The 72089-nt window shown below is 31.6% G+C and overlaps 4 protein-coding genes across 11 annotated transcripts in view; 1 reads left to right on the top strand and 3 right to left on the bottom strand.

Moving 5' to 3' along the window:
• Positions 1 to 11063, bottom strand: part of LOC138936491 (ubiquitin carboxyl-terminal hydrolase Usp2) — a 12367-nt gene extending 1304 nt beyond the window's left edge. The window contains exons 1-8 of one of the 5 annotated variants that reach the window (XM_070301920.1): positions 10788 to 11063; positions 7934 to 8053; positions 5346 to 5672; positions 5145 to 5228; positions 2772 to 4083; positions 765 to 860; positions 326 to 678; positions 1 to 238 (exon numbers count right to left, since the gene is read on the bottom strand). The exon at positions 1 to 238 is cut by the window's left edge and continues 88 nt beyond it. In XM_070301920.1, coding sequence (XP_070158021.1) covers positions 1 to 238; positions 326 to 678; positions 765 to 860; positions 2772 to 4083; positions 5145 to 5228; positions 5346 to 5672; positions 7934 to 7962 — 2439 coding nt within the window. In that variant the 5' untranslated portion in view covers positions 7963 to 8053; positions 10788 to 11063. Of the gene's footprint in view, positions 239 to 325; positions 679 to 764; positions 861 to 2771; positions 4084 to 5144; positions 5229 to 5345; positions 5712 to 7933; positions 8054 to 10787 lie in introns of those variants that run through there. The other 4 variants (XM_070301922.1, XM_070301921.1, XM_070301919.1 and 1 more) reach the window with 4 other exon arrangements.
• A 347-nt stretch (positions 11064 to 11410) lies between these two features.
• On the top strand, positions 11411 to 14461 carry LOC138936493 (uncharacterized). The gene is made up of 5 exons (XM_070301926.1): positions 11411 to 11919; positions 12566 to 12674; positions 13479 to 13685; positions 13776 to 13982; positions 14071 to 14461. The coding sequence occupies exons 1-5, from the start codon at positions 11768 to 11770 to the stop codon at positions 14125 to 14127; spliced, it is 732 nt and encodes a 243-aa protein (XP_070158027.1). The 5' UTR covers positions 11411 to 11767; the 3' UTR covers positions 14128 to 14461.
• A 532-nt stretch (positions 14462 to 14993) lies between these two features.
• On the bottom strand, positions 14994 to 22181 carry LOC138936492 (hydroxypyruvate reductase). The gene is made up of 6 exons (XM_070301925.1): positions 22043 to 22181; positions 21280 to 21420; positions 17891 to 18042; positions 16782 to 17353; positions 16148 to 16579; positions 14994 to 15755 (listed from the first exon to the last, which is right to left on the bottom strand). Exons 2-6 carry the CDS (start codon positions 21412 to 21414, stop codon positions 15511 to 15513), a joined length of 1536 nt encoding a protein of 511 aa, XP_070158026.1. The 5' UTR covers positions 21415 to 21420; positions 22043 to 22181; the 3' UTR covers positions 14994 to 15510.
• An 8417-nt stretch (positions 22182 to 30598) lies between these two features.
• Positions 30599 to 70446, bottom strand: LOC138936047 (trissin receptor-like). Of its 4 annotated transcripts, XM_070301092.1 has the most exons (6): positions 59957 to 60009; positions 59641 to 59709; positions 56668 to 56837; positions 51218 to 51265; positions 33128 to 33779; positions 30599 to 32340 (listed from the first exon to the last, which is right to left on the bottom strand). In XM_070301092.1, exons 2-6 carry the CDS (start codon positions 59661 to 59663, stop codon positions 31926 to 31928), a joined length of 1308 nt encoding a protein of 435 aa, XP_070157193.1. In that variant the 5' UTR covers positions 59664 to 59709; positions 59957 to 60009; the 3' UTR covers positions 30599 to 31925. The 4 variants fall into 4 exon arrangements, with proteins under 4 accessions (XP_070157193.1, XP_070157191.1, XP_070157194.1 ...); XM_070301090.1 differs by lacking the exons at positions 59641 to 59709; positions 59957 to 60009 and adding an exon at positions 69412 to 70446; XM_070301093.1 differs by lacking the exons at positions 56668 to 56837; positions 59641 to 59709; positions 59957 to 60009 and adding exons at positions 39146 to 39343; positions 55595 to 55614.
• Between the last annotated feature and the right edge of the window lie 1643 nt (positions 70447 to 72089).

Genomic DNA, 72089 nt, shown 5'->3' with positions numbered 1-72089 from the left:
ATCGCCGTCCAACACCTCCTCTCGAGTAAAATGCTCCAAGCATTGACTCAATTTTACTGTCCCGCTTCTGCCTGGTATCGGCAAACTTAAATCCCAGAACGGGTCGAGTGTGACCGATACATGATCGCAAGAGGTGCAATGTAAAGACGAACGTAATTGCCCGACGAAAACATCGACAATCATACTGTCTTCGCTGCGTAGATAACGTTTCCAACTCTCTACCGCTTTTTGCATATCCCTATATGAAATAACAGCAATGTTGAATTTTGTTGTAATTCGAACAAACACGTTTTATATGAACGCGCTTTTAAATGTCTACACTTACGTATAACTATCGGGTATATCTCCATGTATGGGTGGTAGCTTTGTAGTGACTCTGTTGACATCTTCGTGCAAACCCTCTAGCAAGTATCTAAGAAACTCTTGAGCATCTTGTTGACTGTAGCCCATAAAACGTGGCGCGAATCTCTGTATCTGAGACTTGAGCGCGGTTGTGTTTACCACGTGATCACCGCCCACCTCCCACAACTCGTGGATCACTTGGCTGAACGCTTTGATCAGAGCGCCTTTCATGCTGGACGTAGTAGTATTTATGTCGGCCAGATATTGTTCGTTTAACAAATACTCCAACAGAGGTCTCGTGTTGCTTAAACACTGGATCACGCTGTTCATGAAACACTAAAATAATTATATATATATATATTAAGAATATATGTAGCGGCCAAGGTGAGAGAAACCATATATTTCGTTAAAAATATACTCACTGTATTTCCAATATTTCGTAAGCCGTTTAAACCACATCGTTCATCGCGTGAAGCTTGCAGGCGGTTACGTACTGATCTATTTGTCGGATTTCCTTCCTGGAAATTATTAAATCATTATTATTTACGCGAGTAAGTTGCTCCACGACTATTGTTAATTAAACGGGGGCGCATAGTTTATATATCGTTGTAAATATCGTCTCGTCTTGGGGGGGAATTGTCTTTTTTCTTTTTTTATAAGTATGTAAACCTTCACTGGTTCTTGGATCGATGAAACATTATTCGATAAAAGAAGGCTTAAGCGGGACAGCAAACTTATATTATACAAACACAAAGTAAAAACGCGCGAATTAGATTTGTAACAGCTTGTTAGGCACACGTATATATGTATGGACATTGTTATGTTTATTAAAATATAGATTTACAAACGGGATAGGAAAATGTCTTAATGTATTTTTAGTTTATACAAAAGACGATAAAGATAAAGGCAATCGATTCAATCGGCAATATGCAGAAAAATATTTTTGCAATTCCTCGAGTACTCACCTGTGAATGTGAAACAAACGAAGAAGATTGAACAGTATGTGAGATGGAGCGGAGCGGAATTATCGCCGAATTATCGACGCGTATCGCATTAATTCTAGTCGAAATACGTTTGTAGGATATCAAAGGTGTCGCGATGCCAAGGAAAAAGGCATAAATGGACAAGAGGCTTATCGTTGTCCACAGACACCACAAAGCCCATCCTATCACTTGGATATGAGCCAGTTTATATGATTGGCCACACGATTTCCAAATAATAGTATTTTGAAGAATCTCACAATTATACGATCAAAATGTTTGTCTTTTTTTTTTTCGTTGCACGCAATACGTAGCGCGTGCGTCTAAATAATGAGGAAAGATGATTCATACTTGTCAATGTATGTTAATTATAAACGCTACTTTAACGATTATTGTAACGTATAATATCATTATTGCGGAATGAAAGTTATTATATCTTTTTTACAAACGTTTTCGTTTTGTTATTCAGACACAATGGAACCTTGGAATGTTGATTTTGTTAATGCAATGGATAACTCGCGCAAACTCAATTTATATTATATAATAAGGACAGTTATAAACAGTTTATGAGTTAGAAACGCAATTACGATCGCTTCACTTTGTTCGTTTTACGCGATCGCGATTATTATATTAATACATTCTCGATTACATGGTAGAATCTACGTAAAGAAGTGTGCAAATTCTGGAAAGAGAAATCTATCGTAAATTATCACGAAATACTGTAGTACGAGTACGTGCCTCTATCTCTCGAAGAGGTCGGGAAGAAGAGAGAAAGAGCTCTAAGCTATTAATAAAATGGAGCGACGCCCGCGACTAACTTTGAAGAGACTCTAGTTGGAAAGACGGCGAGAGGGCAAAGAGATTTCGTAATAGAGATGGGTGAGAAGTAAATAAATCGCGTATAGCGGTGTAATTCTCCTCTCTTAACATGTGTCGAAATACGATTAAATCTATTTATCGACAAATGTCGATAATCGAAGAAGAAGAAAATTCTTTTAATACAAGATCTTTCTCTACGGATCATCAATAAAAATACAAACAATCGATATAACTTTCAATATATACACTTTTTGTGAGAATTATTAACGCGATTCCAACATGTATATGATTTATGTATTCCGCGCAAATATCTACATCGAAATCTATTGTATCTTGACCTTCATAAGGATATGCATTATACTCACGTTTTTGATACTAAGATTGTTGTAAGATCTATGGTTGTATGATTATTAATTCAACATTTTAAAAGAAAACATTAAGGCACGGTACAGCATCGACGGAATCGCGGAAATCAATATACAAAATTTCCGAAAAAAAGTATATGCATAGAAAAATTTCTATTATTAAAAGTCAATTATAAAAATCAGATATATGTGTGTGTAGTGTGTATAAAGTATATTGCTGCTATGCTGCACCAGGCCGAAACATATCGTTTACAAACACACTCACGTATTGCTCGTTGACACTGCGGTAAATACTCTGATGCCCCGTGGATGGATTTGTCGATGAAGATGTCTGGTGGTCGGTATTCGAGAAAAGACCAGACTGATCGGTTCTCCTTGATGTCGAAGGAACAGATGGATCGTCGCCGTGTGTAACGGATGGTCTACCGGCTACACTGTCTATCGGCGGCGCTCCGCCAAAAACATCCGAGCTGTCGTTTCTTTCCTCCTCACCATCTTCAGAAATGTCTCGGTCGTTGATGCAATTATTTTGTAGATGCGTGACGATCGACGGAACATTGTCGGCATCGCGCGTTACCTTGTTGGTCGTCGCAATCTCGTCTTCTTCTTCCTTTCCTCCTATCACCTTGTTCTGAACGTTGTTATTGATCAGCAGTTCGTTACGAGTATTAGTCGCGTGGTTAGTTAACAGGTCAAGGCTACTAACATCACTAATCAAACCACTACCACTACCACCAGCGGGGGTGGTGGGAGAGAGAAGATTATGCTTAGCGGGCAAGACCTCGTCTGATCGGTGACGGCGCTGTTGGTGGAAGTGGTGATTGTTGAGATTATCGTCATCGTTGTTATCGTCGTCGTTGTCCTCGTCCTCGTCGTTGTCGTCGTTGTTGTTAATGCCGTATCCGCACGCGATACCTTCGTCGTTGCTGTCCTGCCCGTTGGAGCTGATGTTGCCGTTGTTGTTATGCTGATCGTCGTTAATGTCTTTGGTATCGTCGTCGTCGTCGTTGTCGTCGTCGTCGCCATCGTCGTCATCGTCGTCGTTTAATTTACGCGTATTGTGATCGTCGTCGATAATGGTTGTTACCTCGGCAAGAGACGCGGCGCTGTCCGCGCGTGCATGCCCGGCGGCTATGGTGGGCACCGTGCTGTTTGTAGATATTGGTCTTCTCTTGTTAGATTTCGACCATGAACCAACCGCGCCGACGACGGCGGCGGACGAGGAGGAGGATAACAAGGAAAGCGAAGACTCTGGACGTAGATCTCTGCGCTCTACTTCGCGCTCGTCACCGCCAAACAACTCGCTCAGAGACGACGATGTCGAACGGTGCCTCCAGTGGTGCGCGTTGCCGCTATTCGCTTGTTGCTGACGTTGGATATTCGGCACGTAACTGGCTGGCGAATACCTGCTGATAATATCGGCGGCCGCATCAACGTTGCTACGCTCTCTCGAAGACGATGAACTCGAGGCGCTCGACGTTGAGGAGATGTATCTGCCGCTACTGGTGCCGTTAACGCTGCTGGTGCTTGTCGCAGCGCCGCCACCCGTTTCGCCGTACGACGACGACGAGACTGACCTGTGAAAATTCATCCAAGATGTATGTAAAAATATTGTGCGGTCATGTTTCTCGCCAGATTGGGCCTGCGGCCAGGTGCTGCCTACTCTGCTACACTCTTCGCAAAATTGCGTTATGCAATGCGCGCAAGTATAGACGCATTCTTCGGCGAAGAGACCGGCATGCGCACTTTTGAGATATAAACATTTCCGCCGCCAAGCGGAATTATTTTACAATATTTCGTCAGTATCGAGAAATTGCTAAATCAAGTCATCACTCGCGATATCGTTTACAAAAACGCGATAGTCTTAGCAAGGTGGTGCGTATGCTCTCTTTTGCGTATTAGATATTTATGAATATGTTTTTCGGGAAACCGCGCCGTCCGACAAATCATCGTCGTCGATAATCCAATCATGGCTGCCCGAAGGAAAAAGTATAAAAGTGTAAAAGTATTTTTTAAAACGCAAACGCACTGCATACACAATCTTGCAAGGTTAAGGTCCACGATCCTACATTCCGAAGTGCTTATTTAAAATCGATAGATCGATGGTTACGCGCTCCCTCGATAATAGCTGCTGAATTTTGCTTTACAACGGTTACTACCTTTCAGTTCCTAAAGGAATAAAGTTATATGGTTTGGAATAATAGGTAGCAAACTTTGCGTGCGACCCATTTGCAATTGACATAGACCTTTACCGTCGGTTACCTATATCACTTATACGAATGAAAATATATCGCATCGTTCTCGTAATTGAATTATAGTAACGCGTGAACAAAAGCAAGTGACTAGACTTGTACGAGACTTTAGAAAGCCATCTATCACCACAATGTAACCCCCATTAAAAATATAATTACGTATTATTAAGAGTAAAACGATATTAAATTTATCATATTTTTAAAAAGTTATTTCTCTCTCTCTCTCTCTTTCTTAAATCAAAAAAATGTAAGCAATTTGCTATTTGCTAATATTATATAGTTGTTATATAGACATGTCAACTATCGATTCCATCTGCATCATAAGAAAAATGTTTCATGTTTCGCAATCGTCAACCTCTCTAAAGCCTACGTCGGAGATTGCTCACCTTGCGGGTGAGCAGTTGGATCGACTGTACTCGGATGAATAGTTCCTGCGGATGCTCGTGCCGGTAGAAGCCGACGAATAGAAGCTGCAGAGCCGATCAATTATATAAATACATTTTGTCACATTGTAACTTAAAAAGATAATCGCCAGTTTCCCGTACGCATGTTCTTAGTACAGGTGTATTCGAGATGTATATACTAACCTTCCCGGAACGCAATAGGATCGTCTGTACTCGGAGGAGATGTAGTTAGAGGGCAGACCAGCCGTGGAATAGAAACTGGTCGTGGGTCGATCGAGGAGCGAGGAGGTGCCACCGGGACGGTAGGTATTGAACTTGGACGTCGTGCTCCCGATACCGGATGTGGCGGTACTCCCGCTACCGGTGCCGCTCGAGTATCTCCGGTTAGGCGAATGCGGCATTGGACTTGTGCTGTACGATACCGCTACGGCGCCCGTCTGCCCACCGCGATGATACGACATTGCGTGTCGCGATTCGCCAATCTCCTCGTCGAGTTTCTTCGTCGAGTGCCTGAAATTCATTTTACTGCACACTATTCTCATGCGAACTCTAAAAAATAAAGCGTAATATTCTATTAACGAAATATCACGGGTTTATTGTGACTTTGAAAAAAAACGCGCGCGCGCACACACACACACATACACACACAACGTTTGCAGGATTAAATATTCCAAAAGAACTGATGACGGCTTTGATCCAAAATGAATTTGATTAAAGCGTACGTGTATCAGAAATTTTATTATCGATCGTTATATACCCGCGCGCGCGTATAAATAATCGGGCTTCGGATAATACATTTAATATATATGTGTATTATATATAATTATAAGCATCTAATATATAAAACGAGAGAGAGAAAGAATATCGTCATCTTGGCGAACAATACAGACAAATTTAATTCGAGCTTTACTCGATTCGATCTCGTCTTGTTTGAGTAATCTCTTTACCTCTTTATAAAATGTCCAAAGATTCCTATAGTAACTAATGGTCCATCCCAAGTTGACCATCCCACGTTACCGCTGAATAATATATAGATTTGCGATCCGAGAGCACAAGTTATAATTTTGAATGAGAAAAAAAATAAGAAAAAAAAAAAATGCAACGAGATTGGTATTCACGTTTATAACAATAGAGTAACAGCACTCGTCCCATTTAATAACCCTCCCGTTATTTTTGTCGTTATAAATAATCGCGTCGTAATAGCGAGGAAATGGAAGAAAATGGAAAAGTGGCCGGCGTCAATAGATCGCGGATTTTTTCCCGACTGATTTGGCAGCCGTCCCACTTTTCACCAGAGTCCGATGCGTAGTAGAAGGCCGGAATCCAATATAAACCGTGTCGTTTCAAGATTTTGTTACAAAGCTATGCGGCAGGCGCGCGTATACTCTTACTTTGCTCAAGTGGCACGATTTTGCATCTAGTCTCGTTAAAAATGAAAATGTTCTCGAGTCGCGCGTAAATGATTTGCGATATGTAAAATAATGTAATGATCGTAGGGGTAGAGAATAATACAAGAGAGTATTCATTCGCCGATATCTCTATAGATATCTCGTTGACTTTTTGATATCACACAAAAGTGGTACACAGCGATAGACACTCAAGTTTAATGTACACACAAATGAGACCACATAAAAATTCTTACAGTTTCAACAGCGATATAGACGCGACTTTTTATTAAACTTCTAATAACAAAAATAATGCCGTTTTTCGATATATCAAATATGACGAATAAAATTCATCGAGAACGCGACAATGTATTATATATCACGTAAAAAACATTCGAATATAAAAACGAATCGAAGAACCGCACTGAAATCTAAACGACTCGTTGACGAAGAAATGACAGATTGTTGTTTATGTAAATCTAGAACAGATTGTACATATATATGCATAATGCATACGGTACTCGTTGCGTAACCGTAACTTTTGCGGCAAATTATACGCTTTACCGAGTGTTTCCAACAACGGTATAGAATCAATAATATCATTACATAATCGTATAGAGAAAATAATCGAATCAAAATGATGTAATCAATTTCACGATATAAACTCGTTAGAATACGTGTCTTCGGTCAATACCGTTACACGCATGTATACGTATACGTATATGATACGATATTATATAGATTCTAGTTTTGTGATTTCGAAGGTCGAAACTTTTTAAATCTTTTTACGATAACGATTCGCTTCGACCTACACAGATTTATTTTTCGCCAATGCCTATTATATCTATTTAATGATATATATGGCGTTTTAACGGAAAAGTAAACGAGTTTTATTTATATTTCGATCGCGATAAATACTCTGGAAGATCTTTTTGAACTAGTTACGATAATAATTATAGAATCGAGATAATGTCCCCGAGACATTAGCGACGTGAGACGATTTACGGTCGTATATAACGTGTATCTCGTTATTAATATTAGATAGACTCTATTCTCAGATAAATACGTTACTTTTCTTCTTTTCTGTAAATTATATTCATATCATTTAACATAATATATAATACCAGAGCATTAACGTAGTAATTAACATGTAAGGGAATGATGTCCGCGCGAGTAAAGCTTCTGCAGAGACAGATTACGATTTGATTAAATTATACGAGACGTAACACCATGAATTATGATATAACGCGTAGATTTCTTTGCTCGGGATGTCGTTGATTAATTTCACAGCGATTTATGTCCGACTGCGTTCGTTTATTTAACCGCCATTTAACCGCGTAAGGTTAAAAAAGTAGCACGAGTACCACTCGTAATTAGTGTACATACGTATTTAGTCTCGCTTCTTCAAGGATCATCTCAAGTGTATACAAATGTTAAATAAAGGTACGAATTAAAAATGATGGTATCGGCATGGAATATCATTCAGGATTCAACGTTTCCGTTTTTCTGTAAAAAGAAAAGGAAATTAATTATTCGAGAACGATCATTCACACGCACTAAAGACGATATACGATTTGCGTATACAGGATAGATATCGGTATATATATATACAGGATGTTCCATTTTAAAGGACCCACTCAAATATCTCAGAAACACTGCGTTAAATCGAAAAATGTTTCAAACAAAAGTTGTATGGCTTCAAGGGGGCCATAAGATGGTGACGATGATTTGACCTTGGAAAATCATTTGAAGCTCATGTGAAGGTCAACTTTAAAATCTTAAATAGAAACCCACATTTTTTATTTAGTATTCTTGTAGCTGACATCGAGAGCTTTCCAAAACGCTATAATAAAATATTCTTTTATTAAGTACTTTTTGAGTTATTTTATATTTTAATCTGACATATTTTGATATACAAAATTAAATATCTCGTAAAATATTTAGTTTTTGATCATTTTACCGTAATACTTCTATGTACAGAATAATGAGACAAATCAATTAGTATAAAAAAAAAAAAAAATTGTTTTTAAGAAAATTATTTACAATGTATTTTTTTAAACAATTATTTGTTTTTTTTTGGCACTAATTAATTTGTCTTATTATTCTGTACATAGAAGTATTACGGTAAAATTATCGAAAACTGAATATTTTACGAAATATTTTATTTTTTATATCAAAATATGTCAGATTAAAATATAAAATAACTCAAAAAGTACTTAATGAAAAAATACTTTATAGTGTTTTGGAAAGCTCTCGATGTCAGCTACAAGAATACTAAATAAAAAATGGGGGTTTTCATTTAAGATTTTAAAGTTGACCTTCTCATGACCTTCAAATGATTTTCCAAGGTCAAATCATCGTCACCATCTTATGGCCCCCTTGAAGCCACACAATTTTTGTCTGAAACATTTTTTTCTTCCGGGCTTGGTTTTTGAGATATTCGACTGGATGGATTAAAATGGGCCACCCAGTATATATACCGATGATGACCTTAAGGCTTCATCGAATATGCTACGGAGAAGCGACTGATCGATATCCCATCTTCCGTCAAAGCCAAAGACACGAATGCAATGGAAAATAATAGCAAAATATTGTCGCCCGCACATATACGTTTTTGCGCGTAAACATGAGAACGTTTATACTTATTTTTTTTTTTCCACGGAATATTGCAACGAGTATATAATGCGCATTGTCGATGCATCGACGTCTCAAAATCACAAGATTGATTAAAATGATAAAAAAATGTAGCTCTATCGCAAAATCTTGTAAACTACAATTGGAAAAATCGCGCCTCGTCATGTCATCTTGGAGCAAATCGGATTGTATGATTATCGTGAAAAGAGTAAATATCACGATGAGAGGCTCAAGTATTCGTGCGGATATTTTGCTCCAACACGAATATTAAGTTAAATTGATTTTCACTCAAAGCGTTGTTACATTGGTGTTATAGTTGCGATTCAAAGTTTTTCGATATTATTTAAATTTTCCAACTTTTCTTCCGCACCCGACGTATCTCGATGATTAATAGGAGTTCTTTAATAGAGGTTCTTTAATTTGTTTTTTAATTCGACGAATTAATACGCAAACGATAAATTGCAACTAAACGAAAGCCGATTCGTTTCAAGAGCGAACATTTGCTATATATATATATATATATATATATACACATGCACACACACAAATATATACACACATACATTGAGTCCTCTCGTTTTAGATTTTAGACGGCACTCGGGCAAGGGGAGAAGTTGCGCGTCCACGAATATTTTTATAAAACGCATCGAGACGGCTGGATAACCTAACCATCGTTACACGCGAGCCAAGTTTACGATGGCAAAACGTGTCGCTCTCATTCTTCGGTATCTTATCAACATAACATAAATGTGCTAATTACACATTACAGATACATGGTCAAAGAATCATCTCGCTGTATAGATGTGTCATGCCAAAACGCGAGACGTTAGACGCCTATGCGGCAAAAGTCAAACCAGTGAGAGAGAGAGAGAGAGAGAGAGAGAGAGAGAGAGAGAGAGAGAGAGAGAGAGAGAGAGGGTGGATGGGCGAGAAAGGGGGAGAGGAAGAAAGAAAAGGTCGATGGAAATACTCACGGCGACGAGAAACAACGATAAAGTACAGGAATGGGCGCGCAGCCGAAAAGAGCCGAAAATACGGAAAAAGATTCGCGGAAGGACTGGCTGACTGGCCTGTTCGTCGATTATCGAAAACTCACCACCCGTGACCGTGACACTTGGCAATCGTTTCCCTCATTTCGCTCGTGTTGCGATTTCTTTCTTGGGGGAAGGGGGGGGGGGATATCGGGCAGACTGCGGAGTCGCGGGTTTGCGCGATTCGAGGACGCGAATTGAGCAGCGAAACTAGCTCATCGGGCCATCCCGACGATGACGTCACCGGGAACGTATGGTCCGAATCCGAATTCCAACGGGCGCAACGGTATACGATATGTATATCCGATCGGGTCGGTAAAGTGAGAAGTTAGCCGTATTCAGCGTAACACGCGGCCAACTATATTGAGAGAGAGAGAGAGAGAGAGAGAGAGAGAGAGAGAGAGAGAGAAACGCTATCGATTCGCGTTTTAATCGCTTTTAACGCGTATTCATCGCCTACTTGACATATATACGCTCGCGTGTGTGTGCGCGCACGTAATAACCCAACGCGTCTCTCTCTAAATGCGAGTTGAATATCGTCAGTTTCAGTCGCTCGGCGATTCATCGGTATTTACCTTTCGTCAACGCGTTCTCCCTCGGTCCACTCGACACTCGCCGTATCGCGATATTATCGGCACTGATACGCCAACGCCAACAACGTGCGCGCGAACAATATGGCGATACAAGGTTGCCGATTTCCGCGTTGACGGTCATCGCATCCTTTGCGGCGCGACGGCAGCGGCAGCGGCAGCGACAGCAGCGGCGGCGGCGGCGGCGGCGGTGGTGACGGAGACAGACGGAGGGAGACCGGAGACGGCGACGACGACGCCGACGGCAGCAGCAACGACGATGACGACGACCGCGTACTGCGCTAGCGCGCGAGAAAATACGTCCAAGTCCAACGCGCAGACGCGCACCCGCGCACCGCGTCGCGTCGGAAATCGGAAGCTGCGAACTGTCGCAAGTTTTGTTTCATGTGGTACTCGCGATTCTCCCGCCAAAATTTTCATCGTTCAAAGTTCAAAGTATAAATATCTCATCATTTGTAAACCAAAGGATAATGTTAAGACCATTGCACATTGCGCGTGAAAAAATTTTAGTTGTAACCGTATTAAGACCGTAAGCGAATCAACCAATCACGGTTAAACATTCTTATTACGTTGTAGAATGTTTGATTGATCGATTTGTCGATTTGCTTATAGTTATCAGATTAAAATTTGACCAATCGGGACAAGGAAATTTTAGTTCCTTTTATCCTAATTGGTCAAATTTGAATCTTTAATATCCAGTCTGATATGGGCTTATCTCTTTTCGTATATGGCGAGTTTGTCAGACGTACCGATTGGCTGTTACCGCAGCAAACTTTGGAAACTATAGAAATTCTCTATACGATAGCCAATCGGAAGAGTCTACTTTCCTAGGATAGAAATTTCGTTCAAATTGAAAATTCAAATTTTTTTATTACCTACCGAACGGAAAGTATGGAAGAGGGAACGATGGAAGAGGAAGAGCGGTATGGAGCGGACGTGACGAAAACAAAAAGGTTATAGTAAAGATGTGTAGTGATAATGCGACGTTTATTGTGTTTGCGTTATTTCTAACATTATTTTGCGACACTACGTCGTCGGAATGCATTCAAAAGGCTCCCTGCATCTGTGCGCTACCGGACGGCCACTATTACAATTTGACCGGCCTCGCTAATGAATTGTTTGTATATTTTCAGTTTTTAACCTCTATATAATTTATCTCTTTACTTCTGCGATATAAGTATAATAGATCCGAGGACATACAAAAATACACAAAACTTCTTTTTTTTTTCAAATAAAACTGACGAAAGAAGGAGCTAATTAAATAAGTATGGATAAATTGACACATTTTAAATATTGCATTAAAATGATGTAGATTTTTCATCTTTACTTTTCTTATTTTTTTTTTAAATCTGAATTATTTTATATAAAATATTTTATATACGCGGCATGTGTGTATATAAATTAACCAATATAAAATTTATATACACGCAGCTATATAATATAAACATTTGATATTTTCATGATTAAACTATATACGCAATGATTTTTTTTTTTTTTTTTTTTTGGTACATTTTTTTAAGGGAGAAAAATGAGGTATATAGAGTGACATACTTTTATTGAATTTGGATTAGTCCACAAAATGTTATTTAACAAACTTTATTTATGAACTTGTATTAAAAATATTTCAACGTTAATAATTTTATTTTATGTTTTGCTTTTCAAATACATACGATATTATTTCAGAAATCTATTTGCCAAAACATGTCTGGTATTTGTTAAGTAATAATTATATGGAATGTTAATTAATTGACATATATTTTCAGATTATTGAACGATACTCAAGGTAATTATACGGTATATTTTCATCCATGCACAAATGTTCAAATAACGACAGAAACCGGTCAAAAATGTGCCAATGGAAATAATGTATCGGTAAGATTTAAAATGCAATCTTGTAATGATTTAAATCTTACAGTATATATGTCGTTGGTTGTGTCTACTTGCCGTAATTATTATGCTTGCGTATTATAAAATACTCTTGCAATTTTCAGTTAAAAACTATGTGGTAATATATATACTTTTATTTCTGATATTGTGACATTGGATTTTAATATATTTATTGATCGCATTAGAGTGCTTTTATTGATATGCAATAATTAATTTCTTTATACACAATTAAAGCTCTTAACCCCTCATTGAATTATAGCAGTAGCCCTTATTGAATTGTGACATTATAAAAGAAAAATTATGTGAATTCTTTTCTCTTGCATTGTACATTAAAACAAATTTATTATTTTGATGTATAAATAACCTTATTCGTACGCCAGCGTTATCCACGTTTAATACTATAAATTGGTAAAATATACCAAAACCTTTCTTTTCATTAATAGATTAGTAGCCATACATCTTGATTAATTATCGTAGGACACATACATTTTTGCAAAAAATGGGAATATGTGCATATTAAATTCTATTAAGTTTAAGTATTAATACAAAATAATAAGGAAGAGTTTTTGATGTATATTTTGCACCAATACACACACACACACACACACACTATAAAATACAAAAAAAATAATTTATTTCAATATATAATATATAAAAAACCATCAAATTTTTCACTGTTCCGTTCCATGACCGCAGAAAACAATAAAAACCTTAATGATGATAATCCAAATCTTAGCTTATACAAATTTTATTCAAGTTTTGAAAGTATGAAATATTACATTCTTGTAGATATGCATGTTTGATAAGCAGAGTCACTTGACATATAATCTTGGAACAATAAAGGAAACAAAAATGAAAATGTCGAGTGGAAATAAATTTCCGATTTTTGAAATACATCATGATAAGAATATATCCGTGATAAATATCGTATGCTTTACCGATAGCAAAACAAATTTCAAAATAGATTCTGGGATTCCTCCCTCTGGCTCTAATTACGTAAGCATAGAAATAGCGATAAAATATTGTGATCCGTTTAATGATTATAAAATATGTATGCACAAATTACACGTGTGATAATGTTTATAGCATTTTATGCTAGTATCACCGTACGGATGTAAAATAGAACCGCACAAAGGATTATCTGTTGGTTCCATATTAGTTATCCTCTTCTTTACCATTGTTGGAACATATTTTATTGGCGGTATTATAACATTGAGAATATTGAGAGGAGCGACAGGCTGGGAAATGTTGCCAAATCATGACTTTTGGTCTAAACTTCCTCTACTAGTCAGAGTAAGTGGAATCCACGTGTCATATTCCTGATAAGATAGCGATCACTGCTATTTAATCAAAAAGATTATTTTTTTGTAATTTTCTGCAGGATGGCATTGTCTTCACCTTTAATTGTTGTCGAGCGGATAGTTACGAAAGAATATAATTATTTACTTATTTTTATGAAATAATCTCCATTTAATATTTATGAATTGTGCGACTTTGCAATTCAATATATTATAGCTAGCGTATTTGTATTTGAAATATTTTTAATTATTTGGTATTATTATGTTTTTATTATTTAACACTTGTTACTTGACTGTTCATGTATAATGCATATTAAGCGCATATTTGTATTAATTTGAAGAATTGCCCGCAATCAATTATTATTAATATCTTTTAATTTTGTTCTACATATACTTTTGTTAGCACCAAAATATGTTGAAACACAAAGTATATATACACTCAAAATTGTGATATTATAAGCTATTGCAATATCACGTGCCAATCTTATTTTTTTAAATCCTTAGATATTTTTAATTTGATGCAAAAACAATTTATATATAATTATTATTGCAAGCTGCACAACGAACTAAAAATCTGATACGACACGTCAAAGAATATTTTCATCTTTTTTAATTGGATGTGTTTCTTTCGAAGTATATCTATATTGATGAATGAAAAACAGTGGCAAAAGGAATCGTATACTATGTAAACGATTAGCGTATTAGTTTATAATATTATATATTTAGACATTGGAAGGGTTCTGACACTACAATCAGCCATTTACACATATACTGATTTAAAAAAAAAAAAAGCTTTTTCTCTCTCTTTTTTAATCTACAAATATATTTTTTATAAACTTTGAACTAAATAGTAGCGAATACAAACCAAGATTATCTCTTTCTACAATTAGAAAATAAATTATTATCTCTTTTATACCATAGACTATTCATTTATACATATTGCAGACCCTTCTAGTGCTAATAATACATATAACGGAAGTGGTTGAAGATTTAATACAATGTGATGTTTTATTAATAAAAATTCCTATTAAAAAATTATAAATATTTATACAGACAGGTATTTTATACTTTCTTTTTTTATATTTCTACATGCATGCGTATATAAAAGTGCGACTTACTTAATACGTTGCGCCATGCGTAATGAAAATATTTCATCTATTATTGTGTAATAAAAACATTTTGTTTACTTTATAATTTTTTTTTCTAATGCTAAGATAATCCTTATCGTAATATTGTATATATATATATATTATCAATATTGTTTCTTATCTCTCTTTCTCGTTATCTTACTTTTCCTAATCATCTGTTCCGATCAGATAATAAATAATGATTCTCCACGATATTTCTAAATTCGATAATTAACAGATTGCGTATTTTTCTAGAATTCCATAAAAATTTTTCACGCTTTTATAGCAATCGGACAATACTAGATTATTCTTCAAAATTCGAACTTTAATCACATTCCTCTCTTCTCTCAAGGAGACCGCTTATCATTGATACACTTTTCTTGAAAGCCCCTTGGTTCAAAAACTTTCAATCTCGTCTACTTGTATCGAGATCTCGCGATCGGTTTGAATGATTACCCAACTGCCGTTGGCATTCAAATTGTGGATGTTGATGCTCTTTGACGAGAAAACATTTACGATATTGGCGAGATCTTGCACTCTATTAGCACGATATAAGCAAATATAATCGCTGAATGCGATACCGTTCGCGAAAACAGCATCGTCTAGAGCAAGCAGCAGCAATTGATTGTCACGCACGGTCCCTGTAATATGACAATTAATAATATCGGTAATGTAACGTTTAGCTGTGTGGATATAATGTTATATATATATATATATATAGACACATACTTTATGTATACTTTAATTTTATAGATAATAGCATAATACATAATATACGCAATTAGTGAAATTTGTAATCTATAAGAATTTGGAAAATTTCTATTGGAGAAAATGTTAAGTCGCAAGTTTTTTTTATATATTTTCAAATATTCATATTTTTTAAATTTAATTGTCTAACAATAAAATATATCAAGAACTCTAAAATTCTTCGGGGAAGAGGATGAAAATCGAAATCTTTCGATTATCGATTCAATCGATAATTCGATTCGCTTCAAAATTGTGAAAAATGTATCGTTTCTATATTTGATATTACCTTTGATGATATGTTCCCCAACTTTCACGATAACCGCTTTGTTGTCGTCCTCGACGTGGTTCTCTTGCAACCTTACGCCGACATCTTGCGCAAGAGTAGGCGCGTTAATCAGATTTAGACCATTCTTCGTTTGACCGGCTAATATACCGACCAGAACGGCCTTGTGTATAAATTGTTTGTCTTGCATACCACTCCCTACAGTTTGGCTGTGAACGATCGTGTTTAGTTTGCCTTTGAGGAAGCGACCGGCCAATTGACCCAATTTCTTGGACAATTCGATCCAAGGTTCATTCTCGTTCATCATGGCGGCAGATAAGACCGGAGCGTTTACGATACCGGTGACGGCATATTTCGCCGATTTTCCGGACAAACCCAGGAATTGTTGAGCAATCTCCACCGCCACTCGTTGCTGAGCCTCGGCTGTACTGGCACCTATAACGTGTATAAAAAATAATTAATTACTTTTATGATTTCTACACAATCGAAGCGTAAGAAGAATATAGAATGCGCACAGCGCATGTTAATTTATCTTATCAAATCTCATTAAAACAACAGGATATATAAAGAAAAATTGAAGACATCGAAAATGACAAAATATGGAAACATTCGCATGACTCTAAGTGAAATAAAATACCAAGATGAGGTGTCGGCACGACTTTTGGATGTTTAATGAGTTCTAAGGTGATCGGATTCTTCGGTGGCTCCTCCACGAAGACGTCTAAAGCTGCTCCGCCACAATGGCCGAGCTTTAATGAATTCAAGAGAGCCTCTTCATCAACGATGCCGCCACGTGCGACATTAACGATGTACACTCCTTTCTTGCATTTCGCCAAGGTTGTCGCATTGATCAAATTTCTTGTTTGAGGTATTAGAGGCGTGTGAACGGTGATATAGTCAGCGACGGGCCATATCTCCTCCAAGTCGAGCAATCTTATACCAAGCTCCGCGGCAACCTCGGGCTTCACAATCGGATCGAACGCGACAATGTTCATGCCGAAACTCTGCATTCTGTAGGCTACCTCGCGGCCTATGCGGCCCATTCCCAGGATCGCGAGAGTCTTTCCGAATAATTCGTATCCCGAATAGAGTTTCCGATCCCATCGGCCCTCCTTCAGCGATTGCGCAGCTTGCGCGACATTACGTGCGAGCGAAGAGATCAGAGCGCACGTTAGCTCGCAAGCGCTGATACTGTTGCCGCCCGGGGTGCTGCAATCGTCAAAATAAATAATGCAGTTATATAATAATTGACACAGCTGTGCCATTTGTAGGCTCGATCAAATTACTTGTTATATTTGCATTTTCTTTAATTACTCGCTCTAAATATTTTTCGTGTTGCTTGAGACTTACCGGAGTATAACTCAAGTCTGCTTAATTAAATATGATAATTAGTTTAAATATTAATAAAGTAACTGATATAATAAAAGAAATTTTTCTTTAATACTGTTTGATGAATTTTAACGATCCCCCGTTATATTTCATAAATTATTTTTAAAAAAAATTTTACAAGAAAAGATAGAAAATAATTTTCTCCAAGAGAACAATGTATTGATTGCAGCATTTTACATTCTTCATTTATATTGCAATCTATATGTTTAAAATATAAAAGCGTCTCGCTTTTGAAATTGACATAAATAGAAACGTTTTTGAAAAATTGTTTCGTAATTAATATAGAATTATTTCGCTCATATTTATTTTTTCTGTTATATCGTGGACAAAATAGAGAAGAGTATGTTAATTACGTACTTTAACACAATTACTCCTTTACGTGTGGCAGCTTGAAGATCTATGTTGTCGACGCCGGTACCGGCACGTCCGACTACGCGGAGATTTGGACAAGCGGCGAAAACATCCGCCGTAACTTTGGTCTCAGATCGAACGATAAGGGCATCGTGATTCTGTTCGACAGAGAGAAAGATCATACATGTATATAGATTTTCATATCTCTCAAACAGAGAGTAAGAATGTAATTTGAAAGTATAAAGAAAGAGAGATATATATTGTATATATATATATATATATTTTTTTTTTTTTTTTTCGTGCAATTATAGTTGTAGGGTATAAAACGCATAAATATGTTTGAAAAGAAGAGTTTGCGGAAAGAAATTAAATTAATGATTTTTATAATATATTAATATGTTTTTATATATAATTTATTTATGATTATATATACATATAATTAAATAATACGATTCGATCCATTCTATTCTTATTGCTTAGAAAGATCACCGTTGCGAATTTGTGCAAACTGGTTATTGAATTTGCGCAAAGTCGAGAGAAATGTATTCTACGTCTAATCAATTTAGGCTTCATTATAATTATATATCTGCAAGAGATAACGTATACGAGATAACATAGGCGGCTGTATCGCATTTTTTTTTTTTTTTTTTAATTGCGATGCGTATTAAATTCGTGAATTACATGAAATGAAATAATATATAAAAACAAAATGCCGAAAGGACATTATACGTAGCATACGTGTACATGTATGTTTAAGAAATATTTGATATATCAACTATATATATTTATACATAACACAAATAGATATTTGTAAATATATTAATTTATTATAAACGTGTTATTAATAGATGAAAAATTCATACAGCTTCTCACGAATAAAATTCTTATGGATTCTCTTTCTAAATGATCTGTTTTATTAGAAAATTTTCTTCTTCTCTCTTGAATTATATAACATAAGTGAAATTAAAACCAGGAGAAGAAGAATTTTCTCTTACGTTGTATCCGATAAGTCGCGATTGCAGATATGATCGATTTATTCAACTTGCACTCGCGCATTCATTTAAGAAATTTTTTTGCGATAAGAGTGGAAGAAGCGAAATTAAATCATCTATCGACAGATCTATTGAGAAATGTGAATGGAGACGGGATAGAAGAAATCTCCTTGTACGGGCGCCTATGTGTGCGGACATGCGGCGCAAACCGGTGGTACAACGACCCGTCACAGAGCTAACCGGTATCCGTGCCGGCCCATGCCGGCCGACTCAGCTGGATTTAACCGGATCGCTGACTCGAATGCAAGCAATTAAGACGAGAAGGAATAAATGGAGACGGAGAGAAACCGGAGGAACGATAGAGACGGAAAAGAGAGAGCGAGACACGTCCGATATGCGGTCCCTGCATACATAATCACTCTATACTCTATGCTATAACGTTGCGTTAAATCGAGAATGTCTCGCTTTAAGATACATTGGAACATTTGATGCCTAGAGATTTGTCCGATTTAAGAATCATACAAACATTTCACGCGTGATTATTTTTAGTTCGAATAGATTATCTACGATATAATTTACGAAATTTAGATTTCAGGAAAAATATGTTTAATACATTTTAAATAGCACAAACGAGTTTACAACTAAAGTTATAACTATTTTGTACTATAAAATGTGGATTTTTTTTTATATTTCATTATATTATTATATCACTTTGCGCGAAATTATAATTGCGCTTTAATGCTCAGAATTTTTTTTTTATCGTCTTACTTTATCGTATAGTTTGGACAGTTTGTTTCGCAGATTGCAATAATGGAAATGTGCAAAACCAAAAGAGATAATTTTGAACTTGTTCTGCTTTCTCTGTAAGATACAAAATATCTTATATTACATATTTCACTTCGCGCAATTATTTAAAAAAAGCAGCAAAATATTTTGCCAACTTAATTTTATATTTATTTATAGTATAAGATAACTATTTGTTTGAAGTAAATAAAATTCTATCCCTCTGTGTAAGCTTAATTGGCTTATCAAAGTCTTTACGTAACGAATATAGAAAAAAAAAAAATAATAGCTTGATTGATAAAATCGGTTTAGCGCTTTTCAAACGAAAAAAAAGCCTATCTGTATCTGTATATGATAAAATATATTTTTAACTTCAGTTACGCACCTTTTCTATCCACGTTTTTCGTTTTTAAAACACATGTTTAGATATTCGTAGTCGAATAATACGAGAAAGAAAGGGCTTATTTGTGTCTTATAAAACTCACGTTTAAAGAAATACATATTTTTATACTTGCAGAGATTTTTTTTTCTTTTTTTTTTTAATAATCTGATATGTAACTATATTTTTTCTGCATAATTTCTCGATAGCGATTCATATATTGTATATTATCATAATTGAATTTATCTGTTACACGTGAATTCTAACGTAATTTAATTTTGTTGAAAATTTGATCTTCTCATCTGACAGATTCGTATTTTTCGATTGATAGATTGTGCATCGATAACAATTTGCAATCATTAATAGTCCTATTCTTAAAGAGATAAAACTTCAAGGTAAATTACACGATCTCTGTAATTAAAATTTCGTTATCTTTATAACGTAATATTAGAATTATCAATATATATTGTCTGATTACTTCAACTTTATAATAAAAAGCTTTACGGTAGTCAAAGTTTTTGAAAGATTTGTCTTTTCATAGTGTTTAGTTAATGCAACGAAAAATAATGAATTACGTTTATAGCTGTTATTTCATTCCATTTTATTTTTAGTGAATTTCATGCATAAAATTGAAATCCATAAATATGGAAAACATTATACAACGCAAATATTGCTCGATGATGGGTGTATAAATATAACGATATATTTTTTCTGAAACGCACGAAATATTCCTCCAATTGTCATAATCCTCCATTTGTTCAATAGTTGTGAATCGAAAATAATAATTGTATCAGAATTTAAAAGATCAATATAGCTTGCAATTCTATAAATACCGTTGAAATAAATCTTTAAAATCAATTTACAATAGCGTCGGTATACAAAAGGGATATAAGAATCAATGCTTCGAGAATAATTGATCGTTTTGCAATTTAAATATAAAAAGAATTATCTTTAAAAATTTAGGATTAAAATGTTATAAAAAATTTAAAGATTTATAACAATAAAAGGATCAAAATAGCTTTTCAAGTAAATACCTTTTAATTCAGAAAGAGAGAGAGAAAAGAAGAAGAGAAAAAATTGTTTTATTTTTACAATCGATCTATCATATCGGATATCGCGGGAAAAAAAATGCACGACCTTGTGTTTTTTCATATATATCTATATAACTCCTATCGAATTTGGTTCAAAGCGTAGAATAGAAATTATTCGTCATTTTCCTAATTTTTGTCACATCCCCCTACCTGTAGCTCATTGATTAGTTCATCTTGCGATAGCTTATGTTTCGTGGTAACCGGAATGCCGTGTTCCGTTAATAGCGCGCCACAAGATTTGTCCACGGGATCACTTATCAAGACGCTTCTGAAGTTGACCGACATGTTATCCTTGAAGAAAAAAACGCTCAAACAACATCCATATTCATCGATTTATAGCTAGAGATATTAGATACAATAATAAAACATCATGACTTGTAAAAAAGAAACACTGATAGAAATAAACGTATAATTGCTAATGTAGCAACTATCGAAGTTAATGTATATTTGTCGCAGCAAAAAGAGGACATTGCTAGTCAATAAAAGTTATATAAGCGAGATGTGTATATATATATATATATATATTTTTTTTTTTTTTTCAATTTCATCCGGACGTGACTACAGAAAATTTTTTTTCCAACTAATGTATTCTATTCAAATAGGCAAATTCAAAAGGTAGTTTTAGAAAGGTCAAGACCCGGAAATTTTTGCGAGATTTAAATTTTATACTACATGTTGTATTGCAAATATATCGCGATGCCATATATGAGATAAGATCTTTCGCATCGTTGGAAAATTTGACGTTGCACGATGCGCTGTGCAACGTGCGCTTTCGCGATAATAGAAAGTAACCGGGGGGATAGAGCAACAAGTGTCAGATTTTGAAAGTTTTCCAAGCCGAAGCGGTTCCTATCTTGATGCGGACGGCGCATACGAGATGCGATAGATATTTGAATTTAAATGCAGGACCTACCTCTCGTAGCGTACTTCTTTTTGGATGGAAAATTCGTAACGTCGTATAAGGATATTTTTCGAAGAGCAAGACACGAAAGAATGAAGTCGTGACCGGTATTCCGCGTACAGGGTACTCTAACCGTCAACTGAGTCGTTCCACTGTGATTTATCTTCTTATAGCAGAATCCCCCCTTCCCCCCCTTTCCCCTCCTAACCCCCCCCCCCCCCTACTCTGACGATAAATGCGCGAGTAAATTGTTGACAGACAACCTTGGTCGTCTCTCTTCTCCCGGCTCTAGTCTCGTTCGCCAACGAAAACTGCTCAATGTACATATTCGATGTCGCGAATGTCTTGCTTAAATAGGCATTTTTCGGAACGAATGTGTGTAGATAATTATTATGAGAGAGAATGTTCGTAATTTCCTCTATTAACCTCGCACTTATCCGCGAACTTTATTCCTTTCCATATTTAATAATTATCAGTAACTTTGATAAACTGTAGATAAAACAGTAGAAAAATGACATTTTGATGACAAGAAATTATTTAAATTATATGACTCACTCTTCTCTGTTTCTCACATTCTTTATGTATATACTATATATATATATATATATATGCGATATAAAAATGTATATCTCGTTTATATAATTTTTACTGTCCTCTCTTCTTACTGTAAAAATGAATGATATGCTAGCGCCAATAATCGTAGCATTAACAACGTTAATTTTATTTCTGCTAATGTTGCTTTATTAAGCTCGATATTATATTACGAAATTATTACGATCATTTAATAGCAATTAATTACGCATTACACACTTAATAGCGCCACTCTCACTACAATTAATATAAAAATATAACATGAGTATATATATATATATATAACATGTGTATATTTTATTCGCTTATTCCTTCAATTTTATTGTAGAAATGAGATTGATTTTGCAAATAAATGAGCGAATATGAGGACTTTATTCACCGATATCCGATATATATTTTTCTTGTTTAATATAGAAATTTAATATTCAATGTAAAATAATTTATCGTTGTAGAAATTTTCTTTCCACAAGCGATATTGACGCTGCGAATATATATATTTTTTTCATTCTTATTGTGCAAAAGAATCATGTGTTGAGAATCATCGGAGCGTGCAATGCGAAAATGATGCAATTGCTGTTGGGGGTCCGATTCAGCAATAAATAATCTTATTACAGCGAGATATCTCGTGATTCTGCGTTGGTGCGATCATCACGTGCTTCTTCTGTCTCTTTCTCTCTCCCTCGTTTCTTCTTGTGCAAACAACTCGCTCATTCTCGCTCTTTCTCTTTAAGATTGATAACACGATTGCCACACGATGATGATGCGGATCCCCCGCTTTTGACTTTTAAACTACAAAATTTTAAAATATTGATCGTATTTTAGCAAGTGATGTTAGGATTTAAATGAACAACATTCTACATGCAAAAGTTGAGCATCTGGATAATAATTAACAAACTTTTTAAATGGCCTGCAAAATAAATTTTTCAGATTCTCCAGCTATACGCCTCATATAAATCAATAAAGCGGAGAGATCAATTTTTGTAAGCTTTCGTACGTATTGTTTTCATGCGTGTCGCATGTCAATCAAAATACAGTATAAAAAAGACGAAAACACTATATCATTACGAACAGTCATATAGACGAGCGTCACCAAGTGATGAGAGATTATCTCTGTAGACTCTCTCTCCTCTGGTACCCCCAGCGGACCGAATTATCTTATCAGCATGGAAAATAACTTTGTCAGAGTATGATTTGTCTTCACGATGATGTGACAATGAGTCCGTGCGGTTCGATTCGAAAACATTATTTACGCACTTTTCCACCCAGTTTCTCCGATATAATAGCAATTCTTGATTCCTCTAAAAATATAGGTCGTTATCCGACTTCGTGTATACTGGAAAGGCGATCGGCTCGTTTTAACTGGATCGAGCAGCGATCAATCTAGTTTTGTATAATTATGTCTTCGATAAATCAACGGCTTTCATTTCAGATTCGCCGATTATATTAATTATATTCGCAAACTCGTTCGAATTCGAAAAGTTTCGTGGTTTTCTTAGCACTTTATGCATATTTACGCGATTTCACGGAATATAAAAGAAAGAGAGAGAGAGAGAGAGAGAGGAGGAGCGAGGGGGGGGGGGGGAGAGGACGAAAAAGAGAATGATTGAAAAAGTAATTTGATATCCGAGTAAAAAAAAAATGTCTGAGAACAATACATTTTAAATCGAAAACTGATCAGTTTTTACTATTTTAAATTTGCTGTGCAATAACTGCTCCAACAATTGGGTAAAAAATTTTGTTTAGATAAAACTCTGTTTAAATGGTCAACTACTAATTAAAATATAGATAATTTTATTTTGTAATAAATGGCGCTATATTTAAAAAAGAAAAAAAAATACATTTTCCAGATAAGAAAACATAATTAGAAACTAATTAGGTCAAACAAATTACTGAGTGATATAGCTTACGCTTAATTATATACTTTAGAAACTTTAGGTTATTATTATTTTTTGACCACAGATGTAAAGAATACAGTAATTATATTTGTATCTCTTCAGTAATTATATTTATAATTCTTTTTTTATTTCTTTTAAGAGAGAGAGAGAGAGAGAGAGAGAGAGAGAGAGAAAGAGAGTTTATAATAAAAAAGGCGAATGTACAGAAAAAATATTAAATTTCTAAAAGATTTTGATAACCTGACTTTTATATTGTTAGATATACAATTCTTTATAAGGTAAATAAATAAACTGTGAAATAAATATATGGTATTTATCAATAAAGAAAAGCCGAAGAAACCTGAGAAAATCGATACGAGCGTTTTTAAAATAATTAGAAAAAAAAAATGTAAATGCTATAGATAAGAATAAGGGGAATAGATATACAATATTTCACTCTCACGAGAGTGAATCGAAAAGAGTAAATATCGTACAAAGACAGATTACTTTATAATTAACTCGACATGTTAGAAATCGGCTTTTGGTTTGAGAACATCACTCGGTTTATATATATTCGGCTAAATATGTTTTACCTGCACTTCTTACTACGAGTTGATCGTACATGCGATATATCATCTTACCTCATCGTTCGCAATTCCCGGACGTTCCTCAGGGGAGATATTTCTCGTTCTGTTCAGAAATCCTTGTTCCTTCTCTTTTAACGATCATGGCAAGAGGCTGATATAGTTATCGAGTTTTTCATATTATGTGAAACACTCTAACTTATTTTCCAAGTATCATTTAAATATTCTGAGAATCTTCAGTGGATGATTGATGTTACTGTGCTGCATCTTGGAAGACTAGTATTAATGTCATTGCAAAATATCGAATTGTATTCAAATCGTATATTCGACTGTATAAAAAATATCTTGAAATATATAAATACATATTCTTAATAATTAATATAAATATATACAATATATATATATATATATATGCACGATTAGATATTACGTATCATGCAGAGTCGCAAATCGAATTCGTTTCGCGTGTAATCTAATTGTAATGAAAAGCTGTCAGTATGGATATTTAACTAAGACCAACAAAAATACGCATACATTTTGTTAAACGAGGATAGTCCTGTCCATGATAAGAATGACAGCTGAGCGGAGGGGAGAAAAGAAGCTGGAATTAACCGGTTATATACGAATGTGAACTCGAGACCTCACCGAGATGACGGAAGAGAATGAAAGAGAAAAAAATATGAGATAAAATACTCACATGATCCGTGACAAGGGAAAGACAAGGAGGATATCATTTCTATCGGAATACACAAGGGCTCATTACAGTCGTTAGATATTTCAAAATTATCAAATATATTTATTGCTGAATAAATGTTGTTCCGCTCGTAATCTTATGTTTTAACGAGAATGAAGCTTCAATTAATAAGCCTTTTCGATTCTAATGTGATAAATACTAATTTTCATAACTTCATATAATTGCAAATCTATGTATATAAAGTGTATCGTAAAAATTAAAAACACGCAGCAATGGCGGTAGAAAATGTTACGCTTGTACGTACAGAATAAATGTATATAATTTTTTCTTCATTGATTGTAATTTGGTAAAGATGACAAGTTATTGAATTTTCTATAGAAAAAGAATCATTACGCAAATACAATGTATGCTTCTTTCAGCGAAAAGGAATTATAATTACATCATTTACTTGATAATCTTTCCTTGTTATTAGAACAAATGTTTAAAATGTCTTCTCTCTCTCTCTCTCTCTCTCTCTCTCTCTCTCTCTCTCTATTAATATATCTTAAGGCGTTATCTATTGCAGCTGCATAAATTTATCTTTTTGAATCTTTGATGATAAATTGCATATAATTACACTTTTATACAACATGCACATGTTAATAAGATACTATCATACTGAAACAAATTATAATATAAACTTTTTATATCTACTTTTTAGTATTTCTGTATAGAATGCGTCTAAAATTGTGATTGTAAAATTGTGAATTGAGAAAAGAAGAGTTTTCGTTGCAAAAATAAGACGGAAATGTAGAATAAAATTTTTTATATAGCTTTGTTCGAATCTTTATTTCCGAGAAAATTAACTTTAATAATTGGACAACTAATAACATAACGCCTTTTAAAGTTTAAATGACCAATGACCGCCCGAATAGAAAATTGTTTAGAAAAAAATGATTACAACCTGGTTAGAAACTGGTCAATAGATATTGGCTAATTTTTGAATTTATTGAACGATAACTATTTAACGACTGAGTAAAAAATTCTGTTTAGATAAAATCTTATTTAGAGAGATGGAAGGTCACTAATTGGTATATAGATAATATCATTTTTTAATAATATAAAAATTGAAAACACAACATTTTTTTTAAACAAAAAATAGCTAAAAACAAATCAGGCAGAACGGATCAGTGAATAATAATTAATTTACGCCTAATCAAAATTCAGAATATTCTAATTATTATTTCCTAGTCAATTACCATTAGTCAAAGACATTTCTCTTTTTAAATGCGGTATTTTTCAAATTGCAATTTTATTAAATATGATATAATAGCCATTTTAAATGATTGTCTGTATTTGCATTAGAGAGGTACTTGTTTTTTTTCTTTCTTCAAATCAATATTTCGATCGTGATATATTGCAATAATATTTTTTACGTAAAATAAATAATTTACCTATGAAACTTGACATTTCTGACCTAACGAATAATGATTTTTGTATAATGTCATATTTTGTATAACAGGAAACTCTTAATTTGTATTCGATAGTAGTTAATTAAGGACACTAATTGTTATAAAATGCTAAAGTATAGGTTATCGTATATGAAAAGGTCAAGTAATGCATGCACATACGTTACCACATCGCGTGCTTTGTATCTGAACATTGAAGTGACGAATCCTAAGAGACAGCTTTGGATATATGGTATACAAGCTCTTTCAAAATATGTGCATATTATAATTTTATTATATTTATTATTTATGAAATATATGTTATAATATTAATGTTAAAAATTAATTAATTATAATTAATCTCTTTTGAAGACAATTATGGTTTTTTTTTCTGCACCCGATTCTTATTAACCCATTTTTATTCGTATGTATTAATAGCCAAATTATATATTAATAAATCAAAAAATATCTAAGATAAAGTCATTAGTAAATAACATATATTTTGTCAATAATAAATGTGTAGTAAATATATGTGTAAAGTTTCCAAAGCGTACTGGTACGATTTAAGAAATCTTGTAATGACACGATAAAATTGAATTCTTGGAACTTTATGATGCGATAAATAAAGATGGCATTATAAAAATGCTCTATTTGTGATAAATAGTATTTATTTATATTATTATCTATTCTTTTCTCGATTATAAGATATTTATTTGCCTTTAACGTTTTACTTGTTTAAGTGCGACTAACGTCACGTAAATTAATGAAATATCGCACGAATGAAAAATGAAATATAGCGAAAGGAGTAAGTAATGGGTTACTGTGGAAAATTTACCTTTGTACCTTTCGGCTCGAGAACATGCATCCTATCCCTTCATCGTTTTTCCGGTCTGTTTCCTCGCGGCGAATCGACGTCGTTTTCGCTTGTCGAAAGACTTGCCCCGATAAGAAAAGGGACCTTTCGTGATATCAGGCGTGATGCTTTTATATAAGTGGATATATATCAACTAATATACAAGAATGTATAGTGCTCAAGTGGGGGAACTTTATTTCGACAAAATTTTATATATAGTTTACTACTCATATTTTTCTGTATATGTTAAACTGAAAAAACGGAACTGTGTTTGCTATGGGAAAAAAAAAAAAAAAAAAAAAACAATATCTAGAGAATATTTGTAATACGTTAATAATAATTTATATATCCGTCTTCTTAATTCAATTATAAATCGATTAGTAAACAAAATTGAAAAACAAAACAGTTAAATTCTCGTTCCGCTTATAGTCGTATCTATGCAAAATGTAACGATAAGAATAAATGAAAATTGTGGTATTATTCTATTTCAAGGTATATAGATGTTACATAAATCTTTCGCTTTTTCCTCCAAAAAAGAAATACCTTTCTCGTTGCTGAGATATAGACGAAAAGAGAAAAGAACAAGGTCGCACGTTAGAATCTAAGGAAGAAAAAGGAAACTTTATTAAGAAAAAGCTACGTAACGGAAGATTAAAACAAAGCGGGAAAAGAACGGGGGAAAAAAAAAAACCGAAATCTCCGATAAAGTGTCCTCGCGATGATAACCCGCATGAAGCGCAATGCAACTCTATATAAATTAAGTAAACTGGCATATACAACGTCGTTGGAACAGCTGGCGCGAATTGCACACAATTATACGTGACTGCAACATTTAAATGGGAATTAAACGTCCTTCTTGTAATTTTAATTTCAGTGAATCTATGCGCGTTTAATCGTTCTTCGACGAATTATCGATATTTCGCGTTCCTTTCCCGTCGTTTCATCTTCAACTTGAACAATCATTGTAATGGTAAATTTTCAAAATCTATATTCATTAATTTCCATCGTAAATTAAACTTTCTTTGCCTTATTATTATCTGACAATGAGAAAAGACTCGAAAAAGACGCGACAGATGAAATCGCCGTCACCCGCTTCTCCGACCTTTACCGTTTATAAGACAGATCCAAATATCTATGTTTCGTGCTTTATCCTTCATGTAGGCGAACACATTTCTATCGTACATGGCGATGCGTCGTACGTGCTTTAATACGCGCATTAGATGCATTTTCTACATATGTTTGAACATGGTGCCCGATAATACCCGATATCCGGCGAGATCCATGTAGTTAATCTCGATAATTGAAACAATTTCTTCTTGACAAAAATATTAACATATTTTAAATTTGCTCTTATAAGGATATATAACGTTAAAAATTAAAAAGACGCGCGCAATAAATAATAATTTCGCTTGATATTTATGCCAAGAAAGAATCGTCTCCAAGTAGATGAAAAAAATTATGATTAATATTTGGTGAATTAAAATGTTTCTATGACATCCTGTATAGAATTAATCTCTTTCACCGATTTTATTCAGCGCGACTTGACAAAAGCGCACGTTGACAACACGATTTCAATTTCGAGAGCGATGACGTAGAAGGCGCGGGGAGAGGGAAGGGAAGGAAGATGAGGTTGTTTGCTCGTCGGAGATGCAAATTTGAAATTTGCCTTTGGAGACACACCGTTGAGGGTGCGTATGCGACGCGTCGGAGAAAATATACATATATTTCGGAGTCGGTGAAACTTTTTCCTTCGAGAGCAAATTACTCGAGCTGCGCCGTCCCAAGTGATGCCTGTATTTTTGAAAGTGTTTTACTTTAGAAACTATTCCGGATCTTTGCCATCCACGAGACCGCGATCTAATACTTTACGTATATGTGGCATTTCACAAACTGACAAGTATAATACAGACTTTTCGGCAAAGTGTGATTGCATTATATATGGCATATGGGACGTCCTGCAGCCACTAAATATTTTTTCCTTAAAAACAAAAGTAATTATTATATATGTGTCACGTAATATCGCCCATTCCAATATAATGAATCTCTAATGAATTCTAATGCAAATTGTCTTGCTGCCAATGTATTGTAAATAAATTGTATTATATTTTTGGCGGCCGATTGTTACCGTTTTCTTTTACATATATAAATGTTTATATTAATTTGTTAAGAAACGTTATTATTACGTACTCGATCAATCAATTTATGAGCATATAAAACATATAATATAATATAATATTTTTCAGAAATGAAAGTGATAAATTTAAGTATACCATATATATTATTCAATTTCTGAAATAGAATCTGAAAGCTTTAGTGAGTATTTTGGCTTACATTTTAATGTGTATTTTCTATATTTTAATAAAGAATGAGCAACATATTTTTAAAATCAAATGTAAGATTTTTGCATATTATCTTGTTTGATAATATTCATGTCACAGATAAATAATTTTATAAAAAAACGCAGTGTAAGTGTGTATAAAAGAAATTTGTAATAAGCAAATTACACTGCATCTTTTATTATAACTTCCTTTATTGTTCGCTAATTAGTTGACATTAATTCTTTAATATAATAATAAATATCTCCAGTATATAGCTCTCTTATAATATTCATTCACACAAATGCTTAATTTGATTACCTCTTTTCACTCATTACCATTATTCGACGAGTAGATGACTTTTCTGATAAGCACGGCAGCTGATTTGTCGGATGATGCGTTATTCGAGTGTGGATTTTTTTACAAGTTTAATAACAATTGTGATTTTTCATTAAAACTTAAGAATTGACAAAACATTTTCAATAAGTAAAAGCAGGATTGTATGGAAAAGAATCGACATTGATATATGAATAATAGTTGAGACGAAATCTGAAGATATCTATATTAGAAACGAGGAGGAAATTCTACGATAATTTATTCAAATTCGATATACGCGATATTTGAATATAAATATGATTATACGGATATCGATTGTTTCTCAATCGCATGATGCAATTTCTCGTTGTTGCTTCAGATGCGGTGTTGAACCGAGCTTTTTGTCTATATTGTTTATGCATTGAGAGGCAAAAAATGGGAATGGAAAGGGGAGTAATGCATTCTGAATAAGCTCCGATTAAGCTCACCGTAGTTCAGTTTTGCTGTGCATATACGGGTTACACACAAAGTTGAATGTCGCTGACACTACTTGACTAGAATTCAGCAAAATTTTCTCTCTCTCTCTCTCTTGTGCAGTAAAAACTATCGCTATCGAGGTATCTTGTTCCCGAAACGTGGCAATTCCTGCGATTGTATGTGAGCTAAGATTAAGATTACAACGTCACGCATCAGTAAGAAATTGAGCCGCGAGTTCTGCGTCGATTGAGATAATACAATATTTGCATTCTCAAAAATTGAAGAGCAAATTTTCAAGGTAAATCAGATCTTGGAAGTGATCTGTCGTTTTAAATCCGATATTTTTTTGAAAATTGATTCGATACTAGAATTTTGGGACGCTCCGAAAATAAAGCCTCGATACTGAGATGAGATAAAAATATTTCCAATACGCCGAAGAAAATAATTTCTAATTTCGCTATGTTTACCTGATTCGACGTCTATTCGTGTACAGGATGCTCCAGATGTCCAGTATATCCTTTATATCCGCGAATAACGAATCTCAGCTTATCCGAATTCAAAGTATATTAGAGCATAAATAAATTCTCAACACAAAATACTTCATTTCGTTTCTTTCTAATAGATCGCATCGAAATAGATTCTCTAGAAAAATTCTGCGGGCGCTCGCGCGTCTCTCCCTGAGAGAAATCCTGTCAGTTCCCATTCTGGAATATTCTACGTAAAGGATGGCTTCTCCATCCTCGTTGAGAATCGTCGTAGAGTTTATTAAGTGTTCTTGCCATAAGTGCTCTGCCGTGTGATGGTCTGCGTGGTACACGGGCTGTCCTGGACGGAGCTCAATCGGACGACAGAGCTGTGTGGTAAATTGGTGCTTAAGCCGTTTTCGTGACGATTCGTATGATCGCCGCTGGTATACATCATCGCCAGGGCGCCGCTACGACCCTTAGCACCCTTGCAACGCAACAGCTCGCGCATACCTTTGCGAAAATTGCGCGACAAGAAAGCATATAGCAGCGGATTCAGACAGGAATTCATATACGAGATGAGGAAGGTCGAGACAGTCAGCAGAGTGCTGAAATCCGATGTGCGATCGTAGTTTGAGCCCCAATGCCGCCAGACGATACGCACTTGCTGGGGCAGGTTGCATATGGCGAACATCATCACTACGGCGATCAACATTCTGTAAAATAGCGGCGAGATTGATCGAGTTGGAAAGAAACGCCGCTTTTTCATGAATGAGAGGCATGTCGGAAATGCCTTTAGTACATATTAATCGCTGAACAGATAACAATTAATAAAAATACCCTATCGGTTTATCCACATTTATAGATTATAATAAATCACTCATATCCAGAAACTTTTTCGAAGCGATTGAGAGACATAAAATTGAAAAAAAACGCGATTCTTATTAAATGAATAAATGAACAATTATTTTTTATCTCATTAATCTTTGCACATTTTAATCTAGCATAGATCGATCTAGTATAGATCGATTATTCTAACATATTATTCTAATTCGACATCGTAAATCTCAATAATTTAGAATTGCTTCGGTAATCTTGAAAAAATTATGAGTCTAATTGCAAATTATATTAAAGAAAGAAATAACACTGCAATAATCGTTTTTTCTGTACTTTAGTTATACCGCCAAAATATCAATCATGCAAGCATATCTTGCGCGTTTTTCCACTTTTTCACATATAATATATATATATATATGTATATGTAAAAAGTTTTTTAATCTTTATAAAAATTTATTGAAATAGCATTAAATATTGATAGCAATTAAACGCGTTCATAAACAACCTTTCTTTATTTGATTAATTATGTTTCATTACGATTTCATACTCGCTAAAGCGAATATATTCTTTGAACGGGATCACTCGAAGGAATATTATTTTCAGCGAGATGGGAAGGGAAGACACCGCGTTGCAATTTACCGAAAATGTAGAATGAAAATGTCTTGCCTGATAACACCGCGTCTCGCCCTCAGAATGTTTCTACTGGACGTGTGAACGTGATGGATCTTGCCGTTTCTACTTCTAGCGACCAGACCAGGTCCTTCAAGAGCGGCACTGCTTCTCCAGAGACCGACAGCGATTCTCGTATACAAGCAGCACATGAGGAAAAGCGGCAGAAGATAGAGAAAGACGAGGTTCACCACATCCAGAACGTTCTTGTTGTGCTTCTTGATATTAGCTATGCAAATAATGTCCACGTCGCCGGTGTTCAATCGATTGCTGATAGTTTCGACGTAGAAAAATCTGGGCGAGGCGTACACAGCCGCTAGAATCCACACTACGCCTATCACTATTCTGAGACGACTCCTGGTAAGCATGGACCGACACTTAATAGGATGAACGATAGCCAAGTAACGCTCGGTGCACACCACCACAAGGATCAGTATGCTGGCGGTGTAGGAGAGCGCGTGCACAAACATGTACACCTTGCAGAGAAGGTCACCCAGTTGCCAGCTGTTCATTAGATAATTGGTGAGCGTTTGATAAACGCAGAATATGCCTACGCAAAAATCAGCCACCGCCAGATTCGCCAGGAAGAAATTCGTGATGCTACGCAATCGTCGGGAGAACGTCACGACAAAGATTACCATCAAGTTACCTGAAACACAAAAATATCGAGATTTTATTACTTTTAATCATTATAATAAATTTTTTTTATAAAGGTGAAGAAGAGATCATAATAATATATTTTATTTTAACCAAAACAATTTTTTATTTTTTTTTATTTTTTATTGAACTGTGTTATCTTGGATTATCTTACAAAAAAGATATTGCTTATTCGAGCTTATTCTTTTTGCGTCAGCGGTATTTCGGTTAACAATAAATATGATTTATGATCAAAGATCCAATAAATCCTTACCATTTTATCGCGATAAATCTGGATCACTTTAGACGCTTTCGTAGGCGGAGAATACTACCGACAAATAGCAAGTTGTTCTTTGGGAACGTGCTAAAGCCGATATTAATTTAATTTACGAGACTAATTAAGAAGCCAATTTCTTAAATGATACCGCGTTACTTTATTTTTACTTTATTCTCTCTCGATACATTTATTGGAAAATAAAATAGAAAAAGCGCATCAGTATCGAAATATGAAACAAAAAGATTTAAGCTTTTTCGAGTAATTGTTATATAAACTGTTATATAAACAAAGCCTAACAAATCGTATAATATTGTTGCCTTGCTAACAGCTTGATAACTTCATTTAGAAAAAAAAAAGTTAAAATAAAAAAAATCGAAACGAGAGAGTTTTTAATGTAATTTTTGATTTCAAATATTAGCCATTATCGTAAACCTGTAGTTTTGTATAAACAAGGGACACAATATTAATCGATAAATTGGATTAACTCAAGATTAAGATATAATGGAATTTTCTTTAAAATAATTCATTAGTGTGGTTTGTAATTTCAGCACTTGAATAACTCTTTGCTAATGGATCATTAAGTAATTACTACACATAATCACATACGATATAATTATATTATATCTAATATCGCTAAGCGAAAAATTTTTCCATGCATCCATGTAGATACTTTTATGGAATAAAATTATATAATAATTAATTTTATTGATAGATTTCTCGATTCTTTCACGCAATGTGAAATATGCATATCGAATATACGTGATGCGTAAAAAGGGGATTATGTAGCTTTAACATTAAATATCTTGGTAATTATATCTTTAAATTTAAATTTTCTGCTAAAATACTGCTGAAAGAACTATATATCTGGAATTGATAAAAGATTAAATTTTATTTAAATTTATTCATTTTTATTATATATTAATTTCCTATGAAAAAGAATTGTCAAGATTATTACAAATAAAAAATTTCAAAATAATTTTTATTTCTTAAAATAATCAATTATTAATTGTAATACATTTTTTTTATTTGCAATGTAAATAAATGCAAAAAGATTTATATATATATATATAATTCATTTTCTAAAAAACACGGATTAATAAATCTAATGAAAGCAAAGCTCAAGAGTAAAAGCGATAGACAAATCTTTCGCACAAATCTAATAAATAATGGTATGTCAAATCAAGATTTGGCAATAATATATCTTTATCTTCGTTGTTCCGCGAAATATAATTTATACATTATCATATTTTTTATTGAATATGAAAAAATGTTACCTACCTTCACTTTCCTCATTTCATGATTCGTAATATTATCGAAGAATAATAATGGCAATTTGGCAATTCTAGTTTAAATTTCCTGCGGTCTTATAATTCATTATAGAGATACAAATAAACACGGTCGATCCAAGTGAAAAGTTTCGGTAATCTCTAAGTTGAAAATTATATACCGGATGTGAAACGAAAGGAACTTTTCTCTCTCTCTCTCTCTCTCAATCGCGTTTTAATCCGTCTTATTTTTCTCTGAAGATTTTCTCGTAAGATTCTGAAGGATGAAACGATGAGCTATCGGATAGATCGAGGTCTGACGGATGGTCGAAGGATTTAAGTTGTTGGCTGTTGGACAATTGGCAGCGGGAGATTTAACGAATTTTTACGAGTTCCTCGACCGTAAATCGACGCACGAAATTCGCATCCCACGTTCACGACAATGCCGATCGATTTTGCCGATAACGAGCCATTTGTATCCAAACATTTTAATCTTAAATCCATGCCAAATTTATAGTCGTTTTATTGTAGCAGCTTGGATTTTGGTACATGTCGATACCGTGAAAATATAGCAATCGATGTCACTCCAAACTCGAGGACAAAAATACAAACATTTGACAATGTGTGGTGGTTTTTCTTTCATACTTATATTTTTTATTAATATTACTCGAAAAAAAAAGATGAGATTCAATAAACTCTCTTAGGAAAATATTCAGTTTATATAGAAAATATTTGCTCGAATGTAAAAAAATGCAAACATTTGAGGATTTTTACGAAAGAAATGTTAATACTTATTAATTAGCGTTAATAATTTTTAAATGACTGGAAATTAGTGTGAAATGAAATCTCAAATTTATAGCATGATTTATAGCATGATTAGCAATCGTTTCATTCGTAAAATAGTTAACAAAATATTTTCATTTAACTGAACTTTATATTTGCAAAATTTTAATCACGTACTTGGCTGCCAAGATATTTAATATAGATATTATAAAAGATTCGAAAGTGACAATCAGTTTTGATATTCTTCGAGATTTACGACATTTTAACTTTAAATCGTTATACAGGACAATTGCGAATTGCTTCGTATATCGAGACGCCGTTGCAAACTGAGAATCAAGCTAAGGTCAGATTTCATGAAGTCTTATTTCGCACACCCTCAGGCTATCTAATACAAGCTGGGTACCATCTGGAATTTTCGACACACGAAGGTAAGGAGAAATTCCCATTTCTACGATTAAACATTATCGACGTATTCCAGAATCCGAAGGAAGAGGCGATCCTTCCCGAGCGTGTCCGCCGTAAATAATGGCCGATGATAAAAAAAAAAAAACCGGTAAAATAGATTTTCTGAATTATCGCATTAAAGAGAGAATGGAACAAAAGAAATGAAGAGGAGAGAACAGGAGCAAGAATCGCCGCATCCCTTCCTCACCGTGAGTCTGAAAATTAAAGCACGCTTCGTAGATGGCAGAGGCGTGGTGCTTGTGTCTCTCTTAACAGCGTGTCCAGAATCATCGGTGCATCGTCACGTCTCCGAAAAATTTACGGATCAATAGGTAGGTAAAATTAATTACGCGAGGGGCTGAGAAATTTGTTTTTCGAGTAGTATGGCTTCCTTTGCGAAGAAACTAGGGAAAATAGCGTATTCGGGAATGAATCTTTAAATATGTGTCCACGCACCATCCTTTCAATATATTTAAATGTCATATTTGTCTCTAAGTTAAAAACAAAAGGAGAAAATATATATGTATAATCAATCAAAAAATTCGATTTAAAAAATCAGTTTTAATATCTAATATTTATATTGTCATATTAATCCCGAAAATTGAGAATATATAATAAAATAAATCCTGAAACAAAAATTTTTAGTCGGCGCAAAAAATTGCCGAAAATGATTATTTGAAAATTATTAATCCATAACAAATTCATGTTATAAATAAATAAATTATTAGAGAAAATATAGTCATCGTATCGCTTTTTTGAATTAATGATGCGATACATTAAGGATGATGCATATAGGAGACAGAAACAATAAGACGTTATAGACTCAATATAAAAGGCATTACGTGCCTTAAGCGGCACGTTTTCCCGTAATATGTACTTGTCGGCGATATTCCCGCTTTGGACAGGGTCGACTGGCCGACTATCAGAAATAAGGACCTGAGTTGAAATCGCAAGTCGGCGTCGCAAGGGAAATTAATCGACCTCGAAGTATGCTCAAGCTACGAAGAGAGGCGCCAATTTAGGGCTGATATTATGCGGGTCTGAAAGGGGTTGTTTGGGTAGGTCCGTGCGTGAAATTCTAATCGCCAAGCGAGTCAAAACATTATTCGGTTTCGCCAGCGATATGGATAATCCAATGATAATCCCAAAATAAAGAAATTTTTCTCGAGAGATAGAGAAAATATATATGTATAGAAAGTTCATTAGACGGGATTCAAGAATATAACATCATATTTTTTTAAATAAATTTCCATGTGTAAAACTGATTCAAATCATCAATACTCATATCTTTTCTTTACAGTTTTTTTTTTTTAATTTTCGGCGTTAAACATCTTAGCAATTAAGATTCAAATTAAAGTTGTATTAAAATAATGACGATTTATAACGTAAAGAACAAAAAAGCCTGATCGTTTTTAACATTCTAAATTTAATATTAACACCTCGTACAATATAAAATGAGAAAGTCACGTTATTTGTCGGAAAAAAATTTGAAAGACTAACACAGATGCAGCTTTTATGAACAGTTAATCGCATATACGACTTAAAGTTGTGGCATGAGAAACAAACATGAGATCATATTAAGCAGAAAATAATTCGTGTTTAATTGAGAGTTATTAAATCTATAGATTATTTTTGATCTATTATCGAATTGCGATTAATTCTTTGCCACTTTAAGATCTTTCGTTTGAAATGACTGCTTTATAAGTTGAACTTTAGTTTTCTGTTTCAGTTTCGGTGGGTATGTACACGAATGCAACTACGCTTTTCACTTTTTGATGAATTTTTTCAATCAATGCTGTGCTTTTGATAACAATGGATGAAACATATTTACATCACTTACGCTCATTTTATTTTTTCCATTCAATTGTACGATAAAACTGAATTAAATTTTCAATGAAATAAACAAATTCGCGTTAGGTCCTAATGCGAGTCTGTTTGATATCATATCCGATGCATGTTTAAATTAATACTTTAAGTGAATTCACAATGGGGGAATAACGTCTACTAACAACGAGACTTACAGACCACGAATATTCACTTACTATCAAACAAAGTTCCTTCAATTTATCTACCGATGAAGAGAAAAGTTTAATTGAATTTGTTCTTTCGAGAAGATAATGAGCAATAAACGATAATTAGAAAAAGATTGAATGTATTGTAAAATTATTGCAGAGAATATTTTAGTTTTATCATAATTAAATTTATTTATTAAAAAATCAAATCTTGTGTCAATTTCAGATTCAAAAACGACCACATTTTTCATAAAAAAATAAATTTTTTCTCATCAATTAATATGAATAATTTTCATGAAAAAAGAACTGATCACTTACCGAGACATATTCATATTTTTATTTAATAAATTAATATAGAGTATTTTTAATTAAATAAAAATATATCACTAAGAAATTAAAATGGTTTTCTTATGAAAAACAATTTAAATTGCCCTGGTCATTAAGAGTAAAAAAAAAAAAAAAAAAAAAAAAATATGTCATAATTCGAGATACGCGGTAAAAAATCATAAATTTTTTATTATCACAAAGACGGTATTTCAACGCACGCGGAATTTCGCAAAAAGTATTTTCTTATCGTATTTTACGCCGAGACTCTTACTTTACGCCGTTCCGGTGATTCTTTCCACCACGTCGACATGCACGTACGCAATTTCGGCCTGTGTGGAAAAGCTTTGAGCATCCTTCTGTTCGATAACGCGATTTCCTGTCTCGTGCTCTCTTAATATCACAATGCGAGAAATTTATTCGCGTATCTCCGCGAACATACGCTACAGCTGTTGATACAATCTGCAAAAATCTTAAGAAGAAGAATCTCGTAACGCAAAATGTGAATCTTTTTAGAAGAAAATTTTAAATTGAAGTAATCGATAAGAAATATAATATAGTCCATTGTTTTATTTTTCCTTATATTATTAATTATAAAATAATTGTACTTTATTCTCCATAAGAGCTTTATGGATAAACTTTTATATAAGAAAATATAAGATCGCTTTCAACGTAAATCTTTCTCAACTTATCGGCCGTAAGATTCTGACAAACGCTATTTTAATCCCACTTTCTATCTCGCTTATTGTATTCGTTAGAAAATTTCGGTAGGAGACGAACAAATATTCTATATCGCCGTCATTTATTTTCAGAACCATAATATAAGTAGAAAGATAACACTCCTGTATACCAAGAATGTAAAATTATTTGCAATGCGTTGTAATGAATTATGCAAATACATTGAAGCGCAAATGCACGAATCTAAATTGCATTTGCATAAGACGTATATTATTACTAACGTTTGCATAGAAGCCTTGTGCCTGTATATCATTATGCAATCTTAATTGTTTCATGCTGAATGTGCTCTGATTATTACACAAGAGTACCTTTGCGTTACGTTTAATATTTACGATATCAGTTTTATAAATTATATTATTGTATAATTGTCATTAAATAATAATTAATGTTAATAAAGATATTTTAAGCTTAACAAACTCATATGTATCGAGTCGTTTTTTCTTAGGAAAAGACGTTGAAGATAATTGTTTATTAAGTCTGGTATTGATATTGTCTTGGATTAATGTGGAAATTGTTACGAGAAAAGAAATGTTACGAAATAATTCGGCGGATTATCCAAAGGAATAAGTTGTATTTTTATCTTTTCGTTTTTCGTCAACGACAATACATGTCAATTTTTTTAATTCGCAAAACAGAGCGCGCAATATTTAAACTTTTATTTATGTATAGATCATTATAAATTGGCATTTTGTAAATAACTATAAAAATTAATACCATAAAGAAGCTTTGACTTTTGTATGTCTTTTAATATTATGTATGTGACGTTGTGAAATTCATTTATCAAGACATATGTACATATATCGCAAAAAATTCATCGCCAATTGGATATTACAGAATAATAATCATTGCATTTAATAATCTATGTGCAAAAATATACTTATAATTTTTCATAATTAATCTGCAGATTGTTGTTAAATTTTGTTATAAAAATTCATATAATCGAAATCTTTTATTATTGTTTATTCTCAATGATAAATTGTAAAATAACTTAAGCCTATCGTTTTATTAAAAGGTATCACAAATATCGAGAGACAAAAGAGCGCTTATCTGTTGCGAGAAACGAAGTCGAAAACCAATCGTCAATTTATCACCTTCGCCTTTTCGATTCTTCTTTAAGAATATAACTCGTTTTTATAGTTACCCATTTATTTCCTCTTATTAAAAATTCGCACAATTATCTATTTTCGCTATTTTCTTTTCAAACTGCTAATATAATTATTATTTCTCGGGTTATACACTTCAATGTTTTCTCTTACTAATGTGAAACAATCGACTGAATTAAAAATTTTTTCGCATTCTCCTAATCTGAGATTTATCTCGGTTTCCTTCTCTTTTGTCTAACGATGAACACGATCTGTCAGTTGATTCGTCCGAGCAGATCCGTTCTCTCGCTACATATTCTCTATTGTGAATTACAGTTTGGTGCTCCATTCGGTAGAATATCATTAACACAATCCTGGACAGACACTGGAGAATACAAACGTCCTCTTTGTTTAAATAGAACATTCTTGATAGCTTCTTGATAGCTTTTGGATCCTTCGACACTCATCTACCGACAATAATCGCGTCTCGTTAATTCGATTTGTATTAACTTGGATGCCAATAACAGGCTAATAAGAAAAGACGACGATGTTAATTGCCGCAAGTCTGCATCGATAATTAATTGTTATATACGAATCTGTTAGATTATACATAAAATTTAAACTGTAAAAATGATTTGTCTAAACTAAATTATTAAATAGTAACACAATTAATATTTTCTAAATTTCTATTATGTTCTTGTCAAAGTCAAAATAAAATTCTATGTTTTCTTTCTAAAAAGAAAGCCATTACTTTGTCATTTGAAACTTATTTAATCATTTATTTCGCATGCAAATTAACACAGTTGTCCGAACAGTGTATAATATATGTTATTGCAAAATAATTTTCTATTACTCCTTCTCCTTTTTCTTTTATTAATAACAAATTTGCACAAAATGTACAAGTAGACTCATATCAGACGTTAATGCTTTATCGACAGCAATATTTTGACAATTTCATAATTTTACTACCGAAAAAAGAACGAAAGAAATTTTGCATCAGATTGAAATGAGTATTTCATTTTAATTGTCACTTTTGGAAAACTCGATTTTTGTGATTGCATTTATCATCATTGGATTACTGCATCACGCAATATTAGATTGCATGTTGTGATTCATTAATTATGCAATTACATTACGCGTTAACTCTTTTGCTGTCAACTCGTTTGATAGCAAATTATACATTTTTTATTTTCATCGAGAAATCATAGTAATATTTATTGCAGAAAAATAAGCTCGCCGCTCTTTTCACATATATATCATAATAAATATTTATAGAAAAGTTGTGGAAAGTTATGAAAAGTTCTTTTTAGTATATTGAAATATGAATCAAAAGATGAAAGTGTAAAATAATTAGAATTACATATCCGTTAAACAAGACGGATATACGACGCGAGAGTATCAAGTAGACGACTGGGTTAGTCTCTGTTAAGACTAATCAAATGTTAAGATTTATGTAAATTTAAGCTATCCCCTTAGTAAGCTCCCTCTATAGCAGCCTAGTCAATTGCTTTCATGCATCTACACACATATCGCGATTTTCTTAGAATTGGAGGATTTGTACTCGTCACACACAAACGTCTTGGGAGCTTTAAACGACTGTCTGATCTTAATGAAGAAAAGTCATGAAAAGCAAAGACGTGAAATGATAATCTTGAGTGACGTAATTTAGTAGCAACACGGCAACATTAATCAAGTTAATAAGATAAGTTCTTAATATAATCCTATACTTATACCTTCTATGAGAGAATCTATTTAACTATCATTAGAATAAGCTTACTCTACAAGCAGATAAAGTTTACAAAATAATTACTTTTGCATCAGTCGACATATTAAATCGAGATTAAGATATTTAGCATGACGTATTAAAATTGTGACAAATAGATAAAAAAAAAAAAATAATAAACATTTAAAATTTATATGCATATACAATACTATAACAAGATAATCAATCCTTCTTTTTAATATAGGTTCTTTTATTAATCGATGTTATAAAAAGAAGTGACAATTCGTGAGAGATTTAATGTCTATTGTATCTGTCACTTTTTATTCACTCTTTAATGCTTTCGAATTTTTTATCTGACGACATTAATAAACTTTCTCTCGCAGTTTAACTTTTTATCTTTCACATCACCCCATCATTATGTCCAATCGATCACTCGATCACCTTCTTATTTTATTTACTTTCTACACAAAGAATAAGAAAGAAGGCGAAAGAAAAAAGATAAATAAAGAGGAAAAGAGAGAGAGAGAGAGAGAGAGAGAGAGAGAGAGAGAGAGAGAGAGAGAGAAATTTGGGAAAAGACGTGAAACTAGTTAGGAAAGATAAGGATTAATAAGGTTGATAGATAAATTTGGCTTAAGCTCTTTAAATCTATGAATGCGTACTGTCATTATAAATAATTCCAAAGCTATTTCATACAACTCGTAACATTTGTACAACTTTCAAATTAATTTAAATTTTGTATATATATTTTATATATATTTACATCTTGATTTAATTTAAGATTTTATTTTAATCTTTATTATTCTTATTACTATGCACATATATATTTATATATATAAATAATATTTGACATTTTTGATGAAACTATCTTTTTACTGGAACTATTTGCGGAATTTTTTTCTTCTGTCTTCTCTTCATTTTTGTTTTCTTTTTCTTTTGTACCAAGTGATTGAAATGCAAATCAATAAAAATATTTATTTGACGACTTATGGAAATTACTAGTTATTTGCGTCCCAACTACAAGTGAGTTGCAAATTTATTCACGAGTCGATAAACCGATATGTTAGAAAAGTTATATGTAAAAAAATATAAAAATTTATATAAAAACATGCAGAAAGGTATCATCCATCCAATTTGTGAAACGGAGAAATCATGAATATTAAAGGCGAAACAGGCTGAATTTAAAAAATTGAAAAATGCAATCTTTTAGGACAACAAGGTTTTATACGATAACTAAGTATGATAATGACATTTGCCTTTCGTTGACATTTTATTTTTTATGTTTAGAATGAAAGGAGTGACATAAAGAAACGAAACTTTTAAACTATTTAGAAGATTATTGGGGAGTAATTTTAAATTGTATTCATATCTTTTATAGCACATCATCTCTATATTTTCCTGTATCTACATTCTCCATCGCAAACAATGTAAACTTTTACTTAGTTACCTTTGTTAACAAAAAATGTGATTTCTTTAGATATCTTTAGCTTTTCTATAATTGTATATTGTATTATGACATTGTACAATATTATATATTATGTATATTATATCGTGTTGTATTCTCCCTCTTATTAATTTAAAATATCCAAATAAAAATTTAATTTTAATAGAATAAGGTAAAAATTGTGCCAATAAAAGTAAATTTGCATTCAAGTAGAATTGTATAAGGAAATTGATAAGTAATAAAAATACCGAAAGCGTTGAAGAAATTGACTCGTTTTTATAGATTTTTGAACACACACATACACTGAATCATTTAAAAATATCTTTTTATGACCGTATAAAATTATGCTTTAATTTCAGTAAAGGACAAACTGAATTTAGTAAGAAACTTATTAAAGTTACGCCGCCTTCTTTCGATAACATTTCAACTGTACCAATCACTCGTGTACGTGACATTAATTGAAAATCCTTTCCCATTTTACACGTACATCTGCCGCGGAGTGGGTTCTCGGGTGAAATTCGCCGGAGAAATCGGACAAATTTGCATAGTTCTATCGTAAAATCAATAAAACAGAAAAGGTTTACGGAGACAATATGAGGATAATTTAACTTCCATTGCTGTTCGAATCTGGGCACATAAATATGTATTGTAATTATTTAATCTGACAACCCATCTTTTCATTTTCCCCGTCCTCCCAAAAATTCTTAGCAAAAATCTTCTCAGCTTCAATCTGTTTTGTCTAGAAAATTGAGAATAATCAAATAATCGGTCATGAGAATTGTTACTAAAAATAACGGATTAAATAAATTTTCTAAAAAATCTGTTAAACATGGAAAAAACGTTTCTTTTAATGTAAGTAATTAAAAATTATTTAAATAATTTATTAATGATTATTCACTTTCTGCGTGATACTTTATTCTCACAATAAAGAGAAAATAAGAAAAAAAAAAATCGCAGAAATGAAAAAAGTTTCAGAAAAATATAACTTATATTGTTAGAGAAAAAAGCAGCACCGTCTTTCCTCGGAAGCGTGGTAGTTTCGCCATTCGTGTTTTCATTATCATTTGCATATTATGCGTAATAGTTTCTGTACACGCAATGTATAATAAAAAAGGCGTGTGCCGTGTGTATGTTTAACAGAAATAATATATTTTTTGAATTCTAGTATATAATATATGGTAAACTTTCCGTAAATTTTTGCGAGAATAAGAAAAAGAAAAAACTTTTTTAAATGTCAATAAAATTTGTCAATAGCAAATATTTTAAAAATTAACAAGATATTTACAGATAGTTGCAACAATTAAAATCTAAAAGTATTTTATTAGATTTGCTAAAATGAAAAAAGTATTGCTTTTTAAAAATTTCAAATACATATTTTCCTTTAGTTTCAGTTAAGACATCAAATATATAGACGTTAATATTTAATACCAATCAAACTCGATGCATTATTGAAGAAGTACTTTGAAACAAGCTACAGAAAAAAAACTTAGGTATTTTGTTTCTCGTTCAAACTTTGTTCATAATTGAAATAAGAGACGGAGTTAATAATATTTGAATTTGTTTTATGTTTCAAAGAACAATGTGAAAACTTTATCGTTAATAAAGGACTAACTAATTGTATTAACAAAATTAGATAGTATCAAAATTTTCATTAATAGTAGGCAAATGACAAAAATACAATATGTTATTAGCCATCTTGCATTTTTTATACATCATCGCAATTTATGTAGCATTTATTGACATTTAATTTAATTTTACGTTATTTTATCATCAAAATTCAGTCAGTATAATCTATAAACAATGTTAGGCAAAATTTATCGATCAAATTAACAATGACTGATAATAATTGTTAGATAATCGAATTAATGATTATAATTATTGGTTAAAAAAAAGTTTACGCGTGAGTAGTGTAATGAATGTTATCATTAAAAAAATAAACGAAAGAAAATATTGTATATATTCCACTATTAATTTCTTAGCAATATCTAGAGAAGAAACTGAAACATGTCTTCGACATTTTCGATGCCTATCTAATAAGTATCTCTTGTCCAATGAATCAACAATTTTTATCTTTGGCACGATGAGAATCTTCTTCGCCGATGCGATATTAGAGCGATGCATTAGTATAACGGTGACAAAATATCTTAAAAAAAAATTGATTTTTCAAAATTGATTTTTCTGTGTAAAAACTCTTGAATATTGTTAAATATTTTTTTTATATGTATATATCTTGGTATTTTTTCTTATTGATAAAATGATGTTTGTTTACTTAATGATTTATTTATTTCGTATATATTTAAAAAAGATAGAAAAGTTAATTTGGTTCTTTGAGATAATCATTAAAATAATTTTTTGGCCAACAGTTCTAATAATCTTGTTTGCATACGGAAAGAAATGGTACAGAACAATATCATTCCTATACTTTCCCCATGTTCTCAGAAACAAAGTCATCTTCTCCGCTTAGACCCTCTATTATTTATGAGGGTACTTTGGTACACATTTATATTAAGAACTCCAAGACATTGCTACTGTAATAGAATCGTTCTCTAGTTATTTAAATGATTTAGATTAGAAACATGAGTAAACATTGCAAAAATAAATATTGACAAATATAAAAAACATAAGAGTTACGCAATAATATTTACGATTATAATTTATATTCTCAATTTTCAGCATATATTATATTAACAACTGTATTTTATTATTGAATATATTCACACACACACACATCGAGCATTATGTATGTATTCTAATCTTATTAGGACATTTTTATACTATTTTTTTTAATTTTATTTTCTCTTTATAAGTTTTTGCTTTTTAATATATGGAACAAAATTTATTTTTCTTTCTGTTTCTCATTCTTTCGCTTTTTATTTTATTTATATTTTACGTAAAATATATATATCAAAACGTAAAAATATTCTGAAAAGAGGGAATATAAAAAAAAAATTTGTTAAAGTAACTGAGAAGATTAAATATCCCATATTCAAGCTGCGCAATCTATAGCAGAGATTCTGAAGCAATTGCGTGGTCAGCGGAATATGTCAGTGACACGTGACAGTTCTTCCAAGTCGCAGATATCTTAGCTGTCCCCCGGACTAAACGCATTTCTTTTTTTATTCGCTGAGTTTGGAGAGAATTTTTCTCCCGATCTCCCCCGCATTTTTGCGACATTATGAGGAACAAAAGAGACAACATCGTATCATCGTATGCAACCTATCTTACAGTCTGTCTCACAACGACGAATGTCATGAATGTTTCAGTAGACATTGGCCCGGAGCAAGGCACGCGTTCGCGCGAGTTAAATTGCTTCTTTCCAACGACCTCACTATTTGGGAATAATATATGAGCTAGCTCAAAATTTGCGTGTGTGTGTGTGCGTGCTTCTTCAAATCTACAACGTGGATCTGATTATTGCGTCACGTGATAAGCAGAGCTCGCATTTATGTGGCTTAGATGTGCGTTCTTTATTCGAATTGTTGAGCACACGAGATAATGTATATATCTCAAATATAACATATCAAGTGTAGTGTATCTTAAATATTCGGCGACTATAAATAACTATAATCGATAATGCGAAAAATGAAGAAAGCTCATTAGATACGAAGCTGATTAGATACGTTTAAAATACAGCACTGTGTTGAAATATTTTTGTAGAAAAAAAAAAAAAATAAATAAAGAAGAAGAACACGTATTACACACGTACACACATATACATGTATGTTGTAAAGATTTGATATTAGCGAAAATAAGAGAAGAGTCATAAATATTTAAATAAATATTTAAAATATATACGCTTTTTATTTTATTTATACGCTCCATTTCGTACGTAAAAAAATAATTTGTTATTTTAAGAGATAATTAATGTTAATTTTATTGCATTGTTTTAACGAGAAATTTTAATTTAACATTTGAATTTGTGCCAATAATGTAAACTGCACCTTTATTAATAATAAATTATAGCATTAACGTATGTCATAATTTTAATATTAAAAAAAAAATTATATCTAAAATTACATATGTGATATAATATACGTATATTATGTATTTTATTACAAAAATATTTATTTTATCATATTTGTCACGGAGCGTAATTACCAATATGTAATTTTTTTATGGGATATCAATTAGTTTTCAATGCGTTTTTCTTTTGTAATAAAAGGATTAATAAAAATTTCTCGAATTTCTGTGACAGTTCTCGAGTCCGGAAAAAAATGGTTAAAAAAGTTGATTCCAGATAAAGTTACCTCGAGACGGGATTCTAATGATAGACGTTAATAATGGAGGTTTTTTTACTAGCGGAAAATAAATGACAGAGAGACTGTGAGAAAGGAATTAGTCATGAATCTCCATGTTCTCGAATGATAAGCAGATGTAATAATAAGAAAAGCAACTTTTCTTTTTTCTGTGTCACATGAGAGATCGAAACACGCAAATGGCGTAATATTTGACATAGAGAGGTATGTGTCGACGATTGTTACACTTTGATTATTCTGCCCAGACATATTACATACGATACGATCGGTTCTTTGATAGGTTAACTTTATGACCGATATTAATAATATAGGTCACTAAATTCTCGTAATACTAATCTTTGTTCCAAGACATAGTTATCGGTAAAATTAAATTTTAATAGTAGAAGAGGAGATCTTCTCTCTCTCTCTCTCTCTCTCTCTCACAAGATATTTTGATATTTGATTATTTCTAAGAGAAAACTATTTCTCGGGAAATAAAGCAGAAAATGATGCAACATAATTGCATTGTTATAATCGAGAAAGTAAGATCTACAATATAGAAAAACTTCCAATATAGAATTACATTAATTAAAGACTAAAACAAAAACGTTTGTATACCATAGATTCTATTTTAAAACAAATTTTTTTACTCGTTTATTTAACTTAAAAATGCGCGATTATAAACGTTGCAGATATTTATAAAAAAAAAAAAACTTTACATTTTTTTTGTTTCTTAAATACATAAAATAAACACAAAAGGCATTTAGACAACACGCGTACTGTGATATGTCCGACGGTATTATTTGCACGTGAGTATCATAATCTAGTTTTTTTGCTGAATCATCCAATCGGTTCCGATATACCAAAGGACTTCGTATAAAATAGCGAGGGCACCCAAATAGAGTCCGTTTGTAAGAGCCTACCAACCAAATGGACGCAATAACCGTGCCTAGAATCGTGGACGAGTGTGAAATCGAATTCCCAATGACTGAGAATGGATTATTTCTGTTTATTGCTGTGTCCAAGAGAGAGAGAGAGAGAGAGAGAGAGAGAGAGAGAGAGAGAGAGAGTATTTCTCGCCACTGTTGATTTTATTCCCTCTGGCCGGGTAATACACGAGAGACTGCAGCAACGTTAGCTTTTCCAACTTATTTCCAACTGACGAAAGTCCCGCAAAACACATTTGAACGGATTTCACATTATTTCAGACGCGAATATCATATTAATCAAATCCCGTGCGCGAGAATCCCCGGATGTAAGTGTAACGATCTATTCTGGAATAAATTGTAGTTTAGAAAGTTTATATAGTCGGTCTTCTTTAGTTAAAGCGTTGTTACGGACATGCTCAGTTTAAAATTTCATCGCTTAACGGTAATGCGATTGCGGTTTACAGTAGTAAAAATAAATATGTTAAAATTTGTTACACAATTCTTGTTACTATTAAAAATAAGATTGTAAGTTCCGTTTAAATGTATTAAAAATTTTACAATTGTTTTAATAATAAATAGTTTTAATAGTTTTAATAGTAAATAACATGTACATAAAATATCGAAATTATAAATCATTTCTTTTCAAGAAATATTTAAATATTTATCTTTTTTTAGTATATATCTTAAGAATTAATATAAAATTTAGTCAGAAATCTCGACGAGAAATTAATTTGATTTAAATGTGAAGTTATGACACGAGTATTTTTTTGTAAACTAATTGAAAGACATTTGATACAAGTAGAATTAAAAAATAAGTTGAGAGTAAAGTGCGGATATTTTTTTCACAGAGGTAAAAAATAAGTAGAATTAGACGTATTTAAATAAATCCCTTTGCTTTCTTTCGTTATACGCTTGACTATTATCATTTTCATTACCTTGTCATTAATTAAGTAGCTTAAAAGAGCAATAACTAAGTACGCATAATGAATTGCTGCTTCGTCGCTATGTAATCAAAATACGATTGTCTTAAGAAACTTGACAATTACAAGAGATATGGATTCTACATGAAAAAAATATTTATACGTAATTATTTATGTACTATGTAACAGTCATATTTTAATGATTTAATTTGTAGTCGTGGAATTAATTATTATATTTTCACTTATTACATATATAATAAATTTTAACTAATTTTAATCAAAATTACCACATAATTAATACATATTATTTTAAATTAAATCTCAAGCATGGCGCTTTTAATTTTGAAATTTAATATTAATACATGTTAAAGAAATTAATAAATGTTACCAATATCGTGGAAATATTGTATAATATAAATATAGTAATAGAGTATCAAACATTTTGAAACAATAGCAGGAATAGTATCGATTTCTAGCTACCATTGTGCATTACTAATTAAATGTTAAGATTTTTCCACAATAATTCTTTAAAAAATTTTCAAACTATTAGAATATTTTCAAGCTACAATATAATAATACATGCATCTTATATAACGGCAAGTAATTAAAAATATCGATAAATATTTAAATTTAGTGTCCCCTATGTATATGTATATATATATAGTATATAGTACAATATATAAAAAATATTCTATTTTCTTAAATATCTCTCATACGTGTATTTCAAATTAATTTTATGTTGCTTTATTTGTTTATTTTATGCTGCTTTAAACTTGCATTTATAATTTTTCGTTTATGTCTTTTCGTTTTAATTATATTGGGATTTATTGTGGAATGTTATTTCACTCATGTATCACTCGTTGTATGTTATATATTGTAGTAAATTATACAATTATTGGTCACTACATCAATTATTGATTATTTGGATTTACAAGCTTCCAATTAGTAATCGTTTATGTCAATCTTTTCACTGTTCCATCTATTTTTTTGATTGATTTATAAAAGAAATCGTATATCTATCTATATATTAAACTTGCGATTTATAAACCGCAAGTTTATTGCACAGTCAAATATACAAGTGAATAATGGCCATTATAATTCATATCAACTTATATGTATACGCGATTAAAAATTTTTAGCAGTCGAGAAAGATTTACTTGTACAAGACAAATTTTCGCGCTAAACAGAACTTTTGCGAAGCTTGATTATTAGCAAAACTATTTTTTCTCTATTGTGAGAAATATTACAAAATAAGAATAATTTTATTTTACTCACCGATACGATGTATAACAACGTAGTTGTATTGTATTATTCGTCGTTGACCTGTAAAATATAAATATATCCAAATAATAAATTAGTGTTCAAAATAATTAATATTTTAAAAAGTAATTATTGCGTACAATTGAATTTTTCGTCTCTCTTTTAACGGATATTTAATAAAACAATTACATAATCTAAAAAAAAAAAAAATCTTAAAAAATATAATAATAATGTAAAAGTCTTATTTGTTATGTCAATAATCTAAATAATTACAAATTTTGTAATATTATTTTTAAAAAACTTATAATAAATTTATATGTACAAATATTAATTATTATTGTAATAATACTTTATATATTTTTAAATAAAAGAACCTCTATTATATTTTATATGCATTACACATTAATATAATAATTAGTATCGTGGAGATAAGCAAGGGATTAATTTTGTAAATGATAAATAAAAAAAAGTATATAAATTATGCTTACCTCATAGTTGTTCCATCATAGTTTGATACCTTCTTGGGCATGAAACTTTTTCTCTAGTTCATTTTTTATTTTCTTTTTTTTTATGGCATCCTCATTTATGAAAACGCGGTTAACTATAATCGCCTACGCACTAATCAGAATACAATGATTGCGTGGCACTTTAGGCACGGCACTTGTGACGTTAATCAGACGCCTATTTTATTATATGTATTGTATATAGGAACTTATTATGTTACATTTATTTTATATTACTTTATACTACGGAAAATCAAAGCTACCGATCGATTTGAAAATCACGCAACCGTAATCGCGCTTCGTCGCATTATTTTTCGAAATGTGAAAACCGTCTTTTATATCAGAAAGTTGCTAAAGAATCCCACTACACAATGCCACAAGGCAGATGGCCTCGCATCATCGCATTCGAGTGCTTTTTCAAAATTCGGTTTCTTTATGGACGACCTTTGTAAAATCAAATTTTAATATTGCATGCGTATTCCAATTCTAATGAATAGATCATACGAAATAAACGTGCGCTATTATTAATAAACTATCGATATATCATGCTCTTTTGTTATTTCAGTCAAATACCCGCGATATTCTTAAATATTCCATTGACGTTTGTCGCATGACTTAATGAAACGTGATCATGTTGCATGATTTTCGGATGAATCGTAACTTTGTAGCGAGTTTTTATTTTATTCTTCTGTCGCAACGTAATAAAGTGCGCGTCTGATTAATATCGGGAGTGCCGCGCGATCGTCGTATTCTGATTAATGTGCGCACGATTGTAATTAATCGCATTTTCGTGAATAAGGGTGCCATAAAGGAGCGGCAATGGACGAACAAGAGAAGAGAATCAAGGCCGTGGTGGCATTAGACTAGGACGGAGCAACCATAGGGTAAATATAATTTATAATTTTTTATTATTTACTACTTATAAAATAAATTTCTTGTTTATCACCATGAGATAATAATTATTACATTAATGTGTAAAAATATGTGCATATAAAAAATCTAAGTTTTATTTAAAATATGTAAAGTATTTATATGCGTATGTTTATATAACAATTGATATTTGCGTGCATACGTTTATTAAAATTTTTTAATAAGAAATTTAAAAAATATTTATAACAATGTAGCTTATTTATATAAGAATTACACTTTTAATTATAATATTTTTTAAGAATTTATGTCTCAAAATAATTTTTTTAACAATTATAAAATTTTGTTTATTAAATATTTATTAAGACAACGAACAGAAAATTAAAATTGCCTGTATTATCGTACTTTGCGTATGTATTGCAATAATTACTTTTGGAAATATTTTGTTATGAACACTACCTTATATAATTTAGGTATATTTATAATTTAAAAATTAACATCGAATACTACAACTTCGCCGTTGCCCATCGCGCCGATGAGCAAAATAAAATTATATGTATAATTTTATTTCGCTCGTTGTTACCATTTATTATCACTTTTTAATAAAAATGTGTTAATGTTTAATTGTTTCCTTGATACGTCTTTATGTACGTATATATGTGAACTGCATTGATTACTGATAATTTAATTTCTCCCTCTCTCTTTCTCTCTCTCTAATTATATATATATATATATATATATATATATATATAGAGAGAGAGAGAGAGAGAGAGAGAGAGAGAAGGGAAGGGGGAGGGGGGGGAGGGGAGGACTGAGAAAGAGAGAAAGGGAGAAATTGAATTATCAGTAATCAATGCAGTTTACATAGAAAGATGTATTAAAAAATTATTAAGTATCAACACATTTTTATTAAAAACTAATTTCCATGATAGAAAAAGAATAATTTTTTCATAATATGCTAAATTTTCGAAGAAATCGATATATGCCGAGTTCAATTGAGATAAAATGAGAATCAAAGCAGGAGGAAAATTAATTGAAATTTTAACGTATAACAATCACGCGCTCGTATAAAATCGTCGCATTGTTCGTTTCCGCGATTTATCGCACTATCTATGAGTATTTACATTTCCGGCTGTAATAGAATGCATACAAGATAACATATCGATACATATTGAGTTTGGAATAATTGGAATACAGGAATAATCGAACGACGACGAAATACGAAGATTCGAAATAATTATATCGAAACGAATAACGATGATAAAATCGAAAGATAATATTCAAATTATCTTTTATATATTCCGTGTCTTATTTCTATATTACTTGTAACTCAAAATTGATTGATATTTTGACGTTTTTATTAAAGAAAACTAGACTTTAGATTGTTTAAAAGTAATAATATAAAATTTCTCACATTTTCTATATGGAAAGCCACCGAACTCATGATACAATCAACAAGAAGATTAATTTTCTATTTGCTACAATTATTTTTTTTTCCTAAAAAAGTCTTGTATGAAACAATTTTATTCTATAAGTTTTATAATCTACAGGCTCTATTTTTTTGCATGAAAATTCACCGTTTCCAATTATATCACGATTTTGAATACGCATTCTGCATATAAAGAAAAATGTAATCTATTTAAAAATAACATAACAAATAAATAATGATTAATTTGTATTATTTGTAAGCTGTATTATATTTATATGTATATTTAAGTCATCTTTAATATAACGCAATTGTACACTGAGTGATTCAATAAAGTAATTCGGTGATATTAACAACATAAAAGCATTAAATTCATAAATATATTTTAATTGATTATATTAAATGGCTACATTAGTTTTGTTTATAAATAATAATCAGTAATCAGCTTAACTCTCACTTTTTGTATGTGCGAAATAGCATATATTGCCGTCGCGTACGCGGAGGATCGATCTTTTTTCGCATATTGCTAAAATTTATCTTTCGTCTGGGCTTTCCAAAACCGCGATCATGTCGAACACGTTGGCATTTATTGAGAGCATAAATTTCAGCTGCAAAAGGAATCACCGTTCGTAGGATCGATTCGGAGATCGACGTTTCGTTCAACGTTGCTATTGCCGTATCTAACAAATTGTAACTACGGTATTTACGAGATGACCAAAAATAAATAAGATCTACATAACTTGAATTTTACTATAAATTGTGCTAACAAATAAACGTATTGTGTTATTTCACTATTAATACTAATTTATAGTTTGTTCTTCCGATTATGTACATAAATATGCTAAAATCGATAATTATAAATTTGAATTTTTTTCATATTTTACATAGTGATATTTTCGGATTATTATGCGTTTTTGTTCACTATACATAATATTTCTCATGTGTGTGAGTTGCATTGACATGCGCATATTTATATCTGCGTATTAATTGTATTTCTCGTTTCTAATAAATCGAGTTGCGTACAAACGTTATTAATCTTTCATTATTAAATTATGAATGAGATAATACTATGCATTACGGATGAGACTGTGGTGTTGTCGTAATCTCCCTATATTTAATACGTATATATTTAAAGAATGTGATAATATATATATTTTTAGTAGCGATATCTTTATATTTTTATCAACTTTTTATATGAGAAAAAAATGCTTAGCATACAACATTATTAACATCTCCATACAAAATGTAGTGTTTCCAAACTATTTATAAATCAATAATAAATTGAAATTTCGAAATTATTATTATGTAGACTAAAATTTCTGACACATTGCAATCTACATTTAATATCATCAGTATATTCCGTTAAATACAGAAATACACTATCAAGTGTTCTTTCGGCTACAAATTCAGTAATAAATTAAAAGCAAACTTTTTATTAGCCAAACACATTTATGATGGTTTATTTTGCGGACAACAAAATAAAACATTCTAACATTACAATATCCTAATGCGATCTAGCCTTTAATAAAATCTCTATTAAGATTTCTTAGAAATTGCTCTGTAATTGGCATTATTAGGATAATTGAACGCGCTTACACTTATTCAGCACAAACTTGTAAACGCACCAACGATTCTTATTTAGGATCGATAAATGCTTGCTTCCTTAAAAGTGACATACGGATTCTTTGCGTGGATTATGCAACTGGAAGCGAGCGACTACCTGATGGTAGTTTCATGATAATTTGCGGTGATGGTCGTTTATGCGACATCTCCAAGGAAATGAAGCTATTTCCGACAGGCGACGTACGAGTTCCACGTGCGTGTCGCTAAGCAAAAGGAGCTCGCATCGCCGAACTGCCTTCCGCAATGAAACGTCAAGCCGTCACTTTGATTCGAGATAGATGTTGATTAAAACCCGTCATGAATTAGTAGCGAGATTAAATCTTCAACGCGCAATGTGCGCAAATTGCAAAGATATTCGATTTTCCAACTTGTATGTTTTTTATAATTGCAAATACATAATATACATAGGATATTTTGAATGTAACAAAAAAAAAAAAAATTAATATCTCTAAAAATAATTTACTTATATGATATTGACACAAGGTAAATTTCAAATTACTATAATAAATATCTAACAACAAACGTTTAGTAATATAAAAATTATCTTTTTTCCCATTTTTCATCGCTTTCATGCCAAAATAGCAACATGTCAATTATTTCCGGCTAATCTGTTTCGTTTTAAATAAAATTTATGTTGTGTATAATCTTTCTTAGAAATATACGTAAGTACAAGATTTAATTTTTCCACTTGGTGCATATCGCAAAGTATGTTCAAAATAATTAATATTCATTTATATTTATAAAAATATTTGTAATTCAGAAGTTTATAATCATGTCAAATATAATAAGAAGAATTTATATTTGTCAAAGATAAATATATATATATATATATATATATATACATAATTTACTTTTTCTTTTCAAACTTATATTGTACAAGTATGTGTTATATTAGCGTGCGTGTTCTCAGGCACAATAAAAGTGCAAATAATTGCATTTAAAAAAAAAAAAATTTATAATTGTGTATCGATATATATTCTTAAAATTACTGTTTGAAGACTAAAGAATTATGAGATATATATGTATAAAGACAACGAATGACTTACCGAAGAAACAGCAGACGAATACGATAGTGTATAAAGTAATAAAAATTACTTTTACATCAGTCCTGTCAAAGATATAGTCCTCGTTTGATGATATATTGTAAAGCAAGGTTTCGTTGTTCAAATAAGTTTCGTTGATTTCATAAGTAACGGTATTCCGATCGCTGAGAAAGCTGCAACAAAAAGATAAACTCTTGTCATAATGATAGCACACTATCATTCTAAATCTTTTTTTCTTGGTCGCGATTGATGAGTTTTAGATTGAACACGGAAATTAAAGTAATTTACAGAAAAGGAGCACTTGAAATAATTATTAATATAAACATTTGCATTATGCAGTTATCAATTATTAATTATTTTTTTATCACATTATTATTAATTTTTTTAGTACAAAAATCTACATTACGGTTACTTAATAATTAAGTTCGTAATATAAAAGTAGCTGCTTTTTGAAATATTTATACTAGATTCTAGTTTTCTTTTGTGCCACACACCGAAGAAAAGATATGAGTGTGAAATGGATATGAGAATAAGATTATTCAATTTTATATTTTACTGTATTTTAGAAAGAAAAGGGGAGAAAGAGTAAAACATATACGAACATCAGGCGAAAACAGTTCAATGATGCGTGGGAGATTCGGAAAGTCGAATTTACATGAAAGGAATATCCGTTGGTTTCGGTCCTTTTCATGCTTATATATATGATGGAATAAAATATCATTATCAAGAATATTGAACTGATTTAACGCGCGGTTAACCGACCATTGGAAAAAATGTATTTGTTTTTTTTTCAATTTAATTCAATTTTCAAGCTATATATATTATGTTAAATAATCTATTATTTCTTTAAACAATTCGACAAATGAGTCTGTTAAAAACATGAATATATATGTAGAGAGAAAAGAAAAAACTAAGAATAGATGTTTTGCAAAACTGAAACTAAAATTGAAGAAATTAATATAACGTTAGGAAAAATAAAGTTTATAAAACGTTATATATATTATAAGATTCTATATAACATTTTACAATAAGTCTGCTGTTATACAAATGTAAAAATCGAAGTTATTTAAATCGTTATTATAGCGATATCGTTATTTACGATTGTATCCGACCTTACAATTTTTCCGTAATATAAAAATAAATTAAAGAATATGGCGCACACACGCAATCTTTTTTATATCAAATCTTTATATATTTCTTGGAATTGCACGGCAAACAAGTGTTGATTATGATATCTGATCTCGCTACGTACGAATAAATTCAGCCAGATGTTGAAAGGGACGAGGGTTTACAGATTTATAAGCATCCTGAAATAAATTGAATGATAAAACGTTTTACAATGTACTGATATATATACTTTTATGTTTGCAATATACGTATGTATACGTATGGATAGTCAACGCACAAATTTTAATTTTTTACGATTATTTAAAAATATATATTTTAGACAAAAATAAATTCTATTATGTGAGTGTGGGGGTTTTGCTACAATTGTTCGACTACAATTGACATCATCGAACCAAGTTCAATCAATTACGCGCGGGTAAACAAACAACATAGAATTCTAAACTTTTATCGTGAGCCGATTTTTATCCACGGCTTGTAGGATTAATTTTTACAAAATAATGAAGCAAAAAATAAAGAAATTTACAAGAAAAGTACATGCTATATATAGTTTTTAAATTATAAACATTTATATTAAATAATATAAATATAATTAGATAAAACTGCGCAAAAGATAACATACCTCCAATTTTATCGCCACGTAAATATGTTGCAGGGGAGATTCCTCTGAGTGATTCCCCGTAAAAATTTATGGGGGTGGGGGCAGCATTAGTTTAGAAGATATAACAAATTAAATTTTCATAGTTTTAATGCCTTTTCTATTGTGAAATAAGGAAAAAGAAAGTTTTTTTACGTTGTATTTGTGTTGAGCAGACGTGGAAACCTTGTATTTTTCGCAGTTTAAATACTTTCGATATACGCCTATACGAATTTTTAAGTCTTGTTGAAGGTAGAAATAAGTTAATAGTAAATTTTAGTTTTAAAAATCAGAAATAGAGGTTTGTGAATTAGATTATATCTTCTGGAAGTGAAGCCCTCTTGTAGAGGAGTGGGTTCACGTAGATGCTCTCCCACACACCCATACAACAATTATGGAGTGGACCCCGTTTCGGGTTGTAAAGTATACGCGATTGAAGACACGATTCAGAGATTCATGTAGTCGTATGTTGAAAGCTGTTAACGAACCGCGAGAAATAGGCGAAGCAATTTATTGACAAAATATCCATGACCGTGTATCTATTCCGTAAATGTAAATAAACACTTTTTCGTCTGCTCTACAACAAATATAACGTACGCAAACTTCACATTTCCAAATATTACTTTATAATACCCGAGAGAAAGCATGATAAAACTGTGAAACTCTTCAATTTGTTATATCTCCTAATAAACCAATGCCGTCTCCCACTTATTTCTTGAGGGGAATTACTCAGAAAAACCTTTCCTGTAACAATATTTAAGTGGCGATTAAATTAAAAGGTGTATTACCTTTTATGCAATTTTACCTACGATTAAAAAGGTAAAAGATTTTTTTTCCGATAATGTACGCGTATAATAAAATAAAGAACCTTTTTTCTCGCGTTCGCTTATTATTATTATTATCATAAATATTTTTCATATCTCTTTGTGAAATCCACTATGAAATGATGAATATGTGAGGAACAAAGAGCGTTTTTTCTCGAAATGATTGTTTTGATTAAATTAAAGAGCGTAAGAGATACTTGAACACGGGAAATATTATATGTACCCGAGACTAGATTGCATTATTTCTGAGCCTAAAGTAGATGAAATCCACATAAACGGATTACTCTTTTTTCCCCATTCCCCATTCCACCCTCCCACGCATATCTTTGCCTAAGTTTGCGATATTTTATCACTATTAAGGGCGGCGCATGTTTTTCGCACAAATTTTACCTAGGTCGACGTGTTCCGTACATCGTTAGTCTTCCTCCGTTCCTGCGTAGGTTGACAATGATAACGCACCTGTCAGTGTTACATTGGTATTAGTTTTTTCTCGGTAGCGACGAAAGAGCTTTGTTTCATGCTAAGTCTACGGTTTACGTCTCGTCGTTTTACCCAATTAATGCAACTTTTTCTCACCGAGTTTAACGCAAATATTTTTGATAAATTTGTCCGAATGCCCTGAGAGATTGAATTCTTTCCATATTCGTGTGTGCGCGTTTACTTGTTTTAAATATTATTGATAATCGTATAAGTGACATTTTTTTACCTCACGTTTGATGATGTTGCCAAATACGCAAATCCAACAATTTGTAGTTGAAAGATATTATTCGAAATATTCTTGAAACGACTGCCTTTAATTTGATTTCAAATAGCTAAGATATACAGTAGCCATCCTATATATAATACAGTATCTTATTATACATCGCGGTTTTCCAATATCGCATCAATCTTCTTATCGCCGACTTGTAGAAATCAAACATTTTCTATCATTCGGAAATATGTATCGATTTTTCTCCTCCATCCCATCCACCGTGAAGAAAATGACATTGTTATGGAAAGGAAATAGTATTGTTATGGAGACATTGTACTCTTCGTTGAATATATTGTCGCGAGACGATCGAAGAAATAAATCTCATTCGATTCGTGGTCGGACTATTCTCGACAAAGTGAAATTATATTATTTTTTTTTTCTTTTTTCTTTTTCGCGTGCAAGAGTATTCGCGTATATACCCATGTCACTAAATCTTGCGATACGACGCGAAGTTTCCATCGCTGTCGAGAACATTGAGTTGTTCTCTCGGCGATAGATCCGATGTCGCGTCGTCCGGACTATCCTAAAGCTTTGTCACAGTGCTTGATTGATTTGAGAACCATGCTGTTGATTCAGAATAGATCACCGGACCTTGGTATACGTGACATCTTACCGATATCTTTCTTTAGCGATTTCTCTCAATGTGTATCATAGAAATAGATTTTCAGAGACAATTGTTACCTATATTTTTTTTTCGCAACAAAGAGAATCATTATTGAGATCTGTTTTATGTAACAGAATCGTAGCATTCTGTGCATAATAACAATTAAAAAATTATATTTTTTTCCTTTAACATCTTATATTCTTTTTTCTCTTATATATATTTTCAAGAAAACAATTTACATAATATAAATACAAATATATTTCGTAACTTTTGCTATTTTTATGAAATATTAAAGCTCTCTTCTTTTTAAAACATAAATATACATATTAAAAACTATTTTATTTTATTTAAAAGTTACATTTCTCATTGATAAATTATTTCCCCCGCGATATAAATTTATTAAATCAATTTCTTTTATAAATAAATTATATATATATATATATATATACTTTCTTGCTAAAACATATTTTTGAGGGGAAATAGAAACATCAGAAGAAGTTTGCTTTCTAGATGTTTCAATGTCCCCAAAAGACGTATTAAGCTCCCAGAAACATAACCCACCGAAATTCTGCAGAGACTGATTCATCTTGTTTCCACCGTATACCTACGTTCCACGCTGTATCCACCACAAATATATTGCCTACGCGTATCGTATATAAGAATAATTAATACGTCGTAAAGACCTGTTATCATGTTTCTCAAGTGTATAGTTAGGTGAAATAATGGTGTAAATCGGAAAAAAATAATTGTACAAGATTACTTTAAATAAAAGTAACAAAATTCTAAGTAACATCTTTTTTTTTTTCTAGAAAAAATAAAAATAATATTATAGAAAAAGGAAAGTAGCTAAATTATTCACACTTATTTCATACAATTAAATTATTTTGCCAATAATTTTGCCTCTCAAATTAAGGAATATATGTTTAAACCTCTGTAGGCGTCGTACGGTGCCTTTTAACCTTCCAGCATAAGCAAGTATATTGATTTATATTTATATTTAAGGATGCATACCCTTTTGAACCTTCGAAAAATGAGTTTATTTTTTTAGATTTTTTTGCAGCGCAACGATTTAATAAAATTTTTTTCTTTTATCATATTGATACAATATTATTAAGTATTTAAATAAAAATGTTTAGCTTAAAAATTTTCTTTATCGAATAATTTGTATATTAAAAATAGCGCAAAAAATATACTTTGCACGATATTAAAGACATTTTATAATGACAGATAAATAATGTAAAATAAAAATTACGCCACTTTATTAATAATAATGAATGCACATAATTATCTGTAAATTCATTTAAAAATTATATTGGCAAATAGATTGCATAATTAAACTAACTCTATTGACTATCACAAATCACAAACTAGAGCCAAGCGGAACGATAGAATACCAATAAATCGCCGCATAGGAAATTGTAATGGATACTGCAGCGGCTATTCAAATATTTACGATTTATCGGCATTCTATCGTTCCGCTTGGCTCTAGTTTGTGATTTGTGATAGTCGATAGAGTTAGTTTAATTATGCAATCTATTTGCCAGTGCAATCTATTTACCCTTTTTAAATAAATTTATAGATAATTACGTGTTGTCACTGCAATGATCCAAATGAAGCTCGGGTTAACATCAACTTTAAATAGTTATCTGAAAATGAAATTTAAACACTCCCCAAATAATCTAATATAAGATTAAAAGATAAAGAGAGAGAGAGAGAGAGAGAGAGAGAGAGAGAGAGAGAGAGAAATAGGTAATTAATTATTTTTATAAAAAAAGACAGATTATTTTACTCTATTTGATATAGATATACTCGAATATATAATTTGATTGAATTTATATACTTAATTAATTTCAAAAATCAATTGTAATTGTAGATTTCTGTAGACTTTTCCTGAAAAATACTTTTGCATTTATATATTTCTGTGATTGTCGAGTACAAAAAGAGATGCATAGATTAAAAATCGAAGATGTGCGAAATACGCGCGCGTAAACGAGATATATTTCTATATCATTTATCTTATATATCACGGTGCGCACAGCTATCGAAAGAAATCATAAAGCGATCTCGCAAAAGCTAACTCTCTCGCCATCACATCCTTTTTCTATTCCCTTATGGTGTAAAGTAACCGAGTAAAGGAGAGAGTTACTTTCTTCAGCGCTCCTTTCCCAACCGCGTTTTTAGTTGTCAAAGTTGTCAGCAGCAGTCGAGAAAAATTGATATAGGCATTCGTCATATCATGCAAGAAATTCGTGAAAATATCGCCAATGCGAAGCAAAACAAGCCACATCACTTTGATCAATATCTTCAAGAGGGAATAGACAGTCTTATTTATAACGTTTTCAATATCTTGTTATGAATTCAGAAAGGAATAAACTTGGCCCAGTCTCGATCGTTGAAATGTTTACGCTATGTGTGAATACGCTATATAATAAACTCGTATGTTCTTTTCTTTTTTCTTATGATATGATAAGTGAGCCTAATACAGATTTTTGTTTTAATATTATTGAAATGGCGGTTGAAAAAAAATGCAATTTTATAGTATTTTTATTTTATCTTATAAAATGTTTTTCACGAAGCAATTCTTCATTATCTGATGTTATTGTATAGTCGCTTCTATAATTATTTCCTAACATTAGTTTTTACATTAATAAAAATTGCATTATTTAAAAAGATTTTTTCTTTTTAAGTATTTTTATAATGCATATATTTTTTTCCAGCCATTATCTTAATCACACGTCGATGCGACTAATTATACTCAAGTCTGAGCTTTCTCGTTCTCAGATTGATGTTTGCGGGGAAAATGTTACAAAGTTCATTATAATAATTATCGATTTGTAGGAAGTTGCATAGTATTCGCCACGAGTTGCTTTCTTTACACAGATATTTTTCGTTCTTTTGCGGGATTGAATCATTTATTTCGACCGTAACTTTTCTCCGCAGACAAAGACATTCTACACATTGCAATTTTTAAGATAAACAAAAAAACAATCAGAAAATAGAAAATTCAAAAGGCAGAGAAAGAACCAAGTTCGGATTTTTTTGGAGTCGAGCTTCACAACGACAGTCGGCCGCATTCTAATACTTTAATCAATCTGACAGACGCAATACGTTCTGATAACACAACACCGGTCTTCGCCAATTACGTCAGTTTGTGTTGATTTTGTCCATGAATGCTCTTTTGCTAATAGCACCTAAGAATAAATTTTTATTCTCCTGTATATATAAGAAAGCTATTGTGCTATATTCAGTATTTTCACTTTTTAATCGACGTATTGTTTAAAGAATCGAAATATTGTATCGCTCCTGATCAATATTATCGAATATTTAATTTCGTAATTGTAGGCATGTAGACTATAAAAGAAAGAATTTATGGTATAATAGCTCTTCGCCGATTGTAAATTACATTCGTGCCATGATTTTGATCTTGATCAATATTTACATTAAAATTTAATATCAAATGTAAAGTCAAAATCTTAAAATATTCATGTCTTGTATGCAATTACACGTATATATTTCATCTATACAAAATTAATTGCTCTTTTCATTGTACATAAAAAAAATATGCTCAATACACGTGACAAATAATTTTCTTTTATTTTGTATAAAAGTCGGAAGTAGATACACATATATTTTCCAAGAGAATAAAAAAAATTTTAGTATTTTACAGATTTAGTTTTTCAGATATTTTTTTAAATAATCGAAAATTATTTTTTTATCTCTCTTGCAAATCTAATCCTCTTTTTATAAATGTGTTTTATTTTACATTAAAATCAATATAGATATTTATAGCATTTATAGCTGACAAGCCAAACAAATGTGACAGATGTGCGTGCATATATTAAACTAACAACTTGTAAGTATAAATCAATCGTCACCAATTACCATACGATTGCATAGATATTTGGTGTGTATTTTTGAAATTTTTTGATCAGTAATGAGATGCGAATCAAAAACATGCCGTTGCATAAAACACGCAAAATCTTACGATTGTTCAAAGATGATTGAAATCGTACATGCGAAATTAATCGCGCGTCGTACCAAGATAATTATCTGGATCTTTGAATTCTAATTGTTCCACCAAAATGTAATGTAATTAAATTCATCTGGCGGAAAACTGGCGTAAGCAAAGTCGGGAAAGCGAAGCGGGAGTTGGCGCGTTGGGAAGCATATTAGCTCTAGTAATTAATTCTAAACTCAGGCAATTCGGCAAGAAATATATTTACCGTGAATAATGTCAAAGCAAAATTTGTCATGTAAAATGTGTAAAAGAAGTGCATGTTGTAGAAAATTTATTTTAATATTTTTTACGTGATGTAAAAATGCAAAAATTTTTTTAAATATTATGTACAATATTACACGCATGTGTGCTTGATGTTTTAGATTGCTTTAGAACGACCAAATATTTTCTCAATAAAATTAAAACATTAAAGCATATATTAGTATTTTAAAAGCAATCTATAATTAAAAAAAAAAAAAAAAATTTAGTTCGAGTAATAAATGGAGAAACTTTATTCAAGATTCAGTTGCTTAGAATAATAAAAAAAAATAATATGTTATTATAAAGATAAAGATGAAAAGAGTATAGCGGGATTTGAAAAGAAATATTAAGGTTTCTTATTTAATAATAATAAATTCATTTTTTATGAAATAGCGGATATGTTGAATACATATTAATGCTATGCCTATTTTTTGTGCTATTTTCTTTCTTTGTTATTAAAATATACATACAATTTACATTTCAAATAAAATAATGTTTTTTTACAACTAGATTAATTCTACTTTGTAAATAGCTTTTAATTTTTCTGACGAGTAAACGCTTCGATCTTCCGGAATCCTTTTATCCCCGAGTCTTTAGAGACTCTTGAATATTTACTTCTTATGTACGTACATTCTTGGCCGTGAAATCCCTAAAAATCCTCGGATACTTGGATGTTTAGACCCTTGAGAGAACCTTCTTCTAGGATAAAATTTTCATCGTGGACAATTCTGGTTTCAAATTTTGTTAAGAGTAGAATCTTGTTAGTGAAATTTATCTTCTTCGAACATTTCTTACAATATTATCGATTTTATATCGTTGGTCATTATATTTTATAATTTAAAACGTGAAAATTGTAGAAACGTAAAAAAAAGATTAGTGACACATGCATGAATCTCTATTATGTATGTCTATGATCTAGCAGTTAGGTTTTTAATAATTATTAAATTTAATAATGTGTACATGAGTTTATAGTCTTCATGCATGTATGTAGATATTATATGTATATATATACATTATTAATTAGCTTATATAATGTACTTATATAATGTACGCAATTTTAAATAGATTTTAGATTGCATCATTGATACAATGTTATCAATGGTATATGGTAATGGTTATCTGTGAATCAATATTATCATATCACTAATTATTATTTCCTAATAAATATTCATGTAGTATATCGATTTAATAACATAAATAATCTATCATTATCTGATTATTAACAATTATTGATAAGACCTGTCGACGATATGATATTTCGATAAAAAGATTCAATTTAATGCTGTTGGGAAATTAAGATTGGCTAGACAATTTTGTTATTCTTTTTTTTTTAATGATTCAATGATGTATATAAAGTATTGCTTGTCGCACGAGTCGAAAAGTAAATCACTGCGATATTCTATACCATTACGTGAAAAAAATGGAAGGTGTATCATCTTTGACATTTTAACGAATCGTCCATTCGATAGAACTTGAGATGTCAAAATTTATCTACTGCTTACTCAACTCGATAAACTCTGCGACGTATCACTCACGTATTATTACACATGATAATCTTTGACATCGAGAAAAATAAGAAGAACGAGATAAAAAGCGCATTTCTATATGATAAAAGCGATTTACATAATCATAACAGTCATATCGTATTATTTAACAACGTTAGTTTATTACACAAAGAGAATGTTACAAAAACAAAATAAATATAATAATATATAATAATAATATTAATAAATAAATAAATAAAATATAATATTTTGCAAGAACAAAATAAATATAATAGGAATAAATTATCAATTACACCAGAAATATACTAATTTTTAATTATTATTATAATTATTTGTAAAATTATTATTTTGTTTATTTCATTTTATAGCATCTAGAATCAAAAGAAAAGTTATTATTGTTATACATTTTTTTTATTTTTCTAATAAACTGTTGAAAAGATTAAAACAAAAATTGCATTTTTCTGTTATAAAATAAGATTATATGATTTTGAGGTCTTTGACAAAAATAAAAAAAAATATTTTAACAAAGATATGCGTGTATTTGTACGTCGTGTGTTTGGAGGAGGGGGAAGGAACTATAAAACAGTTTATCAATTCAAATTCAAATTATTAATTAATATCACATAATTAATTGTTAAATAATAATTAATCAATAATAAATATAATAAATAAAATCAGTAGTAGATATGAAAAAAAAAAAACATTAATATTATATCAATATACAAATGAATAAGTAAATAAGTAGAATATATGTTGTGTTTTCAAGTTTAATTTTAAAAGTCTGAAAGAAAACAGCGTTATAAATCGTCGCTTATTCACTTTCAAGGAATTTTAGTTATATTTAAAATTATTCTGCAAAAAAGTTTTAAAACATATAAAAAGTGATGAAGAGAGTAAAAGTTAGAATACTATTGGATAACCATATCTTGCAGTTCGCTGGAATTAAATTTGGATTTTAACAGGAAAAGTACATGAACTTTCACGTAACAGATGAACAATATCAGATCAGATTGGCATAAATCAAATTGGCATAACTTGATAGCTTTATGGAAACTTTAGATAATTCTCTTTGTAACTTTATTCTTAACATGGATGTATTATATATAAAGAGATATCAATAGCTTCGAGATTAATTTTTTACATTTATTGTATTAAATTTTATATAATTTTTAAAGAATTTAATATACAGGTTTATTATACAATATTTATATTTATATTTATACCTACCAGAAAAAAAATAATTTTAAATAAATTTTAATTTAAGATTAATTTTTTATTAAAAGGTTCTATTTAGCTACATTTCTTCATCATATTAAAGAAAGAAATATATGTATAAATTTTTTAATTTAAAAGTTAATTATAAAAATCTTTAACAATTAAAAAAAGTGTATCTTGTAAATATAATATAATTGATTTTTTTAATAATAATTTTGTTAAGAAAGAAGACTGCTTGAACGCATACAAAATCAAGAATTCATAAATGATTTCTTAGCTATAAAATACTTTGATAATTTTCGAATTAATATAAAAAAAAATCGTCAAATGTTATAAAAATATTCTCGATATAATATCGGTATATTAATTAATTTTTTGCGTATGATATTTTTATTTATACTTGGTGACGAATGTCAATAATGTGCGATGTAATGTTTCGGCAGAATTGTAACAGCCGTGGAAGGGTGAATGTAACAATAATTGTTTCGATACTTTGAGATTAAACTAAAATATATATGTGACTGTCTCGAACATTCCTACCCCAATATTCGAATTACGCACTTTAACCTCCCACAGAACCTGCGAATGGCGTTAGAAATTTTAGGATCTGATAATGCTATTCTGTAAAGAAAATTATGATCTCTACGGGGACCCGTAACGATCACCATAAATTCTATCTGAAAACATAACTTGCCTGTTGTATGTTATTTCAAATTCGGTTCCAAATAATCATGTCATGTAATTCGGCAAAATAAAATTGTGGACTAATTACGTGAATTGATTTTATATCCATTAATTATTTTCTATTAATTATTTAAGAAAATGTTGTTTTGTTTATATTTGTTGTCGATTGTTATTCCATTTTATTGCTGACGCAATTTATCGAAATAATTGCTCGATTCAAATTATCGATGTTAAAGGGGATAAACTATTGATTGAAAAGATTCGTAAAATAAAACTTTCTGTACTCGATAACTTTTGCGGAAATAGAACTGAGATAAAAGGACAGGACATTACAAGAAATCGAAAGCGCGAGTAATCCGCCCATGACACAATGGTTCTTTGTAAAATAACGTTGCTTTTTTGACAGGCGGATGTGCAATAATATTTTTATATTTCTATTCTCATATAAACACATATACACAAATAATAGTGAGAAATAAGAATCGTTTTTGTTAAATACTATCGATAAATTATCTCTCTTTATTATCTTTGTCTTGTATCATCTTTATCCCGTTTATTGCGTATTATATATATATATATATATATAAAGTTTACAGATATAAAGTTTAATTTATTAAATATACGAGAGCATAAAATCAACATTCTTTATTTTGAAAAATTTATAATATATACCTGCGATATACCTTTAATATATGTAAATATTAAATACTAATTGACTAATTCTGTGTACTTTTACTTAGAGATGTAATATGCACGGTAAAAAATAAAATAATAGTTACGCTCTCGATTCGAATAGCAAAAAGATTAGAGTATGTAAATTTTTACGAAAAATAACACATCGTTATATATATCATACTTTAAAAAAGTATAGCCTTTAGATCGACGAATTAAAAGAAGCACGTTAAAATTTTTCTAGAGAGAGCATACACACACACACACACACACATATATACATACACAAAATCTCTGATTTATAAAGAAATTATATTCTAGCATATAGTAATAAATGCTGGAATTTCAAACAAAGGTAAAAGTAGAAGGATCGATTTAAACTACTTAACAATGTAGAGAATGAAATAAATCGATAGCGATTCTAATTTGACGATATTAATTCCAATTTACTTTATTCAACAATTTGACTTACTTCGTCGTCTCCTGACGGGCAACATCAATCTCCGTCCGTGCCATTATGGCATTTTGCTTCGTAATTTCCCTCGACGATTCTCGATATTCGTTTTGGACAATGTACATCAAGATGCTCGTGGCAGGAAGAAATTTTGAGAAAGATTAGAGACAATTACAATCTCGCTTTTTACGCGTTTTTTACACCACCTGTCGTCTCGCGCTAATTTGTCGACGATGCGCTTCGTCCTGGCGACGTGCAGAATAACGATGGACCAAGCCGCGTTAAGAAATTTCTTCCGTTGACAAATAGCGCGTTGCGGGTGAGCAAAATAAGGTGAGCGTACCGCGCTCGTTAAGATTAAAATCTCCTTATTTCACCTTGACTATCTTATTATTGCGTCGAGATCCGTCGAGTTTTCGTTGGTGTATACTGCATTAATGCGCACTGCAATAACGATTTAATTCGTTCATTGTGTAAATTTATTCCTATAATCACACAGATGGAGCAGCTTCGTTATCGCGCTCTTTATTAAACGGGATTATGTTTATCATTGTCATTATAACGCAAACTTTGCATCAATTTATCGATAGTTCTTTTTGTGCAGTCTCTATCTTCTTACTTTGGAATTGCGTAGGGGAGACACTTTGGTTCACATTAAAAAGAATATCAAGAGAGAATGATTAACGAGACGTAATATAAGATTATACGTTTCGCGCATTGTCCCTCGAACACACGATTATTTTCTCAGACATAAAGATTCTTTAAGTCTGTCTTCTACGTATTTCATGTCCGATCTGGTCGACCTTGCAATCACCGGAAACTCGTAACAAATAATTTTATCGTAGCACATAACGACAGATTATATACGTGATATCTTCCATTTCATATACGAATAGTTTGTAGACTCAATAATGTGGCATTTGACATGACATTTTTATAACCCGAAACTCTTGAAAATACTGCGACATTTTTTTTTTATTTTTTTATTTTCAGTCACTTTTTCTAAGTTAAAATTTTCACATTATTGGAAAATATCATTGATATCGATTGATATATCAGTATCAACAACATACTTCTCATATGAAGCTTCTTGCGAATCGTTTATTTTTGTCACATGTCAAACTGTCGAAACTTCAATATCAATTTTTTTATAATATGAGATAAATTTATTGTAACGTTTTAGTAAACATTAGCTATGAAATAATATCGTAATGTTAAAAAAAAAAATAAATAAATAAATAAAATCTTATAATCGTTGTAAGTTTTTGTTACACAATTTCAAAAATAGAAAAATTTTTCATATCGACGAAAAATTAATCGATCGATAAATGATTATAAAGAATATATATCTCACATTTACAAGCACACATTATTTTAATACATGTAAGAGTAAGAATATAATTATGATATTGAGATCATTATGCTTTTTCGAAAAATAGCAAAGGAATTGAAGAATGTTTCTAAAAGAGTTGTAAATGAATAGACTATTGTATTATATAAGTAATCAAAGTTTGTGTGTATCTATCGATCAAAAATCATGATATAACTACGTAAGTAATTGATAATTTTTTTATATAACAAAGTTCCAAAGTTTTTGCTGATTTAATTAATATAATTTCTTGTTAATTTTGATCAGAATATCGTATCGATTAATCAGCGATTTACCAAAGCTCACAATTTTCACTCATCAACGAAAGATTTTAATGCAATTACATAAATTGGTAAATGATAAGTGCAACTGATATAGTCTCGTGATATATAAAAAGATCAGATTGACTTTCTAATGGTTTCAAAAATGGTTTCAAATTGTATCGATAATTGAACACAGATAAAAATCATAGAAATAAATATACAAATAAATAACGGATGAACGCAATTTATACCTTCTTTTTTGCGACATTAAACCGGTATATATTTTAGAGGTCTTTAAAAATTGTACGATTGTATATTTCAAACTTTATGTTTATCGAGCAAAAAATATTAGTATGATCGAAACGACTGACAAATCGATTGACAGCTTCGAAATATTTGCACAAATTTTTCCTTCTCGATACAACGATACGTGCCAATGCTTTTGAACGTGAGACAGCATCACGACGATGAGCTTCGCTGTTTGGCGCGACACTGATGTGAGTAGCACCGGGTGGCTCATTCATCGTCGGCACCCCGCAAACACACACACACACACATACACACACACACACACATTGCATCAGCGTCGCGCAGGCGTTGTACCCTCTGCAGTCGCTCGCTTTCTTATTCCCTCTTTGGCGGCGTCGCGGCGCGTCGCGTCGCGTCGCGTCGAAATAGAGAAAAATTGCGCGAAACAAAGAAATCAAGAGTTTCTCGCGACGCGCGATTTTTTTTTCTATAGAGTGGCACGAAACGCGATCTCGCGATCGAGATGGCAAGCCGCGATGATTTATCGTAGCGGTCGTTCCCGCGGGGGAGAGAGCAAGCCAGAAAATCGGATATTCGGGTACGATTTATGATATCTGTACGGCAAAATTTTTCTGCTATTCCAGCATTGACCAACCATTGTGATATTTTGTTTGGCGTACATGTAGAGAACCGATCGGAGTAATAGGAATGGCGATAAAAGAGAGAGAGAGAGACGTATATGGAGTTGAAAACCCTTCGCGAGCAAACAAAGATAAAAATCGGTAAATAGAAGCAAATGAGAGTTCTCGTTTCGA

This window comes from Polyergus mexicanus, unplaced genomic scaffold (assembly GCF_030449975.1).
Source record: "Polyergus mexicanus isolate NDT 795.1 unplaced genomic scaffold, iyPolMexi1.0 SCAF_9, whole genome shotgun sequence".
Classification (NCBI taxonomy): Eukaryota; Metazoa; Arthropoda; class Insecta; order Hymenoptera; family Formicidae; genus Polyergus; species Polyergus mexicanus.
This window is presented reverse-complemented; position numbering and strand designations above follow the sequence as displayed.

Bases quoted from the DNA above. Each gene is read 5' to 3' on its own strand.
- LOC138936493 (XM_070301926.1), top strand. From the start codon at position 11,768: ATGTGTAGTGATAATGCGACGTTTATTGTGTTTGCGTTATTTCTAACA. The intron at 11,920-12,565 runs GTTTGTATATTT...ATATATTTTCAG, and splicing joins ACCGGCCTCGCTAATGAATT to ATTATTGAACGATACTCAAG. The intron at 12,675-13,478 runs GTAAGATTTAAA...ACATTCTTGTAG, and splicing joins CCAATGGAAATAATGTATCG to ATATGCATGTTTGATAAGCA.
- LOC138936492 (XM_070301925.1), bottom strand. From the start codon at position 21,414: ATGTCGGTCAACTTCAGAAGCGTCTTGATAAGTGATCCCGTGGACAAA. The intron at 18,043-21,279 runs GTAGGGGGATGT...TCTGTCGAACAG, and splicing joins AACTAATCAATGAGCTACAG to AATCACGATGCCCTTATCGT. The intron at 15,756-16,147 runs GTAATATCAAAT...GTCATATTACAG, and splicing joins TGGGGAACATATCATCAAAG to GGACCGTGCGTGACAATCAA.
- LOC138936047 (XM_070301090.1), bottom strand. From the start codon at position 69,518: ATGTACATTGTCCAAAACGAATATCGAGAATCGTCGAGGGAAATTACG. The intron at 56,838-69,411 runs GTAAGTCAAATT...TTTTTGTTGCAG, and splicing joins GCCCGTCAGGAGACGACGAA to CTTTCTCAGCGATCGGAATA. The intron at 32,341-33,127 runs GCAAGACATTTT...GCTATTTTACAG, and splicing joins GCGAGACGCGGTGTTATCAG to AATGTTGATCGCCGTAGTGA.